Raw genomic sequence first — 72,089 nt, 5'->3', positions numbered from 1 at the left:
ATCTATTTCCCTAATTAAGAAGCTGTGCCCTTCAGTGTCTAAAACTTGTACTTCTACCCATCACACTAAATTCATCTTCAAGGCTCAGATTAAATCAAGGTACCTTTTCATAAGTGACACAACTTTTTAATTTTCCATATCTTCACTGTTTGGAGCATATAAAAGTGTTTTGCTCATATAGTTAATATCATCATCTAAAAAATTTATTAAGCACTTTTATGCAAATGCGTATAATATACCTCTGCTATAATAAATTTCTGTTGTGATCTATAGGGTTTTCATTGGTTAATTTTCAGAAGTAGATTCCCAGGCCTTTCTTCCTAGTCTGTCTTAGACTGGAAGGTCTGTTGAATTCTGTCCACCACGTTAAACCTTACTTGGTATCTGAAATACTGAAATATAGATTCCAGCATCATAGCAACCTGTAAGGTACCACAGGAAACCCTGGTGGCATAGTGGTTAAGTGCTACGGCTGCTAACCAAAGGGTCGCCAGTTCGAATCCACCAGGCGCTCCTTGGAAACTCTATGGGGCAGTTCTACTCTGTCCTTTAGGGTTGCTATGAGTTAGAGTCGACTCGATGGCACTGGGTTTTTAAGCTACCACAGTATGAAAAATTGATGGGTGGTGGAAAAGGATATCATCTTTGGAAAAGCAGAAGGCCAATAGATATGAGGGAAATCCTCAGTGAGATGCATTGACACAATAGCTACAAAAATGGACTCAAACATACCAAGGGTCATGAAGATGGCTCAGGACCAGGCAATATTTTGTTCTGTTATACATGAGGTCACCATGAATAGGAGCCAGCTGATGGCGACTAACAACGATAGTAAGTTCATTTTCCTAAAGGTTTTACGTAGGCCATAGGTTAAATCATGCTGCCCTCACAATAAATTAGATTCTGATCCAGGAAACTGCTGAATAGCTATGATTCACCTTCTTTCACATGTCTTGTGTTCATATAATCCTCATAAATGCTTCTTGAGTTAAGTATTTTCTTTACTCATTTCAGAAGCATGGTCCAACAAAACACTAAGGCCCAACAAAATCTCACTGCCTCATAGCCTCATGGGCAGCAAGAAGGAAAGGCAAATCCAGATTTTTCCACTTCTAAACTCAGTGTTCTTTTCTATTACAGAGGAGGGGCAGGGGCAGAGCAAATCAAACCCCAGAACGAGACAAGAGACATCTGAAAACCCAAATCAACTTTATTCACATAGAATATGAAGATTTCTTTTTTGGGGTTCATTTCTCTTTACCCCTCTGCCACCAATTTAGGTCAGGCCTTCCTCATCTCTCACATTCTCTTTTGTTTTCTCCTTCTAGCTTCTTCTATGCTGCTGGCAGATTTATCTTTATAAATTCAATAACACTTTCTGTTAAGCATTAGGAAACCCTGGTGATGTAGTGGTTAAGTGCTTCAGTAGCTAACCAAAAGGTCAGCAGTTTGAATCCACCAGGTGCTCCTTGGAAACTCTGTGGGGCAGTTCTTCTCTGTCCTATAGGGTCACTATGAGTGGGAATAGGCTTGGTGGCAATGGGTGTGTTTGGTGTTTTGGTTAAGCTTTAGGCATAAGAGGGTGACCAACATATATGATCAATGCCCTGTTGTAGCTTACGTTCTAGTGAAGCATAATCATATATTGCTAGTCCACTGCTGGAAGTCACCAGATGACTCCCAAATACCTTTTGAATCAAATAAAAATATCTTTATGTGTTTTCAAGAGCATTTCATAACTTGGTCCCAGGCAAGTATTACAATTACAGGGACAGGTTACTTAATAAGCAATGTGCACATGGGTTTACTTATGCTGCCTTACTAATCTGTAGTGGTGATGTGATGAAAAACATGTGAAATTGTTCACTACACATTAGTAAGTAAGCACAAGTAAGCCCGTGGATGCCTTGCTAAATGTAATCCCATGTATAGCTTGCATACTGGTTAATCAGCCCCTGGAAATGTAACATGTGTTTTTTGGGGTACTAAACTGGAACAGATTCGTATTTGTGCCCATTCCACAAAAAGGTGATTCAACATAATGTGGAAATTATTGAAAAATATCAATATCACACACAAGTAAAATTTTGCTGAAGATAATTCAAAAACAGTTGCAGTGAACTGCTAGAAATTCAAGCTGGATTCAGAAGAGGATGTGAAATGAGGGACATCATTGCTGATGTCAGATGGATTTTGGCTGAAAGGAGAGAATATCAGGAAGTTGTTTACCTGTGTTTACTGACTGTGCAAACGATTCTACCCTGTGGATCATAGCAAACTATGGATAATATTGTGAAGAATGGAAATTCCTGAACACTTAATTGTGCTCATGAGGAACCTGTATTTAGACCAAGTGGCAGTTGTTTGAACAGAACAAGGACATAATGCATGGTTTCAAGTCAGGTAAGGTATGTGTCAAGTTTGGGTCCAACCACCACACTTATTCAATCTCTATGCTGAGCTAATAATCTGAGAAGGACACAGCATCAGGATAGGAGGAAGACTCCTTAACAACCTGTGATATGCAGATGACACAACATTGTTTGTGGAAAGTGAAGAGGACTTGGAGCACTCAATGATGAAGATCAAAGACCAGAGCCTTCAGTTTGGATTATACCTCAGCATAAAGACAACGAAAATCCTCACAACTGGACCAATAAGCAGCATCATGATAAATGGAGAAAATATTGAAGTTGTCAAGAATTTCTTTTTACTTGGATCCATAATCAATGCCCATGGAGCTTCAGTCAAGAAATCAAAGGGTGTATTGCAATGAGCAAATCTGCTGCAAAAGATCTCTTTAAAGCGTTAAAAAGCAAAGATGTTGCTTTGAGGACTAAGGTACGCCTGACCCAAGACATGGTATTTTCAGTCATCTTTTATGCATGTGAATGCTGGACAATGAATGAGGAAGATGGAAGAAGAATCGATGTCTGTGAATTGTGGTGTTGGCAAAGAATATTGAATATACCACAGGCTGCCAGAAGAATGAACAAATCTGTCTTGGAAGAAGTATAACCAGAATGTTCCTTAGAAGTGTTGATGGTGAGAGCTTGTCTCACAGACTTTGGACATGTTATTAGGAAGAATCATTTCCTGGAGAAGGACATCATGCTTGGTAAAGTAGAGGGTCATTGAAAAAGAGAAAGATCCTCAAGGAGATGGATTGATACAGTGGCTGCAACAACGGGCTGAAGCATAACAGTGATTGTGAGGATGGTGCAGGACCGGGCAGTGTTTCGTTCTGTTATACATACGGTTGCTATGAGTTGGAACAGACTTGACAGAACCTAACAACAACAAACAAGTCTCAGTTTTCTCAATAGGCCAAGGTCTTTCACAACCCAATGTCTTTGCTAATGCTTTTCCCTCTCATTGGAGTACTTTTCCTCCATTTGTCTGCCTGATGAATATTTTCAATATCATCTTCTCAGTGAAGTCTGTGTAGCTTCCATCAGCAACAGATAATTCACCTTTCTTCAGGGCTTCGTTTGCAAGTTCTACATGGTTCTGTTAGCAATTCTCACTTCACTGCCTACCCCACAATCTGTTAACTTTTTTACAGCAAGAACAGATTCTTATTCATGTTTTCATGCTTGGCATTTATATTTAGCACATAGTAGATAATCTGTACAAGGTGAATGAGTAAATGAATGAGAATCATAGCTGTCAGCACTAAAGCTTCCTAAAATTAGTGTCACGATGTTAGTTGTATTTTGCAACTGGTTTTTAACTAGTATAGTGCTGAGAACAACGTAGCATGTCTGGCCATTTGTGCATAAAATGAAAATCTGAAGTACAGGGGCAGAGTAACTTTGCTATACTGTGCTATGCTATAATGTAAGGAAATACTTGTAGGTGATTTTTATCAGTCACCGAGACTGAATTCACATGGGATGGTCAGTGAGTCTGTTTAGCATTGGCTGTCTCCTTGGAGCAATTTTGCTTTCAATCAGAATTTTCTGCATCCTGCTTAGGGCATACATTCTGTTTCCCAAAGTACCATTCATGCTTTAAAATGTCATAATCATCTAATTTTACATTGATTTTAGAGCCATGGCTCTCAAGCTTTACCATGCATCAGAATCACCTGGAAGCTTTGTTAAAACATAGATTGTTGCGCCCCGGCCTCCGAGTTTCTGATTCAGTAGGTTTGAGGTAGGACCTGATAATTTATATTTCTAACAAGTTCTCTGGTGACGTTGCTGCTGCTGATCTGAGGGCAACACTTCGAGAATCACTGATTTAGAGTTCAGAGTTAATTCAGTTAGTTTCTACAAAACCCCTGAACTAAAACAAAAGCTCCACAAATGTAGATGGTGTTGCCCATTTTGCTCACAGCTATATCCTTAGTTCTTATAACACTATGTGGCACACAGTAGATACTTGATAAATATTTGTTGAATGAATGAATTGGTGTAATAACTATATATCAGAATATACACAAAACGAAATGATTTTACACTAAATGATGAATGCAATGTTGTTAAAAAGATAAGTTTGCAAGAGTATTAAGCTGGAAGGAAAGAATGACAGAAAGGCTAAAGGAATTTTCCCTGAGCTAGATCAAACAACTGGTTCAAATGAGAACTAGAGCTCATAACTCCCATTAACCAATCTATGACTGTTTCAATCCTCCTACCATGCCTCTAGGCTACATACCTTGTAGTATAATCTACTGGTTCTCAAACTTGGCTGTACATGATCACCAAGGCAGTTTTAAAAATTACCACCTCTAGTTTTATGATTTAATGAGTATGGGGCAGCCTGAGCATTGGTATTTGTAAAGGCTGTCCTGAAGATTCAAATATATATTAAATTGTTAGAAACACTGGTACAGTTAAAGGAACCCTGGTGGCACAGTGGTTAAGAACTGACTGCTACCTGAAATGTCACCATTTTGAACTCACCAGTCGTTCTGTGGAAGAAAGATATGGCAGTTTGCCTCCTTGAAGATTACAGTCTTGGAAACCCCATGGGGCAGTTCTACTCTGTCCCATTGGGTCGCGACGAGCTGGAATCGATTCCAGGGCAACGGGCTTTGGTTTTTGAGTAGAGTTAAAATTTCCTTTTAGAGGAGATCTGAGCTGATCAGATAAATTATGATGTGATTTGATAAACCCATTACCATGGAGTCTATTCTGACTCATAGTGACCCTATAGGACATAGTAGAACTGCCCCCATAGGGTTTCCAAGGAGCAGCTGGTGGATTCGAACTGCCAACCTTTATATTAGCAGCTGAGCCCTTAACCACTGCTTGGTAATTTGAAATCAGCTAATTAGTGCTGATTGCAGGGTTGCGTGGAGGAATGTGGGGAGTTGAAGGAGAAAACCTGAGAGAAACTTTTCTATTGGAGAGGGAAGAAAGCCTTGATTTCTGATGTACTCCTCTGCGGTGAGCAGTTTTCCTTCCCACACCTCCCTACCCCAGTAGGCTAGCCTGAAAGTCAGACTCTATTACTCAGCCCAGAGAATATTTTCATTACCCAGCCACATGTCCCATCCCTGATTGCTGCTGAGTCTTGGTATCAATTAATCCACCAGTAGATTAGTATGACTTGGATAATAGAGAGTCAACTAAATTTATTTTCACTGTAATTTTGAATTTTACCTCTATTACCACCCCCATCCCAACTATGCTTACCTAATAATGGTTGACCGTACATTGTTTTTTGTTTTAATTTTTGTTGGTTTGGGGTTTGCAATTAAACTTTACCTAAAAAATTTTATCTTTGTCCTTGGTTACTGAGAGATAATTTCTAAAATTTTGGGGTTTCTCCAGGGATTGAAGTGTCTTTGATGAGGCCTACAAACCACAGGTTTACTAACAGGTTATGCTAATGAGGCATCTTCTCTATAACAGCTAGCCGCAGGAAGTGGAACAGAGGGTTAAGTTCAGCCATTTGGGCCTTTATTCCATCAATCATATCTATGTAATGAGTCCCCTGTAAAGACTCTGGACATGGAAGCTCCATGGGCTTCCTGGTTGGTAAAAGACATGCATGTTTAGGAAGGTAGCATACCCTTTAGAACACAGAAGCTTCGCACTGGGAATTTTCCCAGACCTTGTCCTATGTATCTACTCATTTGTATCCTTTTTGCTACAATAAAACTGTAATAAAAGTATAATGCTTTCCTGAGTTCTGTGAGTTTTTTAGTGAATTATCAAAACCAAGGGGGTAGTGCAGGCCAGCAGATTAGAAGTGAGAGGGCTTGGGGACTCCCAAGCTTGTGGCTGGCACCTGAAGTCTTGGGCTGACTTGGAAGTCTGGAGGAATGTGCCCCTTAACTTGTGAGCTCTGACGTAGTTAGGTTAGGGTCAGAGAAAGAAGTACTGCATTTGCAGTTGGTGTTAGAAGAGAACAGAATTGCACTGAATTGATTTCACTTCGTTGGTACAGAAATGGAATAGAATTGGAATTGCTATTGAATTGGATTGATTCAGCTTAGTTGGATGGTACGAACCAGGCATATACAAGTTTAATATGAATTTCTGGAAAATCTGTGAAACTGTGTACCCTTAATTAAGAAATGGCCACTCACTATTCATATGGAGCAACAGAGGAAAAAGGAGAGTCAAGAATTGGAGGAATGGATATGAAATGTGTGACTAATTGCTTCCATGAGCAACTGCCCCCTTTTCCATGAGACCAGAACTGGATGGTTCAGCTACCATTACTGAAGATTTTGATCAAAGATTCCACGGAGGAATCTTGATCAAAATAGGGAACACATAGAACAGAATTTCAAATTCTCATAAATTCTAGATGTTCTGGAGCCATGGTGTGTGGATGAATGCCTGAAACTGTTTCCCTGAGATAAACTTTAAACCTTAAACCAAAAATACCCCTGAATTCTTCTTAAAATTGAACAAGTTTAGCTTAACTAGTAAAAAAAAAGTCTTCCTTGAGCATTATGCTCTTTTTAGAACTACCTATATGGGATCGAATTGTTAACAACTCAAAAGATTAGACAGGAATCTTAGGGGGCCATGAGTTTATGTTAATGAGGGAGAAACAACTCAGAAAAGGAGGGCAAGAAAGGGTGCACAACTCAAAGAGTATAGTCAATGTCACTATATTGTATATGTAGAAACTGTTGAATTGGTATATGTTTTGCTGTCTATATTCTCAACAACAACAAAATAAGTATTTGGGAAAAAAAGAAATGGCCACTCATTTAGATTTATGGAGGCCCAGAGCATTTATTATAGTTCAATTGTTAAAATGGGGAAATATTTTTAAGGAAGAAGCTTTGCGAATTTGGTTCAAAGAAATTACTCTTTTATTGGATAAAGTATAACGAAGTGAAATTGAATATTTCATCCAGAAGTGCAGAGCCTGTTGCTGTTCAACGAAGGGGGAGAGCATCAAATTCCAGCTGAGGAAACTTTATTTTGCTCACATTGGATAGAAAGGCTTGTCTTTATTACAACAAAGTTAAAAATACATTACAGGAATACACAGAAATAAAATAAGGCATCCTAGTTTCAATGCCTGCTTTGTATAAAATTATTTAAAAATAAATTTTGAAATAATCATTATTTCTGGTCATTATTTTACCCTTTGGTGTTGGCATCTAAAACAAGAGTTCAAATTATTCTTAGGAAGGTGTACCATTTCTCGTGAGGTTTACTTTAAGATATCTGTCTACATGAACAGTATTCTACACCTGATTCATGCTCCAAACCAAACTGGAAAAGTATTTTTTAAAAGTATTAAAACAAATGCTTCAAGTTCCTTCTCTGTTTTCAGAGCAGTTCAGATTTCTCTTTGGAGAGTGCATTAATTGTCTAGCAATGCTAAGGGACAGTTTTGTGGAATGTGGAAATGCTTTTCAACATCCTTCCTAGACCAATTCTCTGTTTTAATACAGAACAGGTTTGTGTGACTTTATATATAATTTAAAAAATAGATATGGTCATTAGTGTATTCAAGCAAATGAAAAATCTTCCAAAAGCATCAGGAAGCAAAGAAAATGGGGAAAATTCAGAATATATATTTGAGTTTCTCCCTTTTTTTTTTTCTTTTGAATAAAGACGACTATATGGAAATTTCTATACTTCAAACACAACACAAAACAACTACACTTGTTTTTCTGTTTTCCTCACATTGTTCTATCCAGATTTCATGGCTGAATATGAGGTAAATATTTCCTTTCAAGAAAGAAGCCTGTAATAGGCAAAGTATTATCTTCAAATATTGCACATTTTGGGCCTGTATTTATGACTGTTATCTTATTGTTTTCTTTTTCAGATATACTCCAGTTTCCCCAACTGGATGTGACCCCAGTCAGTGTGTCTGATGAGATAGAGACTGTAGTGATAATGACTGAGAAATGAGGTGAAAGAACAGATACATCTCCAACTGGCCAGGGCTGAGGGATGGTAAATGCCAACAGGATCTGACACAGAGTTGCTCCAGGGAAAACTCACAAGTCTTGGTTGTAATGTTTAACAGAATCTACCTTTCAGACTCCAATTCACTAAAAAAAACACCTAGGGCCTCTTTATACATTACCAGGGTTGGGCTTCTCTGAGCGACATTCATCAGATGTGATAGGAAGTCAAGGAAGGCAAGTTTTTTAGCGTTAAATAAGTCAATTTCCCCTGTAGATATGATTGTTTCAAATGTGTGTGTGGGCATTTGTACAAGAAAATGTCATATCTTCTGTGAGACAAGAGGCCGTCCCAGGGTTCTGGCTGTGGAGATACACTACAATGCTGCAGTGATAAGTTTCAGTCCATTGTTTAACACATTTTACTATCTAAAGATACTGAGTCTCTCCATACAGAATATTTAAGGAAGTTAAAAACAATATTAAAGAACTGAGATTTATCTTTGAGGATAATGGATTTAGTGGAGGAGAAAAAGGGTTGTTTAGCCTCTAGTGTTCTTTCTCCCATTCTCCATAAGTCAGACAGTAGCTCATGCCTCAATGTTCACTTCAAATTCCACCTCCTCCATGATGGCTTAATGGAGCTTTCAGTGAGTAACCCCACTAGAATCTATGTCTCCTTCCTCTACACTCCCACACTGTGATGCACACCTGTAAGTAGCACTTTCTTCATTCTACGTTGTATATCCCATCACGTATCATGAGCTCCATGAGACAGGAAACTTATCATTTGTCATTTTTCTTTCAGTTGCCAGCACACTGCATTCCTGAGAGTTGCTATTCCATAAAAGTTTTCAGAGTTCCTTAGAATAACTGAAGAAAACTCTTGCTTAAAATGATACCTCACAATTTGTCTTTGATGTTAAAATTTCACCTTTACCGACTGAACATTGGACCTTTTAAATGAAGATATATATGGGAAAACAATAAATGTTATCAGAAATTCTTCTTCCAAAAAGAAAATCGTTCTTGAGTCACTCCATGACAATTGGATTACGGTCCAGAGATGCAAATCCAGCTGGTAGTTCTAGAAGGAGAGCCTTGGAGCCTGTGTGTATGTGTGTGTGTGTCTTTGGGTTGGGGGCAAAGGGAACAGAGAAACAGATCTAACTGCTGAAGGTTATAAATGCTGAAAGGGTTGATGAATTACGCTGGGCAAATAGCATCGTTAATTTCTAATTTTACTTCTTGCCTGTCACATGAAAGTAGAATAAAAACTAATAGGAGTAAAATAGAATTTTTTCTCTTTGCTCACTATACAGAGGTTTTCTTGAAAACTCTAGGCTTTCTATTCTTTCCAAGAACACTTTCTGGATACACACACAAATCGCTTTCCTGGGTCATACAGACTTGAGTTTATATTGTTTCCCTAGGCTTTCTTACACTAGAGAATATGAGCCTGTACCAAATATTCTCTTACTCTGATACTACACCCAAACCCAGAGAGCAGTTGGGAAATGAATCACTGCCCAAAGCTTGAAAATATGAGGATTCAGGGCAATTGTAAAAAAAAGGCAGTCTGGATTTTTCCAACAGCTATAATCTAGAGCCCCTTGTCTCCTTTGGCTGTTCTACTTTACCCTGGGCTGCAAAAGTCATTGACACTTTCTGTCTGTTCCCCAGTCTTCATAATGCTGCTGGGCAGGTTCCAGGGACTGTGAATGGGTGTGAATGTCACTGGGTGAACATGTACATCTGTATACACATGGAGATTATCTGTGTTTAAAAATTATCCATAAATATTTCACGTGTTTTTAGAGATAGCAGAATCACACACATGCACACACACACAAAAACATATTTTAAATGAAGTTAGGGATACCTTTACGGCTAAGACGGCTATATGGAGGGAAATGAGAATGGTCAAGAGGCCGATTTACTTGGATAGTTGAAAGTGAATGTTGAATTCAGGCTTCACAGAGGAAGGAAGTCTTGGGCACAATTTTGAAGACAGAATTAAACAAGGCATATGTTATTTATTTATAAGCCAGGGGAAAATCCATTAGTAAAAGTATGTTGATTCATTAAATGTCTGTGATCTGGAATCCTATTTAGTACCATGAGCTTGCTAAAACCTATGGCTGTTATCAGCACTTGCCATATCTGCTGGTGTTGATATAGCTTGGGAAACCAGGGAGACTCCAAGCATAAACTCTGAATTTACAAAGTAGAGGGAGGAAAAACACTGAGGAGAACCAAGAAGGATCCCATCCCCCAGTGCGTATCACTGCTTTTTTCTGCCCCAAAGTGCAAGAGCACACAGAGAGCTGCTTTCTTTGCAAATGCTCTAGAGGAAACTGCTGCAGAAGCTAAACTTTGACATACTCTGCTAAATGGGCTTAGTAAGGCTCTCATGAATATATGATGGGAGGGTTTCATTCCTGTATTTTGCCAGGAAGGACCCAGAAACCATTTCCTCCTGTGACCAAAGGGATTTCTGGTTTTCTTGATAGAGAAATGAGAAGATTTTAACTGTGCAGAGGCTCTGGTGGGGCAGAATGGTTTTCCGGTCACTGAACTGTCTTCTGTATTATTAAATTAGCATTGCTTTAGAGTTTAAAAAGCAAAGGTCAATTGCCAGATAAAACAAACGATATGTGTTCTGATGTTAATGGCTGACTGGAAAATGTCTTTATCTTTCTCGATGACCAGTCATTTTTCTCTTTAATCATATGGAAATATAATTCAGCTGGATTACCCATTAGGAGTTAAAAATTTCAAATGTAAGGGGCGGAAAAAAAAAAAAAAAAACAAAACTCCACCTATATAACCTGCTATGCTTTGCTGATGATGGAATCTGTTCAGTTTTAAAAATACGAGAATTGAGAGAAAAAAAATGCCAGAAGTAGGATGAAAAAGTTTAATATTAAGATGGCGGCTAGCATTAGATGTAACATACTTTCTCAAAAATAAATGATTTCTTTTTTCAGGAAATGTGACAAGAAATATTTGAATATCTGCTAGGAATATGTTCTTTATTAAAGGCATTTTAGAACACTCTGTTAAAACTTAGTTTCAGCCACAGCTTTCCCAGCCAATATCAAAGTCTCACACTCTCGCCCCAATTTAAGGCAGAGCTTGGAACCAGTTCGTTCAAAGTTCCCAGGCGATGCTAATGCTGCTGGGTAGGGACCAATTCTGAGAACCACTAAGTAGTAGAGCAGTGGTTCTCAAAATTTATTATATATGAGAATCACCTGGGGATCTCGTTAAAATGTAAATTCTGATTCAGTATATCTTGGGTAGAAACACAGATTTTCAGTAGAGATTCAGACAGGAAGGAACTGGTTCAAAGCCCTGCCTTAAACTGGCATTGTTTTGCCTGGGTTGATACAAACACTTTCTCACCTTTCTAGTTCATTCTTAAACCAGTTCATAGCTCATCCTACTGAGAGAGGGTCCTCTAAATTGTAGACCCAGCTAGGCCATTCCTTTGTCTAACCTTTTTTTTTTTTTTTTAAGAGTGATATACAAGATTAAAGGAGCCCTGGTGGTGTAACAGTTAAGCACTTGGCTGCTAACTGAGAAGTTGGTGGTTTGATCCCACCAAGCAGCTCTGCGGAAGAAAGACCTGGCAATCTACTCCTTTAAAGATTATAGCCTAGAAAACCCTGTGAGGAAGTTCTACTGTTACCTGGGGTTACTAAGGGTTGAAAATCCAGTTGACAGAACCAATGACAACAATATACAAGATCCTACATGATTCAGTCCATGTCAAACTTGCCACTTCAAATTCTGCCATTCCCTGTCTTACACGTTCTGTTCAAGTGACACATTTATTCATTCAACAAATATTTATAGAGCACCTACTAAATGTAGCATACCCAGTCTCTGCCCCGTTGAGCAGTGCCCTTTGTTCCCTATGCTCATTCCTCGAATCCATGTCTTTGTTCATGATAACCTCTTTGCCTTCCTCACCGTCATTGTCTAAGTCCTTCTCAAGTTTTAAAGATAAAACTTAACATGTCTTCTAGGAAGCCTTTGGTGGAGGCTTTATATCCTATCAACTTAATAAGCTGGAACAATATTTCCTAGAATTCCATTCCCTGTATTGTAGCAAGATATACTTAAGCAGAAGGGAGATTTGTGTGAGATTTGAGAGGTAGAAATGAAGCAGAAGGCACTTTTAGGCTCTGAAGGTCCATGTAGGGTGCCAGGCGTGGTGGAAGATCAAGCAAGTTGTCACTGATCTGCTGACTACCTTCTTGGCATTGGCAGTACCTGGGTCTGCAGTTCCACCAGCTCCCACCAGTTCTCCTTCAGGTTCTCTTACTAAGTCCTGGACCAGGTGCATTTGCATCTATGTGGCAAAGGGCAGCAACTTTTCCTGCGTGTTTCCTGCATCATTGAGAGTGAAAATGGTTTTACATTGTCCTTATGGAGCCCAGTTTGTGCTTACAGATTCTATTTTGCCTTATGGGTTCCAGTTTGCCATTGCCTCCTCCTCCTGCCCCATTTTGTGTCCTTCTTTCTTTCCTGACTCTTGGCCTAGTTGACCTGTAGCCACTTCAGACCCATTATTAAATGCAGAAGCAAAAATCTTGCATATATTCCATCAGCAACCAGAATTGTATAAGGTTTATTTTCAATTACCAATCTTTCATTTTATGTCACATACTCACTTCTACTTTAATGACTGAAACCTGACAGATAGAGAAATTGGTAATAGAAATAGGGTGTCGTTGTAACAAACATCTAAGCACAGGGCATTCAATTTTGGACTAGGCAATGAGAAGAAGTGAAAAAAATATTATTGGAAACTGAAGCAAAGGAGAACTTTATTCAATGATTGAAAATTTAGCAAAATTGTTACCTGCTATAATGTCTAAGCACTGAGTTGATTTTAAAATGTCTAAAATAGGAGATATACCTAACGAACTGATAGAGTTAATTAAAGGAATGTCAAGGCAGAACGTTGAAATTGCCCTTTTTTTTTTGAAGCTGGGTATCATAAGTTACAAATACAGAAAGGTAAGCTAAGAAAGAAAATACTCATTTTTCAAGAAAAAAATGTGAAGATATACAAGGATCCAAAACTTGCTAAAATTGAAAATAAAACTGTATTTTATCCTCTGTCTTTCCCAGTAAAAAAAATTCTTAAAATAAGAAGAGACCTCAGGGCAAAGATCAAATCTAGTATACTGTTAGGAAAATGTGGCCTCAGGGCAGGTGAAAGATGAGGTTGAAGGTGTAACTAAAAAACCCTTAGTTAATGCTTCAGGAAGATTTAAATTGGTGCCTCATAGATCCTTTCAGATAGATAAAAGCTAAAGATCTTCTAAGGGTCTAAAGGATATGCCTCTATATTAAATAATCAAGCTTCTAAGACTCTTAAGGGCATGTCTCATAGCAGCCTCATGAGGATCCAATGTAGAGAAAGGCTTATATCAAAAGAATTTATAGGTGTGACTTTTCTCTAATGAATGTATTATAAATTGAAATATAAAAAGCCCACACAATTTTACAGGGATTATATTATCTTGGACTAAAAAGGACAGTGAACATACTAAATGAAAGGAGGCCTTGGGAACCTCAAATTTCTGTGGAGAGATATTAGATTGAAAAAACTACTCAGCTGAGAAACCAGACTGAGTAAAAAACTCAAACAAAGGCTGTTGTTATTATTTACTGAACATACATGACTAGAACTCATGTAATGAGTTAAAAAACCAAACCCATTGCCCTCAAGTCAATTCCAACTTATAGAGAGCCTATAGGACAGAGTAGAACTGCCCGACAGGGTTTCCAAAGCTGTGAATCTTTACCAAAACAGACTGCTACAGCTTTCTCTCATGAAGTGACTGGTAGTTTGAAACCACCAACCTTTCGGTTAGCAGCCTAGCTCTTTAACCACTGCATCACCAGGAATACTATGTAATGTATGTAGGCTTTAAAGTTCAGGAATTTAACAGCACATCAGGAAGGCTGAAACTGTGTTAATGAATGAGAAAAGGAGCTAATATAAAGAGAGCACATTGGTGGGCTATACCTACACCTGAGAAAGAATGAGAACATGAACCAAAGACAGAAGCTCAGAAGGATCTGTTAAAGATTGAACGAGAACAAAGAGAATGTTTAATGGGAATGTCTAGGGAAGTACGTTTCAAGAAGAATGGACGATCAGTAGTAACAAATGCAGAAGAAAGGTCAAGGAGGATGGAGTCGAGAAATAATGACTGCATTTTAAACAAGATCATTGTGTCAGCCAAGAGAGCAGTTTCAGTATACCTATAATGATGAAAGCCAGCTTTCATGTGATTAAGTTGCGTGGTGAAAAATTAAACAGTTAAAATTGTATTTCTAGTATCTTGAACCATTAATCTTAATGTACTCTTTCAGTCACTGGCTCATGGAGTTGCTAGAGACCTTAGAGATCTCATAGCTCAATATCTCAAAATAAAAAGTCTAGGGAGTTGATAATAAAACCTCTGCACTTTCACTTCCAGTGACTTTTTGGGAACTCACTATCTCAGGAGATAATTTATTCATTTGTTAAAAGGTCCTTCTTACTAACTCTATGACATATCAATTTGAGTAGATATATGGTTCTCTTAGTGCTCTTTTGCCCATGTGTGTGCTCTGAGTGTCTGTATAGTTCATGCTGTGTATGTTCAGCCACTGTCTTCTCTTTCCTTTTTATTCCAAGACAGAAGGTTTATTGTGCTATTTTCATAACAAATGTTTAAAATACTATGGTTGATCAACCTTGCAGTCACCTACCTCCTGTATTCGTAGACGTTAGTATTAGCTTTTTGTCTATTTCACTAACAGAAAAACAAGCAAAACAGGTGATGTAAAAAGAGTTGATAGAAGTGGGGCCAAGACGGTGGAGTAGTCAGATGCTTCCTGTGGTCCCTCTTACAACAAAGACCCCCCCAAAACAAGTGAATCAATTATATAAGCAGTCTAGGAGCCCTGAACATCAAAGACAAAGTTGAGGAGTCAGACTGAGCGGCAAGGGGAGGGAGAGACAGTTCAGAAGCAGCGAGGATTTGCTGGACCTTACCTGGCCAGCACCCTGCAGGCTGAACTGGCTGGCACGCACAGGGTGAAACAAGCAGTAACACTGGGGACGTGTTTTCTACATCAGGAGAAACCTAGTGGCAGAGAGCCTGCTCAAGCCTCTGGAACCAGAGAAACGGCATTCAATCAGCAAAAGGTAAGTACAAGTGTCTAACCTACTGTGCAGATCAAAAAAACCCTTCCCCGCTTTGTGAAGCAGCTCTTTCCAATTTATATGCTCCCTCCCTGCTCTGCTCAGGGTCTTGGTCTGGCTTCAGAGATTGCTGTACCCCCTGGGCCAGAAGTAGGACCTGTTGCATTCCCAAGCCATTTTCCTCACTTTGGAAAGGGAAGAAATTAAACAGGAAAAATAATCTGCCAGCTCCCCTAAACCAGGAACTCAGGGCAGACACAGCCCTTTTGCCTAGGCACAGGCATAAGGGGTCCACGGTCTTTGAATGCCTTGCACCCCTGCATAGACCTGTGTGGGTCCATTTCAACAGTGTAGACCCTCATTTTCGACTCGACGGCCGTGGGTTTAGGCCCTCATTAGCACAGTACAACAGGGTATGTATCTGAAGCCTATTTTCAACTCCAATGCTATAAGGCAGAGTGGCAGATTCCTAATATTTGACACCGCCCCATCCATTAAGCAGGGTTCTCACCTATCCACATCAGGGGCCTGAGGGCTGGTGGCTCTACACACTCCACTTAGCCACTTTCAATAGGGGTCCAAGAATAAGTGGTGCCTCCCAGTCCTTACAGCCAACAGCACTGGGTGCCTGAAGTCTGGCTGCAAAACCCACCCACCTACATGCTGCAGGGAACAAGGACATGCCTTCCACCCAGACGCTCAGGGACAGTCATCAGCCCTCTGCCTTGCTCAGCATGTGACTCCCTACTGGAGCCAGACACCTGTGCCTACTCCAATCACCCCTGCTCATGTAGGACTGTAGATGAGAGCCTGCACCACACACTCGGTGACCAATGACTTGGACACCTGAGCTGAATCCACACAAGAAAAGTAAACAGACTCCTGGTTTCACATACCTAGTAAGAGCTCTAACCACCTGGTGACAGGATGTGAGGGCTTTGAAGACACCAATAATTGAAGTAGCTCACATGACCAGCTTATTTGGACATACCAAAACAAAAGAAGAATCTAGAACACAGTAAGCAAACATAAAATAAATAAATATAATAACTTCTTGATGGCTTGAAGACAAGAGCCAATATCAAATCATATAAAGAGGCAGATCATGACAGTTTCAGCAAGCAACCAAAACAAAAAACAAAGAAACCTCCTGGAGGAAGATAACTTCTTGGAATTACTGGAGGTAGAATTGGAAAGAGTAATATTCAGAGCTTTTCAAGAGATCAGCCAAAGATCAGGCAAAACTCAGAACAAGCCAAGGAACACACAGACAAAGCAACAGAGGAATTCAAGAAGGTTATACAAGAACACAATGACAAATTTAACAGGTTGCAAGAATCCATAAGAGGCAGCAAACAGAAATCCAAAAAATTGACAATAAAATTTCAGAATTAGATGACTCAGTAGAAATTCATAGGAATAGAATTGAGGCACTGGACATCAGAATAATTGAGATTGAAGATAAAGCACTTGACACAAACTTAAAACCAAAAACAACTTACTTGAGGAAAAATCTGATAAAAGATTTTTAAAAAAAAAATGAAGTAAACCTAAGAATTATGTGGGACTGTATGAAGAGTAATAACCTACGAGTGATTGGAGTACCACAGCTGGGGTTAGGGGGAAGGATAAAAGAAAATACAGAAAGAATTGATGAAAATCTGTTGGCAGAAAACTTCCCTGATATTGTGAAAGATGAGAAGGTATCTCTCCGAGAAGCTCATTGAGCCCCACAAAGGGTAGATCACAAAAGAAAGTCACCAAGACATACTATAATCAAACTTGACAAAACCAAAGATAACGAGAGAATTTTAAGAGTATAAACAAAAAGCCATCTACAAAGGAGTGTCAATAAGACTAAGCTCTGACTACTCAGCAGAAACCATGCAGGCACGAAGGCAATGGGATGACGTATATAAAGCCTTGAAGGAAAAAAATTGCCATCTAAGATTTATACAGCCAGGAAAATTGTCTTTCAAATATGCTGGAGAAAAATATAACATTTTTGGATAAAGACAAGTTTAGGGAATTTGTAAAAACCAAAACAAAATTACAAGAAATACTCAAGGGACTCCTCCAGTTAAAAAATCAATAACATCAGATAACAACCCAAGACTAGAATACAGGACAGAACAACAGTGTATCAACCCAGATAAGAAAGTCACAAAAATAAATCATAGCTAAAACATTGAAAATAGGAAAACAGAGATGTCAATATGTAAAAGATGACAACATTCAAATAAAAAAGAGGGGCTAAATGATGTACTCATAGATCTTTCATATGGAGAGGAAGTCAAGGCACTATCAAGAAATAGAAGATTGGTTTAAACTTAGAAAAATAAAGGTAAATATTAAGATAACCACAAAGGAAACTAACAACTGTACACATCAAAATAAAAAAATTAAAAAAAAAAACAAGAAAAACATAAAGACTCGGCAAATACAAAATCAACAACAATGAAAAAGATGAAAAGATGAAAAGAAAATACATAACGAAAAACTACTCGGCACAGAACATTAAGTGGGAAAAAGAAACTGTGTATAATATGCAATAAAATACATCAAAATGACAGCACTAAACTCATACCTATCAATAATGCTGAATGTAAATGGACTAAATGGACCTATAAAGAGACAGAGTGGCAGAATGGATTTAAAAAAAAAAAAAAGCCACTATCTGTCTATATGCTGCCTACAAGAGACACGCCTTAGACTCAAAGACACAAACAAACTAAAACTCCAAGAATGGAAAAAAATATATCAAGCCAACAACAAACAAAAAAGAGCAGGAGTGACAATATTTATCTCTGACAAAATAGACTCTAAAGCAAAATCCAGCGCAAAGGATAACAAAGGACACTATATAATGATTAAAAGGTCAATATATCAGAAGGATATAACCATAATAAATATTTATGCACCCAATGATGGGGCTTCAAAATACATAAAACAAACTCTAACAGTATTGAAAAGAGAGATAGATAACTTTGCCTTAATAGTAGGAGACTTCAACACACCATTTCAGTGATGGACAAAACATTCGGAAAAAAGCTCAATAAAGACATGGAAGATTTAAATGCTACAATCAACCAATCTGATCTCATCGACATACTCAGAACACTACATCCAATGGCAGCCGAGTATACTTTCTTTTCCAAAAGAGACCTACACAAGTGCAAAAACATACCTTGCTCACGCATAGAAAGACTCAAAGTTGTGAAAATGGCAATTCTTCTCAAAGCAATCTATAGACTCAATGCAATCCCTATCCAAATTCCTTGGAATTTGGATAAATTAATAAACAGATCATCAATTTCATATGGAAAGGGAAGAGACCATGGATAAGTAAAGTATTACTGAAGAAGAAGAACAAAGTGAAGGCTCACTGTACCTGATTTTAGAACCTATTATACCGCCATGGTAGTCAAAACAGCCTGGTACTGGTACAACAACAGATATACAGACCAATGGAACAGAACTGAGAATTCAAATGTAAATTCATCCACCTATGAATAGCTGATATTTGACAAAGGCCCAAAGTTTGTTAATTGGGGAAAAGACAGTCTCTTTAAAAATTGGCACTGGCATAACAAGATATCCATCTGCAAAAAAATGAAACAAGGCCTGTACCTCAAGTCATGTACAAAATTAAGTCAAAATGGATCAAAGACCTAAATATAAAATCTAAAATGATAAAGATCATGGAGGAAAAAATAGGGACAGTGCTAGGAGCCCTAATACATGGTATAAACAGAATACAAAACATAATTAACAATGTGCAAACATCAGAAGGGAAACTAGATAACTGGGAGCTCCTAAAAATAAAAAAAAATTATGGTTATCAAGAACTTCACCAAAAGAGTAAAAAGACAACCTAGAGACTGGGAAGAATTTTTTTGCTATGATATACCTGATCAGGGTCTAATCTCTAAAATCTATAAAATACTGCAAAACTTCAACCACAAAAAGACATGTAACCCAATTAAAAAATGGGCAAAGGATATGAACAGGCACTTAACCAAAGAAGACATTCAGGCAGCTAACATGTATGAGGAAATGCCCACAATCATTAGCCATTAGAGAAATGCAAATCAAAACTATAACAAGATACCATCTCACCTCAACAAGGCTAGCATTAATCCAAAAAACACAAGATAGTAAATGTTGGAGAGGTTGTGGAGAGACTGGAACACTTATACACTGGTGGTGGGAATGAAAATGGTACAACCACTTTGGAAATCGATTTGATGCTTCCTTAGAAAGCTAGAAACAGAACTACCACATAATTCAGCAATTCTACTCCTTGGAATATATCCTAGAGAAATAGGAGCCCTCACACGAATAGATACGTGCACACCCATGTTCATTGCAGCACTATTTACAATAGCAAAAAATGGAAACAACCTAGGTGGTTATCAATGGACAAATGGATAAACCTAAACAACCTAAGCATTAAAAGCCAGCCAACATCGCATCTAAATTTCTTACAAATATTCAGTTGCAAAGATGAAGTTAAATCCTTGTAACCTTTGATCATATGTCACCTTCGAAATATTTCCAGGTTGTATATGTGTGTTTTCCTTTGCTCCAGTGTTGTGGAAAATATAACAAGGAATATTGTACAAATATCAGGGGCAAATTGAATTCAAATTTTTATAACTGAAGTCACAAATGGACTCAGACTTCTGATGTTATCTTTATTGTTTGTTTGCAGCCACATTGCCTATTCCACAGAGAAGAGAAAAATAAATGAAATAAAGTGTTATTTCCATGCTAAAATACTACTACGCACAGCTGTTTGGCAAGATGAGATTTTAGTTGGCCTGGCAGATATCTGACATTTTCAGAATTCACATTTCTTACTTGAATTCACTGGAGAGAGCAAACATACTAAGGAGTTAGGTGACCTCATCAGAATAGTCTTGGAGAAGACTTACTAGTAAGAAATGTTGCCATTCTCTTAAATATTTTAAGTGTATACTTTTATGAGAACAGACATGGAAATAGGTTATCCCTAAATATCGTCCAATTGTAGAAAGCTCTAAACAAAATACGAAATAGGTGAAAACTTCTGATTCAGCATTATCATCTCTCTTAAAGGTACAACTTATGATTTCTCCCCTCTCCTCCCCACCTTCTCTGCCACCCCACCTTCTCTGCCACCACTCCAGCTGATGAATGCTATCTTTGCAACAAAAGGGAAAAGGCTAACAGGGAGCCTCCTGTTCACAGGTCATCATGGACCACTTATCTTAGAGTGCACGAAGGGCCTGAAGGGGACCTTCAGCACCACATACTCCTCAAAGCACACTGACTATGCCTCAGAAGCTATCATGTAATGTCAAAGGGGCCATTTAAGAGGTAGCCAGAAGTTCTGGAGAGGACAGGGAAGAACACTCAATGGATATTATTTTAGAGATAGAGTGATCATAATGAGTAACATTACAGAATTTCCTATATTTTAGATACATGTACCTTGGATGTACTATCAAACTTCTTGACCCAGGTGACAGCGCTAATGTATCTTTTCTAAAAATCTTTGCACTTGCAATCCTCACCTCAATTCTTCTGCAGGATTACTGTGTAGGGTCAGCAGGCGATGCATGTGTACTTAAAACTATTATCAGTTAGAACTATTTTAGTAGGATTTACAGCATACTTTATATGTCTCACAAGTTCAGCTCCCAAATGGAATCTTAATAAAAGGACACTGAAGCCTGTAAAGTTAAGAGGACTTTTTTAAGGTCAGGACACTAATGAGTGCTGAGCCAAAAACCCAATTAGGCAGTTTCAAACACGGTAGTTTTTCTACTTTGTGTTTCTTGTCATTTGCATTTCTGAATCTGAATTTTTTATCCTTGCAACTCTATGATCACATGTGTTAAAATAATTTCATGTTTTAGATCTTCCTATGAATGACAGGGGCATAGAGGATGATGGTGCTCAAAACGTTGTAAAAGACCTTGAAACCCGAGGCTGTGGGACAGGATGGAGTTAGATATTGAAGATTAGTAACTGATTAATTTCAAAACTTTTCTGAAGGAATGAACCTGAAAGGCAACACAAATTTTGGTAATTGGTTTCATTTTATACTCTACTGTTTTCCAGGATGAAAGCGTTCTCCTTAATTTATACCATTTTTATGTGTCATTATGCCTGGATATAAGAAAATTCCACAAATCACTCATCATAGATAATTAGGAGGGTTGGAGGAATATATTCTGTGGAATTTTCACATTCTTGTTCTCAGATGACATCGTTGCCCCATTTTTCAAAGTCTAAATTCTACTGCATATTCTAAGAAAAACCAAATATCAAATATGCATAGAAATATTTTCGGTTACTTTTGGCGTTACCAACAATAACCAACTGTCTGTACAACAATAACCAACTGTTTATGTCTTTAGTGCGTATTGTTGAATTCAAACACCAAAACGTTTGCGTCTATATAAAGGATTATTTAAAGTCAAGATTTAGTCTATTTTCTCAAGCAGATTATATCGCACACAATTTTATTTGTATCTCATAAAGTTAATCATGTTTCTAAGCCACAAAAGAAAACAGCAATTACAAATCAAGGTTTCTAATTTGTACTTTTGAAATTTCTAACATAGGTGTGTTCTTCTTTGAACCAAATCCAGTAATAAAACCAGAAGTTAGAAAACAGACTATTGGACACTTACTCATTTTACAATGTATTTTTTTTTTTAGAATAATATTAAATATTGGTTTATTCCATTACTTGAAATTCAGAATTATTTTTTAAATGTGATTTACAGATATTTCATGAATGTATTATTGCCAGGAAAATTCCACGATAATCTTCCAAAGATTTAATTGTTCCTTTTCATCCAAAAGGAGAAGTATTTTTCCTGACTTACTTGGCTCCATCATGTACTGGAGGAAGATACACTTGGACACATTTGCTGGTGATTTGTAGCTAAGTGGAATATTATGACAACCAGCACCATGGAGTCCATATGCGCTGGCTCAGTTGGTTGCTTTTTTTTTTAATGGTTATATATATATATAACCTCCCCCCCCAAAACTGCCATTCTAACCATTTTTAAGTGAATGTTTCAGGGACATTGATTACTTTCACCGTGTTGTACAACCGTCACCACTATCATTTTCCAAAAGTTTTTTTTATCGCTCCAGTTAGAAACTCATACTGTTTATACAATTAACTTCTCATTCCCCTTCCTACCAATCCCTGGCAACCACAAATAAATGTCTTTATGCATTTGCCTATTCTTGATATTTCATGTAAATAGGACAATATTTGTCCTTTTGTGTCTGACTTATTTCACTCAGCTACAGTTTTCCAGGTTTATCCACGCAGCGTGTATCAGAACTTCATTTCTCTTTATGGATAAACAATGTATGCCATAGTATGTACGTACCACATTTTATTTATCCATTCATCAGTTGATAGACACTTGGATTGTTTCCACCTTTTGCCATGAACACTGGTGTATAGGTATCTGTTTAAGTCCTTGTTTTCAAGTCTTTGGGTATATACATAAGAACAAATTTCTGGGTTATGTGATAAATTCTATGTTTACAGTTTGGTTTTTATTAACGGAAAATATCCTGAGTTTGCCCCTGTACCAGTACATACTATTGCAGTCATTTGCTACTAAATGAAACTATTTGAGTTCCCTATTGGGATATTTTTCCTGAGGCCAAAATCTTTGGTAATGATGTTGCACTGAGGCAAAGGGACAGATACAGTTTTCTTCAAGTATCATTTTTCTAATATCAATACATAACCAGATGCTTTTTTGTTTCAATTTAATATTTCTATTTGGTGGAATGAGAATAATTGCTATTAGTGGTCTCATTAAATAAAATTTAATTGGTTAGAGAAGAAATTTTCTTCCTTTCATCCATAATTTTAATATCGGAGGCCAAAGAAATATTTAATTAAAAATTTCAGGATGTCTTAAAATTTTGAAAGGGTAGTCATCTATATCTTATGTTTGTCATTTTTCCTCATTAAAAATAGATTTCCTTTACGCTCTACTGAAATAGGCTACTGGCTACCAGAAAATGGTACACAACCTTGCTACCACTGATATGTACTTTCATCTGAATCATAAAATAAGGCCATGTCTCATTAATGATAATTTTGGATTTATGCTTTTCTGTTCAGACCAGAAACCACGGCAGGTATTTTATTTGATAATTATGTATATTCAGCAAAGAGATAGTCTTTCCATCTACTTTAGTCTCTAAAGCTCAGTTTCTTAATATGGCACCACTGCAATAGGACAATATGTTAATTCTAAACCCATAAAGTTCATGCAATTTTCAAACACTAACAGAAAATTTATAGTCACAGTTAAAATCTGGTTAAAGCTTGAGTAACGAACATTGCCTGGGACCTCAAAGACCAGAACAGAAACATGTTTAAATAACTCCCAAATTTTAGCCCCTTAGTTGCAGAGTGGAACAAAGTTACACATTATATAAAGGAGAAGGCTGTCCCCTAACTCTCATTAGAAACACTAGTGAACAGAAGAGTGTCACAATATGTTTAAAATGTTGATAGCAAGAACCAAAGAAAACTTGGCAGCCTAAGTTCAGTGAAAATATGCTTCAGGTATGTAGGAGGAATTAAAAAAATGGAGTCCTTGGGTGATCAAATGGTTAATGTGCTTGGCTGCTAACTGAAAGGTTAACAGTTCAAGCTCACCCACAGGCACCTTGGAAGAAAGACCAGGATCTAGTTCCAAAAAATCATTTATTGAAAACCCTGTGGAGCACTATTCTAGTCTGACGTACACGGACTCAGCATGAGTTAAAACTGACTCAACAGCAGCTGGTTCAATCTGGTTATGTAGGAACGGGAAAGACATTTTCAGATTAAACAAACAAATACACACGCACACAAACAAAAACAAAAAACATTAGACTTGATCCCAGTGGACCCGCACTACAAAAAAATGGTAAAGGAAGGACTTGGGGCAGAAGAGAAATGATACCAGATGGAAAGTCAGATCTTTAGGGAAGGAAAAAGAGCACTGGAAATAGTGAGTACATGGCTATACAGAAAAGGCAATATTTTTCTGTTAAGTTCGTCAAAATACTTATGACTGTTTTAAGCAAAAGTTAGAGCATCGTTTTGTGGGGTTTGTAAAGTATATAATGTGATTCTCTTGACAACTGGGCATAAAGGACAAGGGAGAGTGAACACACCTATACAATTGCAAGGTTTCTAGATTTCACATGAACTACTACAATATTTTTTTTTTTTTACAATATTATCTGGTGTGATATTCCAGTTTTTTTTTTTTAATTGACTTTTTATTTTGAGATAATTATAGATTCCCACAGATTGGTAAGAATTTATACTTTGAGCAGTAAGTGTTTTTCGAATGAAGCCTGAATATTTTGGGTATTATATTATGAGACTCTTGGGCTTATTTAAACTCTCTGTTTAGATTGCTTCTTCTGACACCTCTCTGGCAGGGAAAGGGAGCTGCTGCCTCTTGACTGCCAGGTGTAGGTAGAAACCCTGGTTTCCCACTTCTGTTAATAACAAAAGGTGCTCCTCATCCCTGGTGAGTGGGGATGGACGTTTCCATTCCTCGGCAAGCCTCCACTTATACCTCCCTGTCCAGAAGGAGTATTAGTGTCTTATTTCCACTACTCATACAGCTCCAGCAACACCACACCCCTGAGGTAGCTTTCTTACTGCTGGATGGTGTTGAAAATCCTGACTCTCTTCTAGACCTCCTCTGATACCACTTCGATGGGGATTGTAGGGGCTCCTTTTACAGCCTGTTGGGGATGAAAATCATAGCTGTCTATGTGGCCTTCTCTGAACCACACTGGTGAGGGTCTAGGGGTGCCTTGTTACAGTCTCACAAAAGTAAAAGTCTAAGCTCCTCAGTCAGCCTTTGTGTTTGGCTCGTGCAGAAGTGTTATTGTCTTAAAGTTTTCTGTCTTGCTGGGCTGCCCGTTTCTTGTTATTTGGCTAGACAGAGCCGGCTTTTGTTGTTGTTGTCTGTGTGCATTGATGTTTCCAGGTTACTGGGTTCTTTGCCTCGAAGTCTGGAATAATATGCAGCCAAAAGAAAACTCAGGGAACTCATTAAATATCATGTTGTTCCTTAAGTTTCAAGGTCCCTATCTGTTCTGCCTTTTTTCTACCTTTCATAGTTTTCTTCATATTTGTTTTATATGTAACTTCCAGGATTTTTAGCTGTATTTAGTAAGAAAAATAGAGAAAAGTATATCTATTCCATCTTTCCAGAAGTGAAAGTCTATACAATTTTTTAAACAGCATTATGCACAATATATTTAAAGTATACAGTTTGATAAGTTTTACATACATATACACCTACTAATTTAACAACACAATCCTAAAATTTACATGGACATGTGAGGACCTAAACTAGCTGAAACAACTTTGAAAAAGAACAGAATTGAACTTACACTTTCTGTCCTCAAGACTGAGTATAACGATTCAGTAGTCTAAATTCAGTAGTCAATATATCCTGGCATTAAAATAAGGATTGACTGGAGAGAGGGCCTAGAAAGAGACTCACACTTACATAGTTCGGTTCATTACAATGAAAACACAGCAATCCAATGGGGGATGGAAAGCCTTTTTGCTAAATCATACTAGATCAACTGGTAGCCGTATGGAAACTAATAAACTTCAAACCCTACCTTATACCACACCCAAACATTAATTCCAGATGGATCATAAACTCCATAAAACAGTGAAAATCAGGTGAAACCAAAGAAGGCTCTTTCAGTAGCTCAGGTGAAAGGCAACTAGGAATTCAAAAGAGGGAACACATCTGAGCATCTGCAGAGAGTGGAATGATAGTACAACTGGCTGTGGGAATTTAGGACGTGAAAGTTATCAAAAGTAACTGTGACTTGGCCCCTAACACTGAAGAAATAAGGCTGTAACAGAAACAGGAGCTATGTGCTCCCATTTGGATAGATTGTAAACAGCTGATATGTTCAGAAGGGTTATGACCAATTCTTGTCTCATAATCATTGAAGGAAAATGGACAAACGTTACAATAGAAATAAGGGTAATGGAGATCAGGAAGACTGGCCTCTATGGAGAGTCATTTGACTGCTTAATGAATGGCTGAGGGGCTGTGGGATTCTCCTCTTTCACCAGTGAGGTAATATGTGGGTTAGGAGTGAGTGATTGCCAACATCTGGTGAATTTTAGTTAAAACACTTTTCAGTGAACCAAATAATTTATTTGTTGTTTGTGGTTGGTATGGGTCATTGGATAGGCAAATGAATCAGATAACCAAATTTTTAAAAAATGAAAGGTTTTAATTGTTTAAACATTAAAACTCATCTTCCTATAATGGTGAAAGTATTGTTCTTCAGGCAGACTGTTTCTGTTCAGTGTTTCAGGTTCACAATCTTATAAAGTTTCATATTCATTATTAAAGAAGAAATCATATATATCCAGCATATGTATCAGTAATACACGGATTGTCGAGTATTTAATTATTTAGATGCACAGATTTAAAGCAAACACATGCTTCTACCTATCACAGTTAAGGAAAAAAAATACTTTAAAAGAAAACAAAAAGAATCATTGGAAACATTGTTTTTAATATTTTGAATTTACTTCTCAAAGAAAATATGGGATCATCTTATACAAACATCTAAAACCATTGTTTTCCAATACATAAGAGGCATTTGTGATTTTACCAGTGAGTTAGGGTTTATTTGTTTGCTAATTCATTTCCTATATGGATGAGACAACACTTTTATGAGATAATGACATTTCACTTTTATTAATTTAAAGTTACATATTTTCCAGATATTTTATAACTAAAAGTTAAATTATTTCTTTTGAATTCTGAAAGCTAATTTCGTCTTTAAATTGTTTTCCATTATCTTCTTTTGTTTCATTCCCCCTTTTCTCATTTGACATAGTACTAATTGATCAAAGACCCTTGAGAAAAATCTATGTAGGAGACTCAGGCTTGATTCCTTGCCAGTGCACCTCAAGTTCAGCTACCATCTCCCTGTCAGTGGGGGCTTGCATGTTGCTATGATGCTGAACAGGTTTCACTGAAGCTTCCAGACTAAGACAGACTAGGAAGAAAGGCCTGGCGATCTACTTCCAAAAATCAGCCAGTGAAGATCTTAAGACAGATTACAATAGTCTGATCCGTAACAGATCATGGATTAGACAGGTTAAATGGCTTGTCCAAGGACACAACTATTAAGTTGTCTGTTGGATTTTGGATCGTCTGATTCCAAGCGCAGTTTTTTTTTTTTTTGTAAACAATTCTATGGCATGAAATTTATTAAGGTGGATACTTTCTCTTCCCATCTTTTTTTTTTTTTTTTTTTAGTAAAATATCTACAACATAAAAACTGCAATTTAAAAATGTACATTTCAGCGGTATTAATTATATTCACCTCCGTCATGTCTGTCAGTTTGTTGTACTGTGGGAGCTTGTGTGTTGTTGTGATGCTAGAGGATATGCCACCGATATTCAGATACCAGCAGGGTTACCCATGGTGGATGACAGGTTTCAGCTGAGCCTCCAGACTAAGACAGACTAAGAAGAAGGACCTGGAAGTCTAATTCTGGAAAGAATTAGCCAGTGAAAACCTTATGAATAGCAGTCAAACATTGTCTGATTCAGTGCCGGAAGATGAGTCCCCCAGGGTGAAAGGCACTTACAAGATAACTGGGAAAGAGTTGCCTCCTCAAAGTATAGTTAACTTTAATGACATGGATAGAGTCAAGCTTTCCATACCTTCATTTGCTGATGTGGCATGGTTCAAAATAAGAAACAGCTGCAAACATCCAGTAATAATTGGAATCTGGAATGTATGAAGTATGAATCTAGGAAAATTGGAAATCATCAAAAATGAAATGGAACACGTAAACGTTGATATCCTAGGAGTTAGTGAGCTGAAATGGACTGGTATTGGCCCTTTTGAATCAGACAATCATATGGTCTACTATGCCGGGAATGACAACTTGAAGAGGAATGGCGTTGCATTCATCATCAAAAAGAACATTTCAAGATTTATGCTGAAGTACAACACTATCAGCAATATCATAATACCTATATGCTTTTTTTTTTTTTTTTATATGCCTACACCGAAAACCAGTTAATACAACTACTATTCAAATTTACACACCAACCACTAAGGCCAAAGATGAAGAAATTGAAAATTTTTATCAGCTGCTGCAGTCTGAAATTGATCGAACATGTGATCAGGATGCATTGATAATTACTGGTGATTGGAATGCAAAAGCTGGAAACAAAGAAAAAGGATCGGTAGTTGGAAAATATGGCCTTGGTTATAGAAATGATGCAGGAGATCACATGAGAGAATTTTGCAAGATTAACGACTTCTTCATTGCAAATACCTTTTTTCACCAACATAAATGGTGACTATACACATGGACCTCACCAGATGGAAAAAACAGGAATCAAATGGACTACATCTGTGGAAAAAGACAATGGGAAAGCTCAATATCATCAGTCAGAACAAGGCCAGGGGCAAATTGTGGAATAGACCATCAGCTGCTCATAAGCAAGCTCAAGTTGAAACTGCAGAAAATTAGGACAAGTCGACGACGACAGCCAAAGTATGACCTTGAGTATATCCCACCTAAATTTAGAGACCATCTCAAGAATAGATTTGATGCATTAAACACTAAAGACCGAAGACCAGACGAGTTGTGGAATGGCATCAAAGGACATAACATATGAAGAAAGCAAGAGGTAATTAAAAAGACAGGAAAGAAAGAAAAGGCCAAAATGTATGTCAGAGAGACTTTGAAACTTGCTGTTGAATGTCGAGCAGCTAAAGCAAAAGGAAGAAATGATGAAGTAAAAGAACTGAACAGAAGATTTCAACAGGTGGTTCGAGAAGACAAAGTAAAGTATTATAATGACATGTGCAAAGAGCTGGAGATTGAAAACCAAAAGGTAAGCACAAGCTCAGCATTTCTCAAGCTGAAAGAACTGAAGAAAAAAATTCAAACCTTGAGTTGCAATAGTGAAGGATTCTACGGGGAAAATATTAAATGACGCAGGAAGCATCAAAAGAAGGTGGAAGGAATACACAGAGTCACTACAACAAAAAGAATTGGTTGATGGTCAGCCATTTCAGGAGGTAACATATGATCAGGAACTGATGGTACTGAAGGAAGAAGTCCAAGATGCACTGAAGGCATTGGCAAAAAACAAGGCTCTGGGATTTGATGGAATACCAGTTGAGAGATTTCAACAAAAGGATGCAGCACTGGAAGTACTCACTCGTCTATGCTAAGAAATATGGAAGACAGTTACTTGGCCAACTGACTGGAAGAGGTCCATATTTATGTCTATTCCAAAGAAAGGCGATCCAACCCAATGCAAAAATGATCGAACAATGTCATTAATATCACATGCAAGCAAAATTTTGCTAAAGATCATTCAAGAGCAGCTGCAGCAGTACATCGACAAGGAACTATCAGAAATTCAGGCTGGATTCAGAAGAGGATGTGGAACCAGGGATATCACTGCTGATGTCATGTGGATCCTGGTGAAAGCAGAGAATACCAGAAGGATGTTTACCTGTGTTTTATCGACTATGCAAAAGCATTTGACTGTGTTGTTGTTGTTGTTGTTGTTGTTGTTGTTAGGTGTCGTCAAGTTGGTTCTGACTCATAGTGACCCTATGTACCACAGAACAAAACATTGCCTGGGCCTGCACCAGCCTTGCAATTGTTGTTATGCTTGAGCCCATTGTTGCAGCCACTGCATCTCCAATCCAGATTGAGTGTATGGATCATAACATATTATGGATACCATTGTTAAGAATGGGAATTCCAAAACCCTTAATTGTGCTCATGACGAATGTGTACATAGATCAAGAGACAGTTGTTGGGGAGAACAATGGGATACTGTGTGGTTTAAATTCAGGAAAGATGTGCATCAGAGTAGTATCCTGTTACCAAACCTCTTCAATCTGTATGCTGAGCAAATAATCCGAGAAGCTAGACTATATGAAGAAGAACAGGGCATCAGGATTGAAGGAAGACTCATTAACAACCTGCGATATGCAGATGACACAACCTTGCTTGCTGAAAATGAAGAGGACTTGAAGCACTTACTAATGAAGATCAAAGACCACAGCCTTCAGTATGGCTTACACCTCAACATAAAGAAAACAAAAATCCTCATAACTGGACTACGTCTCACATACTTTGGACATGTTATAGGAGGGATCAGTTCCTGGAGAAGGACATCATACCTGGAAAAGTAGAGGGTCAGTGAAAAAGAGGAAGATCCTCAACGAGATGGATTGACACAGTGGCTGCAACAATGGGCTCAAGTATTGCAACAATTGTGAGGATGGTGCAGGACCAGGCAGTATTTCCTTCTCTTGTGCATAGGGTCTCTATGAGTCAGAACAGACTCGATGACATGGAACAACTCAAGCCAGGAAAATTTATAATGTTGACTACAAATGTTTTGTACAAATCACTGTTGATAATCTTTGGCCTGGGCTAACCAGTAAAATTTAAATGCTTAATTTTTGTTCATATGTCTGAATTTTATCTTTTCGCTTTGCAAGAAAATTTTTTGAAATGTAGAGGGTTGTTTTATGTCTGATGATTTTTTTTTAGTTCATATTGCTTAAATAAATAAGACATATAAACACCTTCCACAGGTTCTGAACTACAGGCAGTCCCCAAGTGAGGAACTTCTGACTTACAGACAACTCTTACTTGCCCTTTGATGTTATATAAATTTGTCTTCACTTTGAAACAACTGGACTAACCCCAACTTGGAACAAATTATTTATCGCCATCACCTTCGCTTGCTGCATGAGCACCTTTTAAGCCACGGAAAAGGCTTTGAGTCTTTTCTTGCACCAAACCAAAAACCAAACCACACCTGTTATCTTTGAGTCACTTCTGACTCATAGTGACCCTGTAGGAAAGAGTAGAACTGCCCCATAAGGTTTCCAAGGAGTAGCTCTGGTGGATTCAAACTGCAGACTTTTTGGTTTGCAGCTGAACTCCTAACCACTGAACCACCAGGGCTCCTTTCTTGCACTAAAGTAAGGCTAGATAAGAACCGTATGCACCTATTTCGACTTACCTACAAATTCTTAAAGACACGATAAGGAATAGATTTTGTTTGTAACCAGGGCTCTATTTATATGTGGGCATATGTACACTTTATGTGTGTATGGATTTGTATGGTTGAATTGTTAATGCTACAATCAACCATGATCATGTTACAATTTCCCATAGCACCATTATACTGAATTACACAGCTTTATATCCATTTCTGTTTTATTGTCTTCTTATTGTTAAATCTGAAATAAAAGGTAATTAATTTCATACTTGCCATCTAGAACAGTGCAATGACCTTGAAAATCAGATAACAAATGGGCCACTTTTTCTGTTGAGACTTTTTTACTGCCATCTTGTACTCCTCAAGGCATTCCAGTACACGGAACTCCATTTCATTAACATAAAACTTAGACCTTGACATTCAATTCTATATACTCCTGGCTTTTCTACAAAGAGTATTTTATCTTAAGTCCCTTTAGATGAACATGATAATTTATATTGTAACCCAAACACTTGAGTGTTTAAACGCTTGAAAAAAAGAGTTAATTTTTCATATAAACCTTTATCATTCGACTTACGCTAAGTGCCGAAGCATCTGAAGTTTAAAGTCACATTACTTTTTGCAGGTTTTGTGGAGAAATGAGATAAACAATCTTGAGTATGAAGGGTTTTTTTTTTTTTTTTTTTTAAGAATAATTATCTTCTTTAAGTCTTAAAGATTCTGGAAAGGATTTTGATTAATGTTAATGGCTTAATGATTATAAACTGAGCCTGAAGCAGGGCTATCTCTGAAATTGAGTCCAGACAGATGTTATTATAACTGGTTAATTGGGTCAGTTCTTTAAGCAACTGGTCATAAAAGGAACGTAAATAATAAAACAGATAACCAGATCAAATCAGACTTTTGGTAGTGCATAAGGAACTAATTGACTGAATATCTTACTCTTAGCTGGAAGTCTTTGTAGACATAGCCTCAAGCATATATAGACGGCACAGCTTGCTTTATTTTTGTTTTGACTCAAAGCTCTGCTTCTATGATTTCCATAGCCTTTGTCGTGAATAGTTCTATCGGATTATTTCCCGCATAGCCTTGCAAAGTTGTTTATGTCTATAACACAACATTTTATTTTCTTCAAGCAAGTTATGAACATTGTGAGGCATCGTCATAAAATAGCCAGATTTTCCTTATATTGCTTATGAAATGGCAGTGAAGCTAATTCCGAAACGGAAGTTTCAAAGAACATTTTGAATAACAGGAGCTTTGTTGGAAAAAGTGCTCAACATCTGTACATGACCATCCTGAAACTCAGCGCTTGTTTCCTTATGGAAGTTCTGACATCCTTGTTTTAAAATAAAGCAGAACAGTGCACAGGCAATCTCACATCTTTTTAGTTTTCTTATCTATGTAGAGTCCTGCTATATGAAATTAGAGAAAAACTGGAGATAACGCCTTTCCTTTAAGTTGCTCTGATTAAAGTGTTTTGTGGAACTTGGCTTGTTAATTTAAATTAGGCCATTTGTGAGATAAACCTGCTGCAAACCAGGGAGTTGGTGAAATAGATTGGCTGAGAGGCTGAGCAAAACCTTGGGACTATGGTTTAGGGGAAAGAGCAAAATGGGCCTATTTCCTCAAGTCTGACTTCAACCTTGCTTTATGGAATAAAAATAAAGTGTGGGTTAAGAGACCTTTGTGATCTAGGGCAGCTTTTGAGGGTAAGACAGAAGTGGTGCTATCAAATGAGACCTGAGAAATAAGAAGAGAACATTCTGGCATTCTCAGTGACAGGCTGCTGGTAGATGGGACCAGCATAATAGTGAATGTGGACTTGGGTGTTTAACTCTGTTGCACCTTATAATCATGGTCAATCTGTTGACTTCATTTTAAATGCTCTGCTCTTTTTCTTCAAATCAGAGAAAAAGGTAAAAAAAAAAATATGAAAACGCAACTTTATTGTTCAAGTTGGACTCAATGTGAAAGTACTGTGGATTAGAGAAAGAAAGCAACGGCAATATCAGTCTCAAATTTCCCAATCCACTCATTATTGGAACCAGTTCAATCATCTGCTTTTGAAAGTAGAAACTCTGTACTGTATCAGATGCTTTGTCTGTTTCCTCCAGCTGTCCTTTAACCCAGAACTCCTTCTAGAAGAAGAAAACCTTATGAATTCAATCAACTGTAGAAGTAAGTAACCTGGCTCTTATTTCCCAGCTTCTGTTGTCTTTTCACTCTGGTTGGGGGTGGGGAAAGAAGGGTATGTCATTAGGGGAAAAGGCATGATTCAAAGGTAGTTGATAGGTTTCCTCATGGAATGCAGACAACTCCATTGTTGTTCTTAGAATATTGTTTTTTGTACTAACTAAAAAATTTCCTTTTTTTTTGAATTTGCATTCATATTAGATTGTGAATAAGCCTTAGGAGAAGCTATCCTAGACACTGGGAGTCAGCTTTTGTAGAAAACAGTTGTCTTCAGCTTTGATGTCTTAGTGAACAGCTGTTCTTCAAACCTCAAAGAAAAATTTTCCCCCCAGCAGTTCATTCAGGTGACATATTAAGTAAGACTGGAGACTTTACTGTGAAAAAACACTACTAACTAAAACTCCTTTTGGAATCGTGGGCATGATCTGCCCTCACCACCTTAGATCCTATAAAGCCACACAAGTAATGCTTTGCTGCCTTTGGTTTTGTCCAACCCCTAGATGAAGGGGCGGAGGAATTGGGCAGCAATTGAATGACTTAGCACACAGCAGATCAGAGGCTAAGGGGCTATTGGGGAGGGGCCTGCAGTACCACTAACTTGAGAACACAGGAAAAACTTGAAACAAAATTGAACAGAAGATTCTTAGTACAATTACTGTGGAGAATGATATTTGAACCATTTCCTTTATCTTGTCCATAACCCATTCTGGTAAACTTAAACACAATTCATGAGATTTTGTGTACCAAATTATCCAGGCTGATGTAACCGGACTAGGACGACGTCAGGTCCAGGTCCCGCTCAACGCAGCCTACCTAACAGAAATGGACAGGGCTGTTAAGACAAAGTAAAAGGGTTTATTTAGCTGGTGAAGTAAAGGAGCATGCAGGGATTCCAGTCGCCAAGGCAGCTCCCCGAAAATGGGCAGTGGTTAGCTTTTATGAGGTCATCATAGTAAGCAGAATCAGGAAGTTATACATATTCATGATTTTTGCTGATTATTCATTGTGGGGCAGGGCTAGTAATTGGCACGGAAGTAACTGACAGATTTTCCTTTCTGAAATGGGCTCGGCTACTGCAGATGACGTTAAGTCCAGTGATTTTTCTTTCCTTGGCACGAGTCTTTTGGTTCCTTGACATGAGTTTTCTGATTTATCTGAGCATGTCTGATGGTCTGGTGCTGGTTTTTCTTGGAACTTGTTTGTGACTCTTAGCTGTGCAATTACCCTGAAATTAAAACAGTGTAAAGAGCAGGAACGTGGTTAGATATAGACAGTTTTGGTCTGAAACCCTGATATAGCCTGCTTTTATGGTGAGGGCAGGAGTGTGGTTAGCAACTACCTCACTGAGAAAGATTCAACCTGCCTAGATGGGGAAACAGCTGACTCTAGAAAAAAGCAAGGAACTTCTCCAATTCATGTTCTGCAAATTCCTTTTCTTGTAGTGGTAAGTGGACCAGAAACAGATCTAGGTCAATTTGAACCTAAATTTTGGAGAGTATCTATAACATTGAGATGCCAAGGAAATAAATTTATCATGGATTGTTCTAGTTTTGTAATTTTGATCTGACTTTTTTTTAAACTTGCTTTTAAATAAAATCGATATTACTGAAAGTACACAGTAAAGACCATATATTTGAGTTCTGGAAGCCAGTTTTCTCTGAGAAGCAGGTTGGGGTCTGACACCCAAGGGAATGGTCTTTGGCTGTACTGGGTTCAGGTGGGCATTGCTGACTCAATCTTTTGAACCTTTTTCTTGTTGCTAAGCAACTCATTTGTTCAACAGCCAAGTAACATGTTCACTCCCCTTTCTTTTCATAGGAAGTAGAGTAGGGAGGGGCCTGGATATTTCATAGATGGTTATTCATTTAGTTTGATAGAAAAATATTAAATATCTTCACTATAAATCCAGCTGTATAATATCATACATCTTTTTTTAAAACATAATTAAAATATTCAGAGGCCACATGCATAAAAATTATGCCAATTTTACCCAGAAGTTTTCTTTCTTTTACCATATTTTTTTGCATTCATTAATTATTGGTGCTTGAAGAAACATTTGCAGCATACAATGAAGTATTTGAAGCGTGAACTAGAGACTGAGCTGTTAGAAAATACAGGTCTAAAGTGTCCAACAATTATCTCCAGCAGGCTTAGCATTGTTAAATTTAATAAGCTAGTTATGTACAGTTCAGTCTTGTAGATTGCTATGTGTCAAGGTGAGAAATACATTATGCTCAGATTTTTAAAAGGACCCTCCTCTCAAGAGTAGTATACTGACTAGAGGGACCCCAGAGGTCATGATCCCCAGACCTTCTGTTAGCCCAAGACAGGAACCATTTCCAAAGCCACCTCTACAGACAGGGATTGGACTGGACTATAAGGCAGAAAATGATACTGGTGAAGTGTGGGCTTCTAGGAATCAAGCAGACACATGAGACTATGTGGGCAGCTCCTGTCTGGAGGGGAGATGAGAAGGCCAAGGGGGACAGAAGCTGGCTGAATGGACATGGAAACACAGGATGGAGAGAAGGAATGTGCTGTCTCATTGCGGGGGAGCAACTAGAAGTAGGAGTATGTAGCAAGGTGTATATAAGGTTTTGTATGAGATACTGACTTGATTTGTAAACTTGCACTTAAAGCACAATAAAAATAATAATAATAAAAAAGAGTAATATACTGAGAAAAGGAAAATAAAGTGTTAAAAGGTCTCAGTGGTATCCTAGCAACTTACTTAGGGTCTTGGAAACAAGGACTTGCAAAGGGAATCAAATCCAGGAATATGAAGCACTAGCCAGTGTTGAAATGGGAAAATTGCCAGGCCAGGGAAGAGACAATAATTATAATATGTCAGATGGCATTTGTTCCATTTTGTTTCCGCCAATGAAAGTACGATTACTAGAGTTTTGGTTACTATTGTTTCTTCACAGAAAAGTCTGTTTCCACCGTAACAACAAATCTTTGACAAATGCATACTGTATATTTACTACAAAGCCAGCACACTCACGTAGGTTATATTGTTTAAATATTTCCACAATCTTTGAAAATAGATTACTACTCACATTTTATAGCTAAGAAAGCTGAAGCCCATGAAGATAGTGATTTACCCAAAATGGCATATATATAGTCACTAGTCTATATGGGACTCAAACTCAGGTCTCTGGTATACATTCCAGCAATATAGCTGCCCAACTGTTGTTGAAGTGTAAAGATAAATATGGTGTTTGCAATTTAAATCAGTTCCATTCATCTTTGGGTTTGCAGGTCAACAGAATCCTGGGCTATTAATATACAATTCCTCCTCAGGCTAAAGTGTGTATATGCTTTGTTCAAACTGAGTTTAATTCAGTTCTCAAGGAAAGCTTTTACTCTTGCTGTTATATTGCTGGGTTTCTCTCTCTTTCAGCTTTGGTTTAATATTGTGACCGCTAAACAACTTTTTTTTTTCCCAAACTCCTCTCTGGTCTTCAAGCACTTACAAATCTCTCAAATATCCATAAGACTCATGGATGGAAATGGTCATTCTTGAGTTTTTGTGTTGTATTGGTTTTAGCCTCTAACCTTTGGAAATAATGATCAGTTGCCATGATTTCACATTTGTTTACTTAAATGCACAGATTTTTTTTATCTTAAAAAATCTGGTCTAGGTCATGTACTGATAACCTGCAAATTAAACCCCAGGATCCTGCATAGGAATAGCTCTATATTTATCTTCCAGTTAGAGTCTCTGCATACCATCAGGTTTGTAATGGATTCACTCCAAGTTTTTGGCCAGGAGTGATTCAAATTTTTGCCCAACTGATTTCCATTCAGCATTTCTTAAATTGGTAGAAGAGGTTCAGTACAGTAACTCCTGATTTAAAAATTCAGTTATTGGTTTCGAGATTAATTTCAAAAGCACTATAGGCTTACCAAAACCAAACCAAACCCATTGCCATCGAGTCGATTCCAACTCATAGCAACCCAATAGGACAGAGTAGAATTGCCCCATAGAGTTTCCAAGGAGCACCTGGTGGATTTGAACTGCCAACCTTTTGGTTAGCAGCCATAGCACTTAACCAGTATGCCACCAGGGTTTCCACTATAGGCTTAATCAAACCAAAAATCAAACCCAGTGGCATAGAGTCAATTCCAACTCATAGCAACCCTATAGGACAGAGTAGAGCTGCACCATAGAGTTTCCAAGGAGTGCCTGGCAGATTCGAACTGCCAGCCTCTTGGTTAGAAGCTGTAGCATTTAACCACTACACCACCAGGGTCTATAGGCTTACTAGTGCCTTAGGAGAGTTCAAATACAGGTGTAAATTGTAGAGAACAGATTTCAAAGAATTAAACATCTTTGAAAAATAGTGCTTTTACATGATGTGACCAACAATGAAGATCACCAACAATCTCTCCCTCCTGGAGTTTATGATCTATCACAAGCCAATACGAACTGTTTGTACATAAACAGATGTGCTAACAGCTTTTGTGTTCTCATATTCCCTTTCTTAGAGTTCAATCTTTTGAAAAACAGTAAAGTGGTATGTGCAGCATTGATTCTTTTCCAGGTTGTAGCTTACTGCTTTTTCCCAGTGTGAGTTTATCAGAGAGAAGAGCAAAAAGCCACAAATTATGCAGACCTTCCTACTGCGATTGAAAGATTTGGCTGCGTATAAAAATTGTCACTGGTAATTGCAGAGCCAGAATGAATTGTGGCCTTAAGCCAATTGAACAGAAGGTCTAATGAACCTCGTGTCTCACAAAATGGCATAACGTGTGGCCATTAAGTTAAAAACAAAGAACGTATAGCTTACCACCATGGTACCACGAGAGTGGCTGGATTACTGGTGGAATGTGACCCTGTAGGTTACATATGTTGCCTCATAACATTACCTCACTGAATTTAGAAATAAAAGCTGTTTATATAAAGTACAGCAGCTAAGCTCAGTTGTAGATATTTATTTGGTACTGGAACCTCTTTGTGTACATACCTGAGCTCACATATGTATATTTTCCCTGTTGTTTTCAATTTAAATGATATCCCCCCCGCAAAGAAAAAAAAAAAAGTCATTATAAACCCTTGACTTCAACTTAATACCTTGCTTATCCAACATAGCACGCAGTTGCTAGTTTTTCTGATACATAAACCCTGAAACACAGCAAACACTGGATACTAAAACACTGAAACACAGCAAACATCAGTTACTAAAACATATAGTCGTTTCAGTCCACACCCTAAAGTTCAGGACTTGCAGAGCATTTGAGTCAATGTTTATGCTCATAGGAGAAAGTTGGTTTTGGATGTGGTACCAAGCCTTGCGAAATTTCTATCTTATTTAACCAAATTAAGCACAAAGCAAAGTAACATTCACTGACTGAGCAGAATCGCAATGTGAATTCTAGTGAACTTGCCACATAGCATTTTAGTTTCACTAGGCTTTTATGACTTTGGAAGGTTCAAGAAAATTTTGGCAAGATGATTGCTGGGATCTTCCAGAGATAGAGCACAATACAGAACAGAGTCATGCCTTCTTTTGCAGATGCATCCTTTTATTTATTTATTTTTTAAGGTTGTCATGCAATTTCTACCATTTTTCTATTTAGGAATAAGTCAAAAAGAAACACTGTGAAAAAAGTATTGCTTTTGAAGCATGGGTGGGAGATATGTCTAACCCAAGTGCTAATTTTCATTTTGTAGACCTGCCAAGTTTAAAAAGGTAACAATCACAGACCGTAAAACCCAAATTACAAATGAAACGAGCACGGAATTTCAGTCTAAGGATTCATATTAAAAGTACTGTTGCATTGGCTGTCTGAGAAAGTAACTTATTTACAAATATTTACTTTTGTGTCTTTTAAAGGTTAACTCATAATGCTGAAAAATAAATTTACAGTACATCGCAAGGTAAACTCTAGTTTCTATTTATCTCAGTGAAAGAAATCAACAGATGAAATGACAAGAAATTAATATTTATTATTTTAGAATTTAAAAATTAGCAGCAATCTTTAGAAAATGAGATATTAGTTGTTTTTAAAAAATGAATGACCGTATCTTCCTGATTATTAGTAGTAGAAATCAAGAACTAATTTGTCAGGGGAATGTTGAGCTGTTTATAATGTCTAAGGAGTTTTATTAGCACTTTCAATGAACTAGGCTGCCAACCAAAGGGTCAGCAGTTCAAATCTACCAGGAGCTGCTTGGAAACCCTATGGGGAACTTTTGCTCTGTCCTACACAGTTCCTATGAGTCAGAATCAACTTGACGACAATGGATTTGGTTTTTGGTTTTAGTGTAACTCACATTGAAACAAAGGAATATTAAAATATTGATTAAATATGAGTCTTTTTTTTCTTCTCAACTGGACAAGCCATGTTGTGCTTGATTCAAATCACATCCTTTCAAAGATTGAAGTGCAAGTGTTATTTTGAAGTATTGATGTAACAAGGCTTTTTGAAATGAGAGTTTGTTGTGATTTTCAGTTTTATTTTATAAATTTATTTTGCTGATGGAATTTTAGTAAACTGGAACTATAGGTTTTTCCTGGAGTATAAAAGCTGGGACTAGAATGTCTATCCATCAGTAGACTGTAGTCATTTCTGCACAGAAATAGCTACATATGTGTGGTGTTTTGTCTTAGCAGATACTACATACATTTTAAGAGATGATGTCAGGGAAGTTTCTATGCTCCTTTGTTAAAGGTTCAGATTAGAGGGAAAAGCAGGAAAATGTAGGGTCTGGCAGACTGGACTCATATAGGGTCGCTATGAGTTGGAATCGACTCGATGGCACTGGGTTTGGTTTGGTTTTTGTTTGGAAGACTGGAGAAAACAGGAAAGCATTGACAAAGATTGAAATGCAACCTTTCTGTGTTTCTTACAATGATCATTCTCACATATACTGTTTTTTCATGCCTGTGTTCTTTTGCAAAAGGGAATTAATATATCCTCTTAGGAGTTGAAAAGACTGTTCCAATGCACCTACTGTGAGCTCTTGTGATATATTTAATGCTGCTGATACTCCCAATGTCAGGCAACTCACTGTATCAAGCTTTTAACTCACCTTCTTGGTCCACTGTTCCCTTCCAACTCAGCCTCCATGTAAGGACATGCTTTTCCTAAAGCATAAAATGATCATGCCATTTTCATTGTTTCTACTTAGAAACAAATCTGAAAGAAGCAACCTAAAAAGGTTTCGTTTTTGAAGCATGGATCTGAGTGCTATTTTTTTTTTAATTGCATAGATCTGCCAGGCCTAAAGATTAACAATCATCGACCCTAAACCCCAAGCAGCAGATAAAATGCAATGAGCACTGAATAGTGGTCTGAGGATCCGTATTAAAAGTACTGTTGTACTGACAGCCTGAACACTTTTGATAGGTCCCTATTGCCTATAGGATCACATCAAAATCACTTAGCATGGTACAAATGCCATCTGGGATTTGATCCCTTTCAATTCCTGCAGCCTTATCTTTTTCCACTTTTCTTGAGATATTTAATGTTCCAGCAATACCAAATTATTTTAAGTCTCTAGGAAGCCAGGCAGTTTTCAAATCCCTGTGCTTTTTCAAGTACAGTATCTTTACCTGGAAAGCCTACATCTATCTGCTAAATTCCCATTTATGTTTCAATGCCCAGTTCAAATGTTTTTAGGTTACCAGGCTAGGTTTATAATGGGCTAGCAGAAATTTATTTAAACATTTGGGGGCAAGAGAGGGTTGCCAACGTTTTATTTTTCCAAGTAACGGCATTAAAAAAAAAATTTTTTTTTCATTAGCAGCAAACAATTCACAAGTAACAAGCCAACAGCTACACCTACATCATTTCATGAAAAAAAGAACATTTTAACGCCAGAAAGGAAGCATGCACTTTTCATGCCGTTCTCCTCCTCCCACTGCCATTGGGTCCTCTAGAGCTCCCGCAATTTCCACCTAATGCTCCCTGGCTCTGATCCAGCCCCTCCCCCCGCCACCCCGTAGTCGCACTCCATTGATCCGCCCTGACCCCAAACCCAGCCTCTGCCCTGCCCTGACTGCTCTGACCCCACTTTCTCCAGCTGCGGAGGTGGCCCTGCACTCAGAAACCACACCCTGCTGACACTGCGACCTTCAGCGCTCGGTGCGCGGCTCACAGGCCTGGCAAGGCTCCATCTTCTATGGCGTCTAGTTTCATGGCGCCGGCGTCCTGGTGGACTAGAGTTGGGTGCTCATGGGCGCGCACTGCCGGAACAGGCGCTGTGGGCTCGAATCTGAGATGACCACCTGCTGCTCCTCCAAGGCCAGCAGGTCCGCAGGACCACTTGCTCTGTCACCCACCCCAAGTACCAGCATGGCTCAGGCACCATCCTTCCCGAATGCACAGACGAACTGAAGCTGGCCGGACCCGCTGTGCTGTGGTCTCCATCCAGGCCCTGCGCCTGCCCTACCAAAGCGTCCAGCCAGTAGACCAGAGGCTGGGGCCACTGGCGGGGTACCTCAGCCACCTTAAGAGTGAAATACAAGGGCCTGAGCTGCTCCAGGGTCATTGTCGTGAGTCCTAAGGAGTGTGAGGTCTTCGACCTCGGCCTGGCCAGGACCCTTGACAGAGGGAGTCAGTTGCCCCCCTGGCTTGTGATGAGACTCCGTAGAGCATCCTTTCAAGGGGCTTTTACCCCTGTGGTTCCCCCATGCATCCAGTTGTTTACATCCGGATCTGCAAATAAGTATGTCCCCTGGATAGAGAAAACCATGCGTTTCAACTGGTCCACACGCCCAGTGCTTTCTTTACCATCTACCCTTCTCCTCTGACTCCTGCCCTTCCTCACCTGTTAACATCTCTCTTGTTACCTCATTCCCCGCCCCACTCCCGATTCTACCGGCACTGTGCAGAAGACCTACCCCTTTGTCATCGAGTCGATTCCAACTCATAGTGACCCTATGGGACAGAGTAGAACCACCCCATAGGGTTTCCAAGGAGCACCTGGTGGATTTGAACTGCCCACCTTTTGGTTAGCAACTGTAGCTCTTAATCACTATGCCACCAGGGTTTCCCCTGTGCAGAAGAGTGGTGGTAAAATTTGTTCCAGAAAAGGGAGTAAGCTGGTCACCCAGTCTCTAAGAAAAGTCACCCAAACTTGATTTCCTCTACCACTCCCTGCTATGTGACCTTGGGCAAGCCAAATGCCCTCTCTGAGCCGGTGTTTCCTCACCTGGCAAAGAGGCACAATGAAGTGCCTACCACATTGTTGTGGAGAGCCTTCTATGATGTAGTGTGGATGTAAAACGTTATGTTGGTAAGTATCATGTGTTTAAAAAGCATTAACGTAGCTGGTGGTGCTGTCTGAATAAATGTCGACCTGTTGCAAGGATCTGAAAAAAAAGGAAGTGTGCACATAAACTCAATTAAAAAAACAAATTAGCCTTTTGAAAATATTCTGTTTCTTGTTACTCTCATTTTACTCTGAACTGGTGAAAACTTCGTTAGACAGGCGCTATTCCACAGAACAGTATTTTAGCACATTTTCCCTGGCAGTGCCAAAGAGGGCTGATTGCTTTCTATTCCAGATGACTGTTGCAGTTATTGTTCTAGACTGCAGGTATGTGTTTGTACACTGTCTGTTCTTCTAGAAAGTAAATTATTAATGACACAAACAATCTTATTCATCTTAGAATCATCTGCACTTAGTGGAATGCCTAGCATCTAATATGAATACAAGGCTGCTTGAATAAATGGAAGCTTTCGTAACCACTTTAGTAAATGAAGACAACACATCTCACTGCTGGACAGCTTTTGTTAGAAAATTTTTTATGCTGAACTGAAACTCTTCCTAAATCTCTGAGCTTGGCTAAAAGGAATAACTCTGTTCTTACTCCCAAATACCAAGCCTTCAAATACTTCAAATCGACCTTTTTTTTTTTCAGGCCATGCAACTGCAGTTCTTTCATATATTCCTAGTATGAAAATTTTAGACCACTCTCAATTTTCTGTTTCTTCTTTGACTTGGTAGAGTTTAATTTTAGTTTTTAAAAATTTATTGAGGTGAAATTCTCTTAACAAAGTCATTGTAAAGTGAACACTTCAGGGCCATTTAGTACATTCAAATGTTTTTCAACCACTCCTTCTCTCTAGTTTCAAAATATTTCCATGACTCCAAATTAAAACCCCATACCCATTAAGCAAGGAGCCCTGGTGGCACAGTGGTTAAGTCTGGCTGCTTACTGAAACATCAGCAGTTCAAATCCACCAGCCGCTCTTTGGAAACCCTATGGGGCAATTCTACTCTGTCCTATAGGGTGGCTATGATTTGGAATTGAGGGTGCACAACAAGAGCAACACCTCATTTAAGCAGTTCCCCCCACTCTCACTCCCCCAACCTCCCTCTGACAACTATCTACCTGCGTTCTGTCTCTATGGATTTACTTATTCTGAATATTTCATAGTTAACACGCTCAGCTGCTAACCAAAATGGAGGTTCCAAGTATACCCAATGGTGCCTCAGAAGAAAGACCTGGTGATCTATTTCCAAAAACTCAGCCATTGAAAATCCTATGATGTACAGTTCTACTCTGATACACATGGGGTCACCATGAGTTAGAAATGACTCGGTGGCAACTGGTGGTAGTGGTGGCTATCTCATATACATGGAGTCATTCAACAGTGTAACCTTTTGTGTCTGGCTTCTTTCACTGAGCATAATGTTATCAAGGCTTATCCATACTGTAGCATGTATTAGGACTCCATTGATTTTTAAGGGTGAATAATACGCCATTGTGTGTATACGCTACATTTTTTAATCCATTCATCTGTCGAAGGACATTTGGGCTGTTTCTACCCTTTGACTATTGTGAATAGTACTGTTATGAACATGTATGTGCATGTATTTGTTGGAATATCTGCTTTCAAGTCTTTTTAGAATTCTAGTATCCCCCTCCCTCAAATTCTGGCAATGCGGTGGAGGCATTGTGCAAATGGTTTTGAATGAAGAAAAACCTGGGTTGAAGTCTTTGCTTGGTCATTAATTAGCTGTAAATGCAATCTGAGTTGATTGACTAGAACTTTCTGAGATTTGGTTTCCTTGTGTCTAAAATTGGAATTATAATGATGGTAGTAAATAATGTATTTAGAATCTCAGCAAAGGGTCTAGAATAGAGAAAGTGCTCAATTAACTGCCGTAATAAGCACATCTAATATGTAATAACCCAATAAAAATAAAGGTATGTGTTACTCACATAACTGTCCAGGGCAGTTCTGGATGGGTATGGTGGGGCTGGGGGACTGAACTCCAATAGTCTTTCAGAGTCCCAGATTGATGGACACTCTGATATCATTAACAAATGGCTTCCAAGGTCACCATGGGTGTTACCATCCCAGCGAAACAGAAAGGAGGTAGAACATGATGAAGCAGGAAGCATTGGAGGCTTTTAGTGCCACAAATGGAAGTGACATGTCACTTCTGCTCACATCCCACAGGTTACAATTCTTAGGGACATGCCAAACTTCAAGAGAGATATTGGGAAGTATGGTTTAGCTGAGTAAAATTGAAAAGAGAGAGAATGGAATTTAATGAAGCTTATTAGGCTATCCAGTTTAGTACAAGAATTAGACTAAAAACAAAACCCCGAACCCATTGCCGTTGAGTCAGTTCCGACCCAGAGAGACCCAATAGGATAGAGTAGAACCGCCCCAGAGGGTTTCCTAGGCTGTAATCTTTATTGAAGTTGATTGCCACATCTTTCTCTTGCAGAGCAGCTGGTGGGTTCAAACCGCTGATCTTTTGGTTAGCAGCTGAGTACTTAACCACTGTGCACCAGGGCTCTTTAAATTAGACTATGATGGTTTCATTTCGGTGTTGGGTTATATTAGGTTTACGGCCATGTTCACAGTTTGTTTCTTCAAATTAAACTGCTCCCTACTCTTTTGGAAATTTGTAAATCCTTTATTTTTAGTCTAACTACAAAATAATACATATTCACTATGTTAAATTTGGAAAATAAATAAAAGCCTAAAAAGAAGTCACCCAATGTACAGTCACATAATGATAATAATGACAATCACCTTGAGTATATTATCAAGATAAGACTTTATGTATAGGACAACATATATTGAACAAAGTGACTTCCAGGGTTATCCATTTTGTTAACATTAACTATATATACATGACAATTATTTTCCAATGCAGTTATATACATACTTTTATTTTTTGCTAAAATAATTATCATTCTGTTTTGTGTTCTGTGTGGTTGGTTTTTTAAAAATTTAACATCTCATGGACTTGTTCTTTTGTAATTAGATTCCTTTTCTATGCTGCCTATCAAATTACCACAAAATAGTGACTTAAGGTGACATACATTTATTTATTACCTTACAGTCCGTGGATCTGGGGTCTGGGCTTAGTGTAAGTGTTCTCTTCCTGGGATCTCAGGCTGACATCCGTATATTGGACAGGCTGCATTCTCATCTGGAGCTCAGTTTCATCTTTCAGACTCATTCAGGTCATTATCAGAATTTAGTTTCTTGTGGTTGTAGGACAAAGATCCCATTTTCTTATTGGCTGTCAATTGGGGATCACTCTCAGTTCCAAGAGGTTGCCCTTAGGTTCTAACCATGTAGCTGTCTCTTATGGCAGCTTACTTCTTCAAATTCAGCAGGATAATACTTCTAATCCTTTAAATCTCCTCTTTCAGGGAGGACCCAATCCCTTATAAGAGCTAAATTGTTTAGGTCAGGCGCACACAAAATAATCTACCTTTGATTTACTGGAATTCAACTGATTCAAGTCATTAATTGTGCTTTTGTTAGCTGCTGTTGGGTAGGTTCCACCTGAGAGTGACCCCTGGACCCTATGTATAATGGAACGAAACGTGCTCCGTCCTGTGTCTTCCTCACAATGACCACTGTTGCAGCTACTGTGTCAGTCCATCTCAGTAAGGGTTTTCTTCTTTTTAGCTGATCCTCTACTTTACCAAGCATGATGTCCTTCTCCAGGGATTTCTCCCTCCTGATAACATGTCCAAAGTAAGATGAAGTCATACCATCCTCACTTTTAAAGTGCATTCTGGTTGTACTTCCCCCAAGGCAGATTTGTATGTTCTTCTGGCAGTCCAGGGTATATTCAGTATTCCTCACCAACACCATAATTCAAATGCATCAGTTCTTCAGTCTTCCTTTTCATTATTCAGCTTTCATGTGCATATGAGGCAATTGAACATACTATCGCGTAGGTCAGATTGCATTAGTTATCAATGTGACATCTTTGCTTTTTACGATTTAAAAGGGACCTTTTGCAGCATATTTGCCCAATGCAATACAATACATCGTTTGATTTCTTAACTGCTGCTTCCATGGGCATAGATGGTAGACCAAGTAAAATGAAATCCTTAACAACTTCAATCTTTTCTCAGTTTATCATGATGTTGCAGCTGTGAGGGTTTTTGTTTTCTTTATGCTGAGGTGTAATCCATACTGAAGGCTAGGGTATTTGATCTTCATCCGTAAGTGCTTCAAGTCCTCTTAACTTTCAGCAAGCAAGGTTGTGTCATCTGCATATCACAGGTTGTTAACGAGCCTTCCTCCAACTCTGATGCTGCGCTCTTCATAGAATTCTTCTTCTCGGATTGGATTATTTGCTCAGAATACAGATTGACTATTATGGTGGAAGGATACAACCCTGGAACCCATCTTTTCCAATTTTAAACCACACAGTATCCCCTTGTTCAGTTTGAATGACTGCCTCTTGGTCTATGTGCAAGTTCCACATGAGCACAGTTAAGTGTTCTGGAATTCCTATTCTTTGCAATGTTATCCATAATTCATTATGATCCACACAGTCGAATGGCTTTGCATAGTCAATAAATCACAGGTAAACATCTTTCTGGTATTCTCTGCTTTCAGCCAACATCCATCTGACATCAGCAATGGTATCCCTCGTTCCACGTCCTCTTTTCATTCCTTCTTGCACTTCTGTCAGTTCCCTGTTATGTATGGCTGCAGCCATTTTTTATCATCTTCAGCAAAAAAAAAAAAAAAAAAATTATGTAGAATGTAATAGGATCCATTTATGTTCAGATTCCAACTTTCTTGGACATTACATTTAAGCAGTTACAACTATTACAACATATTATTCTATGATTAAAATTGATAATAAACATTACTAAGGATTCTGCATGGTCTGGTATGGGAGGAGGTCAGTGGGAAGGGTGACATCATGAGTTACAGCACTGGGTGACACCAACCCTAGTGATGCCACTGCCTGTGGAGCCATTCTACTCTGTAACACATGAGGTCACCATGAGTTGGAATCGACTTGACTGAAATGGGCTTTGGGTTTCAACTCTCTCTCTGGCATAACAACCAGTGATTACTGAGATGGGGCTGCTTTGCTCTTAAGCCTGAGTGATTGTGATGCACAGAGCCCTGCTGCCAACCCGTGCCGAACTGTGCTGTGGGCAAGAAATAACCTTTGTTATTTGAAATCACTAAGTCTCGTTTCTGCTATCGCAGAAAACATCACCTATCATAATAGATACACCATATCTTTTTTTCAAAGAAAGGTAGAGTTTTACATATATTCTTGCTAAATCTCACCATACTGGTTTTGGTCCATCTTTCTAACTTGTCAAAATATTTTGTATCTTAGTTCTGTCATCACTTTGGCAATGTTTTGTTTGGGAGCACCTGAACATTTGTTAAGTAGCCGTAGATATCTTAATCCCAATAATGACCACGTATACTGATCATGACTGGGTCAATGGCTGAATCCCTTATCATGCCCCTATAGGCTTTTAGTATGAAAAAAGTCATTATTCACTATTCTCTGACACTGTTGTTCAAACAGATAAGAGGTGTGTATTTGTGTGTGTGTGTGTGTGTATGTAGGGTGACATGAGTTACTGCACTGGGTGACATCAACCCTAGTGTAGGACTGTATTTTTTTTTTTAATTTGGATATTGTGGTTAAAAATAATTCCTTGGTATTAAAAAATAATTTAAAATGTACCTTTTTGTATCTCCTTCTTTGTGAAAATTATCTTGCCATTGGGAAATAGTTGCCTATCCATGAAACAAGAATTTTTCACCCATCACTCATACAAAGCTTAACAGCAGATGATGGAAATTGTAGGACTATAATTAGAAAAGGTATTTCTCAATGGGGAAGTATGTACACAGGATGTGGAGTGTGGCAGTGATATTGGACTGTGGGGTAGTTTTACTGAAGACATTCCTGCTGATTCCCACGTTATGCCCCTTCTGATGCACTGTAGAAACCAACTCTATTTTCACTAAATTAAAATAATAATAAAAATATTAATTCTGATTCTCTTTTCCTGTCATGTTTTGGTGGACTGTTAAAACCAAAAAACCAAACCCACTGCCATTGAGTCGATTCCAACTCATAGCAACCCTACAGGACAGAGTAGAGCTGCTCCATAGAGTTTCCAAGGAGCACCTGGTGGATTCGAACTGCTGACTTCTTGGTTAGCAGCTGTAGCACTTAACCACTATGCCACCAGGGTTTCCTGATAGATAGACTGTAGACACTATCAATTCCGAATGATGTTTTAATTATATATTAAGATGTTACCCTACTGCTTTAAAGTTAATATCCTCCATGGACATCCTAATGTTAAACTAGCTTCCTTCACAATTACTTTTCTAATTGGTGTTGCCCTCTTGTTCCTCTAGGAAACCCTGGTGGCATACTGGTTAAGAGATATGGCTGCCAGCCAGAAGGTCGGCAATTCAAATCCACCAGGTGCTTCTTGGAAACTCTATGGGGCAGTTCTGCTCTGTCCTATAGGATCGTTATGAGTTGGAACTGACTCGGAGGCAATGGGTTTGGTTTTTTTTTTTTTTTTTTTGGTTTAGCAGAGAAAACATCTGGGAAAGCCACTGGCTTAGATTTCTAGGAGAATTTGCATCCCCACTGTTGTGGTTGTTCGGTGTTGTTGAATTGATTTCGACTCACAGGGACCCAATGTGACAGAGGAGAATTGTCCTATAAGGCTTTCTAGGCTGTAATCCTTCAAGTAGATGGATTGACACAGTGGCTGCAACAATGGGCTCAAGCATAACAAAGATTGCGATGGTCCAGGACTGAGCAGTGTTTCATCCTGTTGTACATAGGGTCACTATGAGTCAGAGCCGACTTGAGGGCATCTAATAACAACAACAATCTTTACAGGAGCAGATTGCCAGGTCTTTCTCCTGCAGAGCTGCTGAATGGGTTCCTAGTAGCCAACTGCTTAACTGTTACACCACCAGGGTTCCTTTTTATCACCACTACCATTGCCCAATGTGTATATGCATATACACGGAAGCCCCAATGCTACTGTCTTAGTTACCTAGTACTGCAATAACAGAAATACCACAAGTGGATGGCTTTAATGAACGGAAATTTATTTTCTCACAGTTTAGGAGGCCAGAAGTCTAAACTCAGGGTATCGATTCTAGGAGAAGGCTTTATCTGTCTGCTCTGGAGAAAATCCTTGTCTCAGCTTCTCTAACATTCTTCTTGGCATTCCTTGGAGATCTCCACATGACACGTATCTTTCTGCCTTTCTTATTTGCTTGCTTCTGTGCCTAAATCTCTTTTATATCCCAAAGGGGACTGTTTTAACACATACCATACACTGATATGGCCTCATTAGTATAACGAAGAGAACTCCGCTCCCAAATGGGATTACATCCACATTTATAGGGGCTATTTTTTTTTTTTTTTTTAGCATTGACAGCTCATATTTGGGGGGACACAATTCAATCCATAACACGGACATTTTTCAGATACATGATTCAAGTAAAGTTTACTAATCCAGATTATCTAGGATTCAGAGTTTTTCATTTGTAAAATGGCATCGTATTTAGCAGCCAAACTCTTAACCACTATGGCACCAAGTCACCGTAGGATTGTTGTGTGAATTAAAAAGTGATATAATAAAATACGTGAAAGTGTCTCTCATAAGATTTAGCACAACAAATATTAGATTTTATCTATTGGCTGAATTCTTATTAATTGTGAGTGATGGTCAGGTGTATTGTTTTGAGGAAGTAACAAAGACTGTTTGGGCAGAAAAGGCAAGAAGGCCGTAGTAGACATTAATGTTTGACGTAGGCATAGCATAGGGATCAAGTGACTCTCATTGCTCGTGTGGCATGTTTTCTTAAGTTTTCAATTCTAAAAAAGTTATTTTAGTTGTTAATATTCCTGGACTTAAATTTTTTTTTTATTAATTGCTGATCTCCTTTGAACAGTTGAAGACATTATCTGAAGAATTACATACGTTTCTCGCTTTCACTTGAATATTTTGTTGTCCTGCAGGCCCCGGAAGAAAATCTTCTTTATAAGCCTTTGGTATATGAGCTTTTGGTGATGACACAGGAAAGAATGATGAGAAAAATCCCCTCAGTGCTTTCATGGTATAACAGCAAAATGTTATTTTGTAATTTTCATTAAGTGCTACTCTCTTAATGGTGTACTCTCATCCTTCTTATCCCCATTTCTTCCACCTCTGGGGGTATTTGCTTTTAAAAAGAAGAGAGTATTCCCACCTACACTTTAGATTGGTTTCGACTACAATACTATGTATAACCTTTTCAACTTGGCATTCAAAAACATCTATAATCTGACCTCATTTTACCCAGGCCATCTTATCTTTCATCATTATCTGACTTGATTTCTGATTTGAAGGTTTGCGCCAAGAATTTCACTACTTTTTATGTTTTTTACTTCACTAATTCTTATCCTCTTAATTCATTTAGGAGTTGTTCTTCTTTTTCTAATGACCTTCCTCCTTTATTCCATCTACTTAAATCCTTATCCTTTAAGACCCAGATTGAGCCTTATTTTTACATCAATCAAGCATTCATTGAACTCATGAGTTAAATACCAGTATAGAGAAATGGTGATTTATGTGAATGGGTTCAAAGACAAGATGAAATCATGAGGAAGAAGGGTGCAAATAAAATATAGGACTGAGTGGTGTGGTAGGCAGAATAATGTGCCAAAGATGCCCAAGTGACTACTCTTTGGAACCTGTGAATATTTTAGGTTATATAGCAAAGAGAAATTAAAGTTGCAGGTGTAATTAAGGTTGCCAATTAGCTGACCTTAAAATAGGGAAATTATCCTGGATTATCCAGTTGGATCCAGTATAATCACAAGGGTCCTTAAATGATGGATGAGGGAGGCAGAAGAATCAGAACAAGAGAAATGGCATCATGAGGAAGACTTACTGGCCATTGCTGGAAGGGAGTAAGAGCCAAGGAATGAAGGCAGCCTCTAGAAGCTGGAAAAAGTAAGAAAATAGATTCTCCCCTAGAGCCTCCAGGAATCAGATATCTTGATTTTAGTCCAGTGAGACTCTTAGAACTTCTGATTTCCATAATTGTAAAATAATACATTTTTATTGTTTTAAGTTACTATGTTTGTAGCAATTTGTTACAGCAGCAGGAAATTAATATAGGTATGATGAAAGAATCAGGATTTTTAAAAAGATATGACAGGTAAATATAAGAATTATAAAAAGTTTGCAAATCTTATCACATTAGGAATAGTTGAAAGGACTGAAGTCATTTATTTTGAAAATGGTTAGTTAATTGTACTTATAATAATTACATTTATGTATTTCTTATATGTATGGAAAATAATAATTTAGGTGGTAATTTTTAAAATGCTGTACACTCAGTTCTGTTCTACCTTACTCTTCATTTAATTTTCAAAACAATTACATGAGCTAAATGCTCTTATTATTTTTCATACAAAAGAAATTGAACCACAGAGAGTTAAATAACTTGCTCCAAGGTCTCATAGCCACGAGTGGGAGATGGGATTCGATCAGAAGCAGACTGATTCCAAAACCATGTTCTTACCTGGTATGCTATCCCCCAAAAGGGAATCCATTTATTCTGTGTGATTTCAAATGGAAAAAACTGGAATATGTGAAGTTGAAATTACAGTAAATTACGCTGTTTGTAGCAAAGAAAGAATTTCTAAAGCATGAAGCTATCAAAAGTTAGTTTGGTTGAGACAGGGTAGTGATTGAATGGATTGAGAAATGATAGAGACATGAACAAAAGTAGAGATGTTTTGCTGGAGAAGGAATCAATTGTTTCTGAATAAGAAAAGCAGGTAAAAGTGGAAAAGGTAAGTAGTGACAATGCTTGAGTCCATTGAAACAGAAGAGATGTCGTAGGGAAAAGATCTGGAATGATTCAGTTCATAGTGTTTGCTGCAGAATAGTAGAGTGTACCTAAGGTAACTTGATCACTGCTAGGAAAGTGGAAAAGGGGGGATAAAAGTAAAGAAATAGTTATTAACATAAATAGGTATTTATTATTCATAAGAGATAACTCCAGGAATAATTCCACAATATATACTAAGTTGGAACATGAAAATTAATAACTTTATAAGTATGTATAGGACAAGAATTCAGTTCACACTAAAACTTCAGCCTAAGAGCCACGTTAGGTCAAAGGAACCATTTTAAATTGAATGCTGACTGTTGACTCTGCAATTTGCAGTGCTTATACCTGAAAACATAGCTGTAAAAAAGAATAAGGAACAATCCTTTAAACGACAAAATCAATTAAAATTACCTCCATCGTATAGCATTTATAGGCTGTATGAAACAAAGATAAACTTTATTGACACTGGAAATTGGCATCTTCCTGGGTTTCGAGCTAAGCAAATGATTTTTCCATTTCAGTGTCTTCCTTTCATTTTGGCTAACATCTCCACTAAGAGACTTTGCCTGCCTCTTTATTTGATAATCCTGCACATGCTGCCTAAGTCTCAGACAAGGATAAGTTTTCTGTTGATTCGGTTGCATTCCAAATATTGTATTGACCATGCTTACAAGATTTTATTTTTTCTTATGTTAAATAATAAATTTTCCCAGAGGTACCCACAGTAGACAACTGAATATTTTGGTTGCCAGATTATTTTTCCTTGTAGGATTATTCATATCTTTTAAAATATGTTGAACCAAAACTGAATATCCAGATACATGGCCTGTGGAACAGTGTAGATAAATTTATTTCTTTAAAACAAAGTACTTCTGGGGCAAAATGTGAAATTAATTTTTTTTTTTTTATAAGTGGTTTGGACTTTTCCTTTTAAATTGTTTTTAAGAGCTTAGATTTAAAAAAAAATCAGTCATTGAAAAATAATAACAAATCAAACAAAAACAAAACAACAAATTGGCATCTTTGCAGGTAATGGAAATACGGCAGAAATAGTAAAATGGGTATATAAGATGGGGGATTTGACATGTGGAAAGAGGGGTAATAAACCCACTTAACTAAAATCTGTGCCAGTGCCTTGGATTCTTGAATTCTGTTATAGAATACGGATCTTAGAATTAGCTCTGAACATTTCAGGACCATTTGATTTAAAAATATGTAAATCCATCTTCCAATGGGTTGCATTTCTTTTCTCTCATTAGTTCAGTATTGAGGGGTTCTGGTTGACAGTCCCTCCCGAGCCCCAAGCTGACAACCAGTTATAATTACCAGCCATATAAGTGATACATCTTGACACACTAACATAGCTGAACCCCCAAATGGCTGCAGCCGCAGACAATATTGCATGGAGCAGAAGAACTGCCAGCTCAAGCACTTACAGTCTTGTAAGAGATAATAGAATGTTTGTTATCTTGAGTTACTAGGTACAGAATTATTTGTTACTCAACAAAAGATAACTGGAACGATAGGCTATTTCCTTCTAACACATAATGACCCTTAATCTTCCAATAACATATAATTTATAGCTCCATATATAAGCTCAAGTATTGCTCTGTAAAAATAATAATAATTTGTTTTATTGATAAAATATGAAATAACTGTCTTATTAAGATGACATGCAAAAGGCAACAATTTCCTTTATTTTTGCTATAAGGTCACAGAATTTTTTTATGTTGTCCTATGTGTGCATGGTATACGATAGCTTATAGTAGAGACTACTCTTTGCCTCTTAACCTCTCCCCTTAGACTTATTCTCTCTTCCTTTAATGATGATAGAACATGAAAGATTTTTGATTAGACACGTAGAAGCTCAGGATAGAGACCACATTTCTCAACCTACCGAGCTGCTGTGATTTCTGGTCAAGAGGTTGTAAATGGTAATGTCCCATGCAAGCTGGTGAAGGCTGCTTGGCTATTCTTTCTTTCTTGTGAATGGAAGATGAATAGGATGCATAGAACATATCTTAGACCTAGAGGATGGGGCCATATAGATATGAAGGATCTCATTCTGATATGTGAGGCACCATGTTTACCTTGGATTTCCCAGCAGGAGTTCCATGTGATAGAGAAACAGCTTCTGATTTATTTAATTCTCTCTAAAAAAAAAAAAAATCAGGTCCCTCCAAAACTCGTAGCCAAACCTAATCCTCAGTCATGTAAGTAATACACTTGCACAAGGTTCCACACTGAAGCCATTTTCTAGGAGTCCACATTTCTATGCCTATCTTTCAAACTCAGATTGCAATAGCACAATTTCCTCCTCAATGACTCAGTTTCCTTTATGTAAAATAGGGATGATTATAACCAGCTTTAACTAATTTTCTTCTCAAAAATGCCATTGGAAAGCATGAAGAAAATGTTTGCTATTAGCATTACATTGACCCATAACCTTCCCATTAGCAAAATATTTCAACAGTTTATCATCTTTTTTTAATTTATTTTTTATTGTGCTTTAAGCAAAAGTTTACAAATCAAGTCAGTCTTTGACACAAAAACTTATACACACCTTGCTATGCACTCCTAGCTGCCCTCCCCTAATGAGATAGCACACTCCTCTTCTCCGCCGTATATTCCTTGTGTCCATTCAACCAGCTCCTGTCCCCTTCTGCCTTTTCATCTTGCCTCCAGATAGGAGCTGCCCACATAGTCTCATGTATCTACCTGAGCCAAGAAGCTCACTCCTCACCGTATCATTTTCTTTCTTGCAGTCCAGTCTAATCCCTGTCTGAAGAGTTGGCTTTGGGAATGGTTACAGTCTTGGGTCTAACAGAGGGTCAGGAACCATGACCTCTGAGTTCCCTCTAGTCTCAGTCAGACCATTAAGTCTGGTCTTTTTATGAGAATGTGAGGTCTGCAGCCCACTGTTTTCCTGCTCCATTAGGGATTCTCTGCTGTGTTCCCTGTCAGGGCAGTCATCAGTTGTAGCCAGGCACCATCTAGTTCTTCTGGCCTCAGGCTGATGTAGTGTCTGGTTTTTGTGGCCCTTTCTTCATCTTTAATAATGTGTTTGAACCCCAAGCTGAGACTGTAAGGAAAAATAAGAAATAAATTTGGAGAAAGAAGATATACTTTGATGTAAATGGTTCAAAACAAGTGAATGATTATGTAACATATAAATACACACACACAAAGGATATTTTAAATGGAGGAACAATACAAACAAAAACCTACTGCCTTTGAGTCGGCTCCAACTTGTAGAGACCCTACAGGACAGAGTAGAGGTGCCCCATAGAGTTTGCAAGGAGTGCCTGGTGGATTTGAACTGCCACCAGGGTTTCCTAGAGGAACAATTTTAGAGGAACAATAGGGCAGCATTAATTAGAAAAGTAATTGTGAAGGAAGTTAGTGTAGCATTAGGATGGCCTTGGAGGATATTAACTTCAAGGCACTAGGGTAACGTCTTAATGTATAATTAAAACATCATTCTGAATTGATTTTTTTTTTTTTTTAACAGTCTATCAACATGACAGGAATAGGAGAGAATCAGGATTAGTATTATTATTCTAATTTAGTGAAAATGGAGTTGGTTTCTACAGTGGTTCAGAAGGGGCATAACATGAAGAATCAGCAGGAATGTCTTCAGTAAAACTATCCTACAGCCCAGTATCACTGCCACACTCCACATCCCCTGTACATACTTCCCCACTGAGAAATACCTTTTCCAATTATAGTCTTGCAATTTTCATCATCTGCTGTTAAGCTTTGTATGATTGATGGCCGATAAACATTTGTTTCCTGGATAGGCAACTATTTCCCAATGGCAAGATTATTTTCACAAAAGGAGGAGATACAAAAAGGTACATTTTAAGTTATTTTTTAATATCAAGGAATTATTTTTAACCACAATACCGAAATTTTAAAAAAAGCAAATACACCCCTACACATACGCACACACACACACACACACGCACAAATAATTCTCTCAATTTTATTCCACAAAATACTAGGCAATGTTTTTCATAAAATGGAGAAGGGTTTTCCCATCTGGCATGTGTTAAATTTATTTCATAAAGCACAAGTGTACATAATTCTTGGCACTTTTTGCCTATTTAATGTTACAGCAAATGCCAGTTTTATTTATATGCATGTAAACCCCCTTTTCAATGCTTAAAAAAAATAAATTCCTGAAGAAATGAATTTCAAGGTCTGGTTGTCTGTACATATCTCTTAAAATTTATCTTTCTGATTTAATGAAGCAGCCCAACTATTTCCTAGTTAGTAATATTTTTGGTGGGAGTCTACGTAGTGTCAAAAATATAGATCATAAATATGTGGAAATTTGCCTGGATATCCGTATTTTCTTAAAAAAAGGAATTGATTCACACAAACATGCAAAGAGGGATTTATGCTTCAGAAACAGCAATGTACAGATTGTTACACATTATTTCTGTTCACTAAAGACTTCTCAGATACATTGGAAGATGCAGTTGGGGATTTCCCCTTTTGTGGTGTAATTTCAGCACAAAGCTCCCTGCTCTCTAACTCCCAAATAAATACTAGCTATTATTGAAATTCTTTTAAAAAAATGGTAAGCCAAGGAGAATGTCATTATGGTTCCATTGCTCTTTATTTCTTTGACAAAAATCTTAAATTCTACTGCTAAGAAAGGTCTGTATGTGGAAGGGAGTCTATAAAAGTTTTATGTGTGAAGAAGGCAAAAGTATCAGTAGGTTTACAAGGTCTGAAGGAAAACTCCTCTACATCCTGACTGAAATCTGAACTTGGTTCCACGTTCTAACTTGATTTTCATGAGTTCACAGCTTGGCCTGTTTTCCTGTTGAAGGTCACAAAAAGAAGAGCAAGAGGAGCCTACAGAGTGAGACATTGTAAATTTAGAAGAAATAATAAAAAAATTATATCAGTGCAGTCAATTGTTTAGAAGCATTCCAGTGTCAGGCTTTTCAGAGAAATCTTCAGTTTTAGGACTGTATTTCTTTGCAAAAATAGCTGAAATAAGACTTGTCATTCAGAGTTATGGTACTTACACAAAATGGTACCAGTGATTATGTAAAACTCAGCCCATAGTATCAGCTGATCTCATGTGAGGCAAAGAAGGAACAGTCTGCATGGGCATACCCTGATTTAACAATGCCAACTGATTGCTGCCTTTTGGGAGCCTTCACCTCCACATAGGAATTTTCACCAGCACTTTGGTCTACTGGCAGCCCTGGGACTCTACAGTGCCAACTTCTGAAAGATTCATTATTCTCCTGTGCATTACTAACTCTGGGGACAAGCAAAAATGCCAGAAATCTCATAAGCAAATGCAGTCTCACATGATTTTTTTTTTTTTAATCTGGTTTTTAGACACTGGAGGTTTAGATAAATGTGGTAATTTTGAGTTATTTTTTTCCTCTAAATTGAACCCAATTTAAACTCTAAAACTTAGGAGGAAATGCATAAACGGCAATTTTTTTGCTTAGTTTTGTGTATGTAGTTTATATTTTATCCACTCACATTTCATCCACTCTTACATAGTTTAAAAGTATTGTTTGTCTTCCTTAAGATTATGTCTATATAATAAGAAATAAAGTGGTATTTGGGTATTGGCATGTTTTATTTTATAAAACATGTGGATCAAAGCTGGTAACACAGGTCAGCAAGTACACTTTGAGATGTTAGGAGGAATGCTAGCCAGCAATCTGAGTGTGCATGTATGAAATGCCATTTTGGTTGGTTACAGGTGTTGGTTGGGCAGCTACAAGTCTTCTTACACGCTACAGAAAATCAGTACGGTAGGGTGGCAGACCGAAAGAGCAGTTAGGGAACACTTTTACTTTAGCAAAGTTCTTAGGCTAGTCCTATTTCTAGTGAAGAAACAAAATCTATTTGCTGAAAGGTGTAATCTGCCAAAAGAAATATTCTCTTCTTTGATGGAAATCAGCTCTTCTTTGATAATTAAAATGTACATACCTCTTGTATATTATTGATTGTGGTTATGTGTTTGGTTTTTACTTCTTGATTCACAAAGACGACCAAAAATTAAGCAACAAGTGAAATTCCTATAGCAAGCAAGTGTATCAAATATACCTTTACTGTGGACTTTTATTGAAAGAAGATAGCCCAGTTTCCCTTGAACTGATAGCACTTGGATAGGTAAAGGGGTATAAAAAGAAGGAAATATCTAACACAGGCGTTATTTAGCTAGCTTGGGCTGGGTTGTTATTGTAATATACAAGATGTACTCTTGCAAAGCCTATGATATGGAAAAATAGCATTAATTTCTTAAGAGTAAAAATAATGGACTCATAGCACAAACTCAATATACTACCATCACTGATTTGTACACTGCTGTTCCTTCTCAGAAACTCTAAAACTTATGTTCTATTATTCATATATTCTCATTTTCTTGCCTCAGTGAACTTTATGTAGAACTTAACGTTGGACTACAGATTTTGTAGGAAATACATGTACTTGTTTTCTAAAGTAGGAGTCATTTATCTGGACAGATGGTCATTCTAGTTGAACACATTGTTCATAAATGCTATGTAGCATGGCCAGAGTATAGAATATTCTCTTTTATAAAAGAGTTTTATAAGAAAAAGTTACCTTATATTATGAAAAAAAAAATGTGTTGCTCATGTGTTAGTCATTTTTCAACAATGATATTGAACACAAAGATCAGCATTATAATGATCTATTTTTCTTTGATTCAAAGGCTCATTATTATGTATAATTGAGTTGAAATCCCAGTTAAATTTAACTCTCTAATTTTTCACGAAGGAGCTCTGGTGGCACAGAGGTTAAAGCACTTGACTGCTAACCAAAAAGCCTGCAGTTTGAACCCACCAGTCACTCTGTGGGAGGAAGATGTGGCAGTCTGCTTCCATAAAGATTACAGCCTTGGATACCGTATGGGGACGTTCTACTCTGTCCTATAGGGATGTTATGAGTCAGAATCAACTTAGCGAATTTTTTTTTTTTAATTTTTCACACATATTTGCAGGTAGGGAAGTAACATTTACTGAGTTTGTGTTCATGCTAGGATCTGACATTTGCTGTGTCACTTAAATCTTGTATCCATCATAGAATTAGTATGTTTACTACTTAGAGATGAGAAAGTAGACTCAGAGGAGTTAAAGCAATGTGCACAAATATGGTGAGTGAAGAGACTGCTTTAGTGATCAGCTCCCAAGATGTTCTACTCAGGAACTTTGTGCCCCATTGCCCATGGAATAAAGAGCAGATCTCTAGCAAACATCTCTATAAATGGATTTCAGCCTGTTTTTCTTACTCTCCAACACATAAACCTTGTACTTCAGTGACATACTCAGCAACTCAGCATTTTCTAAACAGGACTGAGTTTCAGAACTATCTTTGTGCATGGTCCATATTTTTCCCTCCCTAGGAAATACTTCTTTTCAACATCTCTGCCAATGGACATTCTGGATTTGCCAGATCTCCATGAGTGTTTCCCAATTCCTCCCTTTGGAATAAGCTGTCCCTTCTTCTGAGAAGCAGAACTAGAATCTCTTGCATTTTGTGACCAGACTCTGAGGTACAGAAGGAAAAGAAAGGCTGTCCCTGTCTTAGGCTGGGTTCTCTAGAGAAGCAAAACCAGTTAAGTGTATAAATATATATAGAGCGAGATTTATATCAAGGAAACAGCTCATGAAATCATAGAGTTTGGAACATCCCAAGTCCGTGGATCAGGATAGAGGCCTCTCTCAAATCACAGAACAACAGAAATTGGTGAACCCAAGATCAGCAGGTTGGACAGCAGGGCTCCCACTCACAGCCTGTGAAGGTCGAGGAATCCCAAGGTCAGCAGGCAACATTACAAGGTTTCTCCTGATTCACGTAGGTGCAGGGGCTGGTGATTCCAAGATTGGGGAGCAGGACTTTTGCTCACAGGCTGTGAAGATTGACAAATCCCAAGATCGACAGGTAAGCTGCTAACTCAAGTCCCAAGAACTGGAGGTCAGACAAGGGACAGCTGCTGGATCCAGAACAAGCCAAAAACCTAGGCAAAGTGAGCAGGAAGAAAACAGGTGTCGGAGGGCAGAGAGATGAAGATAGAGCAGGCAGTGAGCTGACACAGGCCCCGCTCCCACCAGTACCACTCAGCAGATTCCATGATGGGGTGATCACATATCAAATTTCAACAGGGAAGTGATCACAACATTATACAACTGCCAAAACACTGAGAATCATGGCCCAGCCAAGCTGATACACAATCTTAACCATCACAGTCCCCAATATTTCTAATGAAGTAAGCAAGGATTTGAAGTATTTTGCTGTGTAGGGAAAAGATAAATGATTGTAATTTTGGATTTTAAGACATTCAACATATATTTCATTCATGTGCTTTTTGACAATGCATTTTTTTTTTACAACAAAACCAACCAACCAAACAACAAAGCCAAAGCAAGGAAATAAATAAGCCCAAATTGCTATGGTAAACATTCAGAGCCTTACTTTTCTGGATGTCAGGGGAAAATTTTGGTACAGGTTCTTCATATATATAGTAAGTTCTCAATATACTTTACCAATTAATATACTAAACAAACATCTGATACTTCATCTTACCACGATTACACTAAACTAGAACTAGCTTTCCATCAGAAATTAGATTTTTTAGAGAAATACTTTAAAAGTTCCCCCCAAGAGGTCTGTTTATAGCCCTCCTGGTGATTTCATTTAATATAAATTTATAATTTTAAATATTAACATATTTTTAAATCAATGTTTTATATACAAAGATGCCCTTTTTCACATATCACCACCAACTCAGTTACTGATTTCCACCTATACCTTTTCCAAAACAGAAATTAAGGTAGTTCAATGCTTTATTTGTTTCCTAGGAGAGCAGATAGTTATGTTGTACCTGGAAAAATACTGCAAAATTTCTGACTAAAGCTAAATATTTACCTAAGAACACAAAACATATATACAGATTATATTTTATTTCTATTATATTTCCTTTCTCCTTTCCCCTTCCCTATATGTTTTCCAAGTTACTTACTCACCCAAATATTGGATTATTTGGTTGATTAACGAGGTGCTCTAGCTTCAATTGTTATTAGAAGTAAATATACATTCCATCAAGTCTATTTCTAAGACATGTTGTTGTTGTTGTTAGGTGCCGATGAGTCAGTTCTGACTCATAGTGACCCTATGCACAACAGAACAAAACACTGTCCTTGCCTGAGCCATCCTTACAATCGTTGTTATGCTTGAGCTCATTGTTGCAGTCACTGTGTCAATCCACCTCCTTGAGGGTCTTCCTCTTTTCCGCTGACCCTGTACTCTGCCAAGCATGACGTCCTTCTCCAGGGACTGATCCCTCCTAACAACATGTCCAAAGTATGAAAGATGCAGTCTCGCCATCCTTGCTTCTAAGGAGCACTCTGGTTGTACTTCTTCTAAGACAGATTTGTTTGTTCTTTTGGCAGTCCATGGTGTATTCAATATTCTTCGCCAACACCACAATTCAAAGGCGTCAATTCTTTGGTCTTCCTTATACATTGTCCAGCTTTCACACGCATATGATGTGATTGAAAATACCACGGCTTGGGTCAGGTGCACCTTAGTCTTCAGGGTGACATCTTTGCTCTTCAACACTTTGAAGAGGTCTTTTGCAGCAGATTGCCCAATGCAATGGATCTTTTGATTTCTTGACTGCTGCTTCCATGGCTGTTGATTGTGGATCCAAGTAAAATGAAATCCTTGACAACTTCAATCTTTTCTCCATTTATCATAATGTTGCTCATTGGTCCAGTTGTGAGGATTTTTGTTTTCTTTACTTTGAGGTGCAATCCATACTGAAGGCTGTGGTCTTTGATTTTCATTACTAAGTTCTTCAAGTCCCCTTCACTTTTAGTAAGCTAGGTTGTGTCATCTGCATAATGCAGGTTGTTAATGAGCCTTCCTCCCATCCTGATGCCCCGTTCTTCTTCATATAGTTCAGCTTCTCGGATTATTTGCTCAGCATACAGATTGAATAGGTATGGTGAAAGAATACAACACTGATGCACACCTTTCCTGACTTTCAACCAATCAGTGTCTCCTTGTTTTGTCTGAACAACTGCCTCTTGGTCTATGTAAAGGTTCCTCATGGGGACAGTTAAGTGTTCTGGAATTTCCATCCTTCACAATGTTATCCATAATTTGTTATGATCCACACAGTTGAATGCCTTTGCATAGTCAATAAAACACAGGTAAACATCCTTCTGGTAGTCTCTGCTTTCAGCCAGGATCCATCTGACATCAGCAATGATATCCCTGGTTCCACATCCTCTTCTGAAACCAGCCAGAATTTCTGGCAGTTCCCTATCGATATACTGCGGCAGCCGTTTTTGAATAATCTTCATCAAAATTTTGCTAGTGTGTGATATTAATGATATTGTTCTATAATTTCCATATTTGGTTGGATCACCTTTCTTGGGAGTAGGCATAAATATGGATCTCTTCCAGTCAGTTGGCCATGAAGCTGTCTTCCATATTTCTTGGCATAGATGAGTGAGCACTTTCAGCGCTGCATCTGTTTGTTGAAACGTCTCAATTGATATTCCATCAATTCCTGGAGCCTTGTTTTTCACCAATGCCTTCAGAGCAGCTTAGACTTCTTCCTTCAGTACCATCAGTTCCTGATCATATGCCACCTCTTGAAATGGTTGAATATCGACTAATCTTTTTGGCATAATGACTCTGTGTATTCCCTCCATCTTCTTTTGATGCTTCCTGGGTCGTTTAATATTTTCCCCATGGAATCCTTTACTATTACAACTCGAGGCTTGCCTTTTTTCTTCAGTTCTTTCAGTTTGATAAATGCCGAACTTGTTCTTCCCTTTTGGTGTTCCATCTCCAGCTCTTTGCACGTCATTATAATACTTTACTTTGTCTTCTTGAGTTGCCCTTTGAAATCTTCTGTTCAGTTCCTTTACTTCCTCAGTTCTTCCTTTTGCTTTAGCTGCTCAACATTCTAGAGCAAGTTTCAGAGTCTCCTCTGACATCCATCTTGGTCTTTTCTTTCTTTCCGGTCTTTTCTTTCTTTCCTGTCTTTTCAATAACCTCTTGCTTTCTTCATGTATGATGGAATGATAGAATTTTGCAAGACTAATGACTTCTTCATTGCAAATACCTTCTTTCACCAACATAAACGGCGACTATACACATGGGCCTCGCCAGATGGAACACACAGAAATCAAGTTGACTACATCTATGGTATCTGTGGCAAGAGACGATGGAGAAGCTCAATATCATCAGTCAGAACAAGGCCAGGGGCCGACTGTGGAACAAACCATCAATTGCTCATATGGAAGTTCAAACTGAAATTGAAGAAAATCAGAGCAAGTCTGCGAGAGCCAAAATATGACCTTGAGTACGTCTCACCTGAATTTAGAGACCCTCTGAAGAATAGATTTGATGCACTAAACACTAGTGACCAAAGACCAGGTGAGTTGTGGAATGACATCAAGGAGATCATCCATGAAGAAAGCAAGAAGTCTCTAAGACATAGGCAGCTTAAATAGTGTCAAAATCTTTAAAGGGCCTGAGATTTTACCCTACTTGCAAGCTTTCAAGTTAACCTGCCACAGTTTCTTAGATGTTGGAAGAAGACATGAGACTCCTGAACAGAGATAAAGGACTTTATTACTCATGACAGATAAGACAGCGTAAACGTCATGCTACACAAGTCCCATAAGGTTGATGAGAATGGCCCAGAAAGATGCTGTGCACTCAGTGGGTTGTCACAAGTAAGGAACTCCAAAATAAAGAAATTCCGTTCTTTTAAAGGTCTGCTAGCAAAACTATTCAACATTTGTCACAAAGGGAAACATCTCTTTATTATCCTGAACAGCAAACAAATCTACCCCCTGCCACAGAGGGGGAACCCATCTCTAACTTCTAAAACTATTTGATGTACAAAGATCTGTGACAAAATAATGGAGAACAAAAGCTGCAGAATTGTGAAAGACCCTTGGAGAATTGTCTTTCAACAAATAGTAGTAAATATGATCCTGTTTTTAAGTCTAAATACAAGCCTGCATTTATGACCTCTGGTGTATGATTGCATACTATTTTCATCTAAAGCAAAGAGAATTGATACAAAAAAATGTGATTAACCTACAATTGCTATGATAAAGTTGGCAAAGATTAAATGGCAATGCTCAGTGTTGGTGAGACTGTGGAGACAAAGGCACTCTTATACTGCTGGTAGTTGTAGAATTTGGCACATTTGCAACAGGTGAATTGGTAATTATGTTTCAAAGTCTTAAAATGTGTGTGACCCATTTTTTAGATTTTTATTCAAAAGAAATAAATACCTATATGGATGAAGAAAGCAATATTTATTAGCTATGTTTTGATAAAACAAGAAATTGGAACCTATCTAAATCATGAATAAAAGAGTAATGTCTTAAGCAAATTATAGTTCACTCATATAATGAGCTACAATATATACAATAAGAACCACGTTATGGAAAAATTCTCATTACCCTGCTATAGTGCTAGAGGCTACAATGCAATAGGCCCCACATAACGATGTGTTTGAAAAAGGAAGTACATGTATTTGTGTGTATGTAGGTACATAATATATAATTACTGGAAAATTGTATACAAAGTGTTCATGTTACTGGTGATTGTCTTAGTCTTCTAGGGCTGCCATAACAAAATACCCCAAAGTAAGTTGTTTTAAAGAACAGAAATTTGTTTTTCTCACACTTCTGGAGGCTAGAATTTCAAACCAGTGTCTTGGTCATGTTAATTCCTTCTGGGAGCTTTGAGAGAGAAACTATTGCATGCCTCTCTTCTAGTTTCTGGAGGCTACTGGGAATCCTTAGTGTTCTTTTGCTTGTAGAAGGATTCTCACATGCTGTTTTCTTCCACGTGTGACTCTATTTCTGCATCTGTTCTCCTCTTCTTATATCAGTCATATAGTGACTCCAGGGGCATAGTAGTTAAGACCTACGGCTGCTAACCAAAAAGTGGACAGTTTGAATCCACCAGGTGCTCCTTGGAAACCCTATGGGGCAGTTCTACTTATAGGGTTGCTAGGAGTCAGAATCGACTCGACAGCAACGGGTTTAGTTTTTGGTTTTCTACTCCAGTATGACATTGTTATATTAACTGATAACGTATGCAAGAAGAAAGCGTGTTTCCCCAAACCAGGTCACTTTCATGGGTTCAGGAGTTAGTACTTCACATATCTTTTTTGGAAACTTAATTCAATCCATAAAAGGGATTGAAGCTAAAAGGCAAGATTATTGGTTGTTACTAATTTTTTTTTTTGCTTTAGGCTTTTCAAAAGTTCAACTGATATTATTTTTGTAAATTGTGTATGTTCTAAATATTTAGAATATTTAGCATATGCTAATTTTTTCAATTCTTAGAAAAGATTGATGTGAAGCCAAATATTACTATATGACACAGAGAATATAAGACTGCTTTTTTTTTCTGGTATTTTAAAAAGATGAGTAATAACAAAGATATAATAAATCAGATCCTCTCTTAGATTCCACTTCCCTATCCAGAATGGTTATGAACACGGTTTTTAAAGAAATGTTAAAAATAAACACAAAATGAAAATAGATTATTTCATAAATAAAATTATCTTCATCAGGAACATGATTTATATATTTCTGATCAAAATGGTTGATGTAGCACATTAAGGTATCACTGGAATTACAAATGCTAATATTAGGAGCGAATGTGGTGACAATTATGTACAGTTTTGATTTCCATTTATTGGGATAAAGGCTATTACTTCCACGATGGGGGTGCTTTGTGGAAAATGCTTACAAATGGCAGCATGGAACTTCCTGCTTCATCTCATCATTTAGAATCAAATCACAAAAACTATAAATCCAAAGTAGCTTATATTTTTAAACTATAAACTATATGAATTTCAATTATTTGTCCCTGGAATTTTTTTTTTTTTCAATTCCATGAGTTTTGGTTTCAATAAACACTTTACCTTTGCTCCATACACAAAACCCAACATATATGTTTTTTAAAATTGTCAACGAATCATGCTTACTCTTGCAAAACTAACCCAAAGTTGATAAAATAGTGTTAACTACTTGTAAAATGGGAAATGCTAAAATATTATACACTATGAATTTTATACATTAATTTTAATATAATTATGCTAATATGCTAATTTAAATAATATTGTAGCTTTAAATCACATATCTCAAATACTCTATAAAAATGATAAAATAATTTTTTTATTTCCTTACTTTGTTCAGAAAATGATATATGGCTCTGAAGGAAAGAACTTGGCATGCTTACAAGAAGACAGAGAAGGCAAGTACTTTTACAGTACACTAATTGAATAATCCAGTGCCCAGTGTCGTCGAGTCGATTCTGACTCATAGCGACCCTATAGGACAGAGCAGAACTGCTCCACAGAGTTTCCAAGGAGCGCCTGGCAGATTCAAGTAATTGAATATGAACATTTAAAAACAAAAAGATACATGCCCAACACAATAAAGACTTCGAATGATTGTCTTTTAACATTCATTGTTCAATACGGTGGTTCAGATATTTTTTGCTTGCCCTTCTAGATGCACACTCCATCCGTCTTTACCCTGTTTCTGTCCTAGGAAGTTACCCTCTGTGGAGGACATTCCAGCACCATAGTCAGTGATATCTAGTTTGGTCATGTTGGGAGCATTTACCCACACAGAACTCTACACATGCTACACATCAGAATCTTTTTGTCCCTGCTTTTTTTTTCTTCCCCAAGAGTAAGTGGTTACACATTTACAAACATGAGACCCTAACTCATACATAAGACCAATGCTATTAATTACATAAGTTATCAGATATTTTAAGGTGAAAATCAACATTTCAAGTGTGTATGTGTGTGTGTGAGAGAGAGAGAGAGACAAAAAGAGAGAAAGAGAAATATTAAAAGAGAGTCATGGAATTGCCTGTTAATGAAAATTCCACTGCTCTTCTCTGGCTAGAAAAAGAGTTTGGGTGGAATTTGGGATGCAGCACAATGAAATGGGAGAATTCCCTAACAAGTGAAATCACTGGTGGGTATTTGGTAAAGTGCGCTCGCTTGAGTGAACTACAGGAAAAATCGAGAGAAGGGGACTCTACTTAATCTTTATAACCAAGAAAATATAATGCAGTATTCACAGCTGCCTTATTTTTTCATCAATTTTTACTGAATCTAACCTAGATTTTTTCTTCTCCCCTTAGGAATTTAATAGTTAGAAAGAGCACTACTATTGTGTCAATTACTTGAAGGACTATGTGCAGCTATGAAACTGTTGGAAGAGACAGGAAAACAAATATTAGTAGTAAATCTTAGTATTAGTGCTTACTGCTGAAACATTACATACTTAGAAAAAGAAAAGCTGATGATTCCTCACTTAACCAGATTAACCCAGAAGCTTTTCTAAATAATTAAGATCCTTGAACATATAACAAACAGCAACTTATGTGCTTATCAAGGAAAGAAAGAACTCAAGTTTGAATACTTTCCTCCTGGTAGCAAATGCTATAGTGAAGATATACCACAAACAGATGGTGCAGAGGATGTGAGACGACTTGATGATGGGAGGATAATATCACTAAACCAGAATAAATTCATGCTTGAGCCTGAGGATGGAACTGCTCAGAAAAATAGATAAGCCAACATATTGGGGTTGGAAACACAAGATACCTGCTTAGTATAGAAATAATGGGTCTCAAAATATCAGAAGAGGTTGAGACTGGTATTGAGTTGTAAAATATGTCAAAGAGAGTGGTAGTCCCATTCTCATCACAATGATAATGCAATGGCAATCCCAAGGATCTTTGTAAAACCATGAAAATCTGCAAAGCCTTAAAGAAATGCACATCTATGAGTTCCACCAAGCACTCCACAGACTCCTGCAAGCCAAGATTGCTTAACATATGGCATGTGGGCATGCAGAACCCTTTTATATGTGTATATCTATATGCAAAAATGAGGAGGAATGTGGAATTGAAATGTGATAATTGTCCTTTTGTGCTTGTTCTTTTGGGTGTGCCTTATGAGTTGGAATCGACTCAGTTGCAACTGGTTTTGGTGATGTGTATTAAGGAATGATGTGAGTGAGAAAGGGAGTAAGAAGTCAGGAGGCCTGGGTCAGTCTAATCATCTAGTTGTTCACTTCAATCATATTTGTGTGGATTGATCTTTGCCTTTCTAAAATACAAGGCTAATGAAAGTGTAATAATGTTCAGTTGTGCACAGGCTTACACAACACAGCACCAGTAGAGTTTTAATGACAGATGCACATTTGGCATAATTTAGCACACAATTGAATTTTTAAACTACAAATGGAGATTTGGGATTTATTTCAGGATGCATTAAAACAATTGAATAAAATTTTTAAAAGTTTCCATTTTTAAAATATTTTAGATTCAAATCATTTAGCAATATAATTTAATTTAAAAAGCATGAAATCTTCAATATCTCAGATAATTTATTCTCCCATTTGACAGCTAGATCTTAAATTATGTTATGATTCTGTTCATCAGAAATCCCTGACTAAAAAAAAAAAAATCAAAACAAGACAATCGCTTGATTGATATCAATATGCTTTTTATCTCTTAAGTGGTCTGGCAATTAAGGTTACGTGTCAACTTGGCTAGGTCTTGATTCTCAGTGGTTTGGAAGGTATTGTATAAACATCCTCCATTTTGTGATCTGATATGAGCAGCCAATCAGTTGAAAAGGGAGTTTCCTTGGGGGCGTGGCCTGAATCGAATACATATGAATGTTCTGGCAAAACTCATCCTTTCTCAATCCTGCATCTGACTTGTCATCCTCTGACCTCTGGTTCTTGGACTGTGAGCTAGCAGTCTGCTGCCTGAGCTGCAGATTTTAAGACGCGCCATCTCCTGAGGCCCATGAGCCAGCAGCCTGCCCCCTGCCATGCCGATTTTGGGTTCATCAGCCCCTGCAACCACCTGAGACAGATAAAGCCTCCAGCTTGACACTTGACCCAGAGATTTGGGACTTGCAAGCCTCCATAACTGAGTAAGCCATTTCCTTGAAATAAATCTCTCTCTATATATATGTATATATGCTTCACTAGTTTTGCTCCTCTACACCATTTGGTATTAAGAATGGTTCTAGAGGAACAAAATCATAAAGATGAGTTTTCTGAACTGGTTCTGAAGTTTGGCTAGTCATAAAGGTGTTGCTGACTCTGCCTCCAGTAGTAAAGAGAGCACTGCTAATTCATGGCAAGAGGTAGCAATAGAAATATGCAAAATATCACAATCAATGGATCAAGTATTTGTGAGAAACAAGGCTCTGGGTAATTGAATATTTGATAGTTTTCTACAATTTTGCCAGAAGGAGAAGTATAAGGAAGTCGGTTGTTTGGTCCTACTTTTGCTAGATAAAGTGGTAAAAGAAAGGGATTTGCTCAAAGCTTCAGAGTCACAGCTCAAATGTGCATACAAGACCTGAAAGTTGCCACTTCAGCCCTAAAAAAGAGCCTTATTTCTTGTAGTAACCGAGCTGATACTGCCAAAACCAAACTCAGAGTCTTATCCTAAGAGTGGCTGAATTACCACGCCAATTGAATTCCCACCTCTGAGTGGTGCCTGAAGTTAAAGTGAGGGCATTGACTGGGAAGAAATGGGATCCTGAAACTTGGGATAAGGACACATGGGCAGATGATCAGGAAGCTGGGAACGTTGACCCCCTAAATTCCATTGAATCAGTCCTGCCAACAGAACCAGTCCTCTTACTCCGATGTGAAGATTACTCCATCTTTGTCTGCTAAGCCTCCCTCCCCAGTAAAATGATTATCACTTTCCCTTCCATATGATGAGATTAACCCAGCTGTGCCTGAAGAGTCTTTGTCTGAGATATCACCTGGGACATCACCTGAGGCAGATGCCTTACAAGACATTGCTGAATGTCCCCAGAACCTACCCCACCTACAGTTTTTGCTTCTAGACCTATAACTAGACTTAAGTCCAAGTGAGCCTCAAGAGGTGAAGACAAAGAGTGACCCATGAGGAGGTATGCTACACTTCAAAAGAACTGCTTGATTTTTCTAACATATACAAACAGAAACCTGGGGAATGTATGCAGGAATGGCAATTAAGGGTATGGGATAATGGTGCAAGGAGCATAAAGTTGAATTGGTCTAAGTTTATTGAAATGAGCCCACTAAGCACAGAGTCTTCACTCAGTGTTTCAGCTCAGAGGTTAGAAAAGGGTCTAATAGTTTACTTGGTTGGTTCTCTGAAGCATGGGTTAAGTGGTGGCCTACACTAAATCAAGTTGAAAAGCCAGACCTGCCTTGGTATACTGTAGAAGAAGGTATCCCAAGGCTTAGGGAAATTAGCATGCTAGAGTTGATTTATCAGGGTGGACCTACAGACCCACCCATGGAGTGTCTAGAGGATATACCTTTTACCACAACAGTGAAGAACAAATTTGTGAAGGGAGCCCTAGCATCCTTGACGACCGCTGTGATTGCTATTTTATGTAAGTCAGATCTGACAATGGGAACTTCCCTAACTGAATTAAGACATCTAACTACAATGGGGCTGATTGGACTCCGTGGTGGTAGGGTCCAAGCAGCTTCGCTCAACAGACGATGACAAGGTGGATGTGGTTATTGTAATGGACATCAAAGTCAAAGCAGTAATCAGAATAGTCTGACTCATATGGGCTTATGGCATTGGCTACTTAGTCATTGTGTCCTTAGGAATGAAATAGGTAAGAAATCGACTAAATATTTACTTGATCTGTACGAGCAGAAGAATTCTAGGTCAAGTGAACAGCAGTCTAACTTGAATCATCAGAGTAGAGAGTCACGGCCCCTCAATCAAATCCCAGACTTGAGCCAGTTTACAGACCTACAACCCCTTGAATGAAGGGGCGGCCAAGTCCCCTTGTGGAAGGACCTCATTATACTGCTGGAAATTTATACTGTTAATATTCTCCCAGCCCCCCCCAAAGGGATCTACGGCTTTTTACAAGAGTGACTGTACATTGGAGAAAAAGAAATAATCAGATTTCTGAGGATTACTGAATACTGGCCCTGAACTGACATTAAGTTCAGGAGACCCAAAATGTCACTGTGGCCCACCAGTCAGAGTG

The 72,089-nt window shown here is 37.9% G+C and overlaps 1 pseudogene; it reads left to right on the top strand.

The window, feature by feature from the left end:
• Window positions 1–17,113: 17,113 nt before the first annotated feature.
• On the top strand, window positions 17,114–42,606 carry LOC111750093 (kallikrein-10-like; annotated as a pseudogene).
• The last annotated feature ends 29,483 nt before the right edge of the window (window positions 42,607–72,089 follow it).

Source organism: Loxodonta africana, chromosome 14 (assembly GCF_030014295.1).
Source record: "Loxodonta africana isolate mLoxAfr1 chromosome 14, mLoxAfr1.hap2, whole genome shotgun sequence".
NCBI classification, from domain to species: Eukaryota; Metazoa; Chordata; class Mammalia; order Proboscidea; family Elephantidae; genus Loxodonta; species Loxodonta africana.
The sequence above is the reverse complement of the archived record's forward strand: the minus strand, read 5'-3'. Positions and strand labels throughout refer to the sequence as shown.